This window comes from Lactuca serriola, chromosome 3 (genome assembly GCF_051521515.1).
Source record: "Lactuca serriola cultivar US96UC23 chromosome 3, Lser_US96UC23_V15, whole genome shotgun sequence".
In the NCBI taxonomy this organism is placed as follows: domain Eukaryota; kingdom Viridiplantae; phylum Streptophyta; class Magnoliopsida; order Asterales; family Asteraceae; genus Lactuca; species Lactuca serriola.
Window position 1 is genome coordinate 137,141,209 of NC_136410.1, and position 72,089 is coordinate 137,213,297.

The window sequence follows — 72,089 nt, forward strand, 5'->3', positions numbered from 1 at the left end:
AAAGAAGAGGTCACCCTAAGTAAGCTCCAAGGTCTCCTTAGGGTTGCTGAAAGCAACCTCAAGGACAAGTTTGTTGCACCCGCTCCCATTCCACCCGCTGCTCCTGTTTTGGTCATAGGGCAAGGAAGAGGCAAGAAGAGGAAGGTTCCATCTAAGAGCCACCGCAAGGGAAAGTCCCGAGATGTTTCATCTTCTAGTGGGACCAAAGTTGATCCTGCTAAACCCTGTCCTAACCCTAAGGAGGCAGAGTGCCATCATTGCCATAAAATAGGGCATTGGAAGAGAACCTGCCCAGACTACCTGCAAGCCATCAGGGAAGGAAAGATCAAGCCATATTTTGCGGGTATATATACAATTAAATCTAATGACTCATCTCATTCTATTTCTTGGTTCCTTGATACCGGTTGTGGTTACCACATTTGTTCTGATTTGCAGGGACTAAGAAGAAATAGGGATGTGGAGCATGGAAGAATAAATCTAATCATGGGGAACAGAAGATCGTCGCCTGTGACCAAGATTGGAGTGTATTCTTTAGTGCTTAGGAATGGTTTATCTTTAGATTTGAACAATTGTTGCTATTCACCAGAAATGGCTAGAAACATCATTTCTTTTCATGGTTTGTTTAGACAAGGTTTTAGATTTTCTTTTAATAATGAGAATGGTTCTATTCTTTCTTATCTAAATGGTGTCTTATATTTTGAAGCAATACCGTGTAATGGAATTTATGAAACTGTTATGATTGTAGATAACTTAGGAAATGATGTTTTATGCATGGATTCTTCCAATGGTATGGATAGAGCATCCTTGTGGCATTGTCGTCTTGGACATGTCAACAAGAAGTGCATAGCCCAACTCCAAAAGGATGGAGTGTTGGAGTCATTCGACCAAAGGGAAGATGACACATGCGAGTCTTGTTTGCTTGGAAAGATGACTAAGTCACCCTTCACAAGTACATGTGAAAGGGGTGAGGGTCTATTGGACCTAATACATACCGATGTATGTGGACCGTTTAGATCAACCACGAAGGATGGGAACCGCTTCTATGTGACTTTTACCGATGACTATAGTAGATATGGGTATATCTACTTAATCAAGCAAAATTCAGAAACTTTTGAAAAGTTCAAGGAGTTCTAGAATGAAGTGGAGAATCAATTGGGCAGGAAAATCAAGATGCTTCGATCCGATCGAGGAGGAGAGTACCTAAGTCTTGAATTCCATGACTATCTCAAGGAGTGTGGAATAGTTTCACAATTGACGCCACCTAGGACACCGCAGTTGAATGGTGTGGCAGAAAGGTGTAATCGAACCTTGTTAGACATGGTTCGCTCTATGATGAGTCGTGCTTCACTACCTATCTCTTTTTGGGGGTATGCCTTAAAGACTGCCGTCCATATCCTTAACCGAGTCCCTACTAAGAAGGTTGCCAAAACACCTCACGAGATGTGGACAGGGAAAGCTCCCTCGTTAGCACATATCAAGGTTTGGGGTTGCGAGGCTTTCGTAAGACGAGATACTCATGAAAAACTTGAACCTCGTAGTGAGCGATGTATTTTCATCGGCTACCCGTAGAAATCCTTTGGATATCTCTTCTATAGACCGAAGGACAATGTTGTCTTTGTTGTGAGGAGAGGAGTTATCTGAGAGCGAGAACTCATAAGCCAAGGAGACAGTGGGAGGCAAATCGAGCTTGAAGAGACTCAAGAGTCGATAGATGAAGGAACCTCTACCGGTGGCACTCAACCCGAGGAGGAAACTCCAGTTGAACCAACTGACGAATCATTACCTCTTAGACGTTCCGAAAGAGTTAGAGTTCAACCCCAGTTTTATGGTTTTCATATTACTACAGAAGGGGATACGTATATTGCTGATGGTACACTAATAAACCTTGATGAACCTAATAGCTATAAGGAAGCCATGGCAGGCCCGGAGTCTACGAAATGGAAAGAGGCAATGGACAACGAGATCCAGTCCATGTATGACAACCAAGTTTGGAATTTGGTTGATAATCTGCCCGGACGTAAGACCGTTGGGTGCAAATGGATCTTCAAGAAGAAGACCGACATGCGTGGAAAAGTACACACATATAAGGCGCGATTGGTTGTGAAGGGCTTTAATCAAACTCCCGGAGTTGACTATGATGAGACCTTCTCACCAGTTGCGAAGATAAAGTCTATTAGAGTGATGCTAGCTATTGCCGCATTTCATGATTATGAGATTTGAAAAATGGATGTCAAAACCTCCTTCCTTAACGGGAAGTTGGCTGAGGATGTTTACATGGCTCAGCCAGAGGGTTTTGTCGATCCGAAGCATCCGAATAGAGTGTGTAAGCTTGAAAAGTCCATTTATGGACTTAAGCAAGCGTCTCGCAAATGGAATCTTTGCTTTGATGAGAAAGTCAAAGAGTTTGGTTTTGTACGAAGCGAAGATGAATCGTGTGTATATGTCAAAGCCAGTAGGAGTATAGTAAGCTTCCTCGTTCTGTATGTCGATGACATACTACTCATAGGAAACGACGTCCCGACTCTGCAGGAGGTTAATTCGTGGCTCGGGAAGTGCTTCGCTATGAAGGACCTCGGAGAGGCTTCCTACATTTTGGGAATAAGGATAGTGAGAGAACAAAGTAAGAGACTAATAGGACTTAGTCAGAATACTTACTTGGATAAGGTACTAAAACGTTTTAGTATGAAAAACTCGAAGAAGGGAGAATTACCGATACAAAGTAATGCCAAATTGAGTAAGACTCAAAGTTCGACTACCGAAGCTGAAATAGCAGAAATGAGCCGAGTACCATACGTTTCCGCAGTTGGCTCAATCATGTATGTTATGACTTGTACTCGCCCTGATGTAGCCTTTGCTTTGAGCATGGTTAGTAGATATCAAGGGAACCCTGGCAGAGCCCATTGGATTGTGGTTAAGAATATCCTTAAGTACCTTCGGAGGACAAAGGAATGGTTCTTAGTCCTCGGAGGGAGTGATGACTTGAAGGTGCGAGGGTATAGTGACGCCAGCTTTTAGACCGACAGGGACAACTACCATTCGCAGTCGGCCTGGGTCTTTACCCTGAATGGAGGAGCAGTGACTTGGAAAAGTTCCAAGCAGGGAACCGTAGCTGATTCAACGTGCGAATCAGAGTACATTGCAGCGAGCGAAGCGTCGAAGGAGGCAATATGGTTAAAGAACTTCATCGGTGATCTTGGAGTTGTACCTGCCATAAAGGAGCCCATGGAGATTTTCTGTGATAATGAAGGAACCAAGGGATCATGGTAGATCTCGACATGTCGACAGAAAATGTCACTTTATTAGACATCGTGTAGAAGAAGGACAACTCGTAGTGAAGAGGATATCATCAGAAGATAACCCAGCATATCCGCTTACGAAGGGACTAAGTAGGGTTAAGCACTTGCAGCATGCTAAGAGTATTGGGCTGAAGGATGATATTAGTATAGATTAGATAGTATTAGAAACGTGTAATAGATAAATGTAATTAACATTTGATGATTAAATAAGGGAGTATTATTTATGAGTAATGTTACTGTCTTGTGTTAATTGTTTAACTCTTGTTTCGTTTTTGCATGTTTTGACTTCCAGAATGATTGAGTTTATTAAGAATAATCGAATCATTCAAATTGTCCACAATCGTTCATATGTTGGAAGTAGGTATGAATGAAGATTGTCATGAATTGGTGTGTAGACTGTCTAAATGGTATTAGACATAGCAAAAGGTTGCTGCAACGTTCATGAGTGCTTATGAACTAGTTTTGAGCATTGGAACAAACCCGCGCTTGCTGGAATCACCTTATGGAATGTGATAAAAGGGTGATCGCAAGACGATAATATCATATGGTCTTAAAACCAAGATATATGGTTTGTTGTTTGTTAATTGGCTGTACATTGATTATGCGAAACCGCATCAGTAACTTGATGTTATAAAACACATTGTTGTGTATAGTTGATTAATGAATAAGTAAATGCATATAAGTCGAAGTTTATCTGTTACTTTTATCCTAAGAAGGTAAAAGCGATATCTCGGCCGCTCGATGATTTGATTTGACTTATGTGCTGGGCCCGGTCAGAACTAAATTGATGTGTTCGATTAAGTTCTATGTCGAATAAATTGGAGATCGAGAAACCAAATGCTAGACAAATTAGTTCCATAGAATTGTCAGCATGATATCTAAACAGAGGACTGTACGATCTCTTATCTGAAGGACAAGATTGATTAGATCAGAGTTTGACAGCGTCTTTGAGAGCTACGATTGCAAATCGGAGTATACTTGTGTATATAGTTACTAGACTTATCCAAGTGGGAGACTGTTGGAATAGTGTCTAAGGCTACAACTATATTAGGCAAGTATTTGACTCGGTTGTGCATGGTCCTTTTGGGTTGCCTTCACCATAGCAACTTGACATGATGATTTACATGAGAGAAGGAATATTATTAATATATTATGAGAATAATATAAGGAATAATAATGTTATTATTTGATTAATATTAGTCATAAATTAATTAAGAATTAATTTGGTGACTTAAAGAGATTAATTAAATAAAGGGGTATAAACTGTCAATTGTATGATAGTTTGACTTTGGGCTATAAATCCCTTAAGGATAAAGGGGGGACGAATTCTAGGGCTTTGGATAGGCTTAGATTTCGTCCAAGGGCTTATCTATTAGGGTATTGGATTGCTTAGGGCCTAAGTTATCCAATTAGGGTTTAAGGGTGAAACCCTAAGAGTGTTACAAGTATAAATAAACCCCAAGGGTCAAGGGAAATCGACACTTGTGCTTAGAGAAGAAACCCTGGCCGATTTATTCCCTCTCCTCTCTCCTAAATCATCTCCTTTGCTAGTTGGTGTTTGTAAGCCATTAGAGGAGTGACAATTGTGACTCTAAAGCTCCAAGAACAAGAAGATCAAGCAAGTAATTCAAGGTAAACTTCTAATTCTGATTTCATATTGTTATTATAGTCTATTAGCCATTAGAAGTCTTGGATTGAATGCATGTTTAATTAGAGAAACCTAGATCCAAGCATTAGGGTTGCATGTGCACATAGGAATGTTCATATGGCTAAAACCCATCATATATATATATATATATATATATATATACACACACACACACACACTAATCTATTCTAGCGAATCCTCTTCAATCAAGGGATTATATCTAATATACATATAAACTAATCTGGTATATAAGGAATGGATCAGATCAGATTTTCTCCAGATTCGGATATCAGCACCAACACATCAGGTGCTGATGAGAGCATCAGCTTTAGGGAGTCTCGTTGATCAGGGTATCTGTGTCAGCAAGATTAGCTTTTGCTTCTGCTTCAACATATAGTACCATCAACGAGTGTCGTCAGTGTATCACCTGATCAGTGTGTTATCAGTGTATAACCATTAGTGCTTGGACTCACTGATCAGTCTTCAGCGGATGGTGTCTTCATGCCTTCAGTGTTGATAGAGTCTTTAGGGCATTAGAGGATGTTCTTCAGTCTTCAACCTATGAACTTCCATCAGCATATCATAAACTATAACTATAATGTATATTTTGCATCATCAAATCTATACAAGTATGTGACCCAACAATCTCTCCCTATTTTATGATGTCAAAACTAAACTAAGATAGAATGAACTAATAGATAAATACAACTGAACTAATATGTTGATTTTTGCTCCTTCTTAGATTTAGCTCCCCCTTAGAAAAACAACATCTAAGATTTGTTCCCCTTTAGAGTTATAGTCTTCTTCTTTCAAGAGTGTTTGTTATTTAAAGAATAATCAAGTAACAACATATCAGAACTAGACATCTCTCCCCCTTTTTGACAGCCTCAATAATCATTGCCTTTTATTTTAATTTTTATTTTATTTTATTTTATGTTTTTTAAGAAGACACTAAGCAACCTGAAATAAAAATAAACATCAAATAATGTTAAAGGATAGGATAGGTGTATCATGCTATTTTGTTGTTACAATAGTAGATCATTTACACAATTTTGCATAGTCTTATCAGAGTATGGTTTTATACATTGAATCATTAACTACTTCTATTAGAAGAAAAAGGGTAAGAGTGGGTAGGTGCATGTAATACATCACAATACATGATATACACATCGGTACAAAGTTTTCAAGTGTCTTGCATTTGACACTAAATCATAAAACTTTTAAGAAGAATGATAAGGCAAGAATGGGTTGCTACGCGTGATAAACTATGGTACATAGTTACCCATTGGCACAGAATTTTGAACTCTTATCAGTGTGTAGTTTTACACAGTGAATCATTAAGTTCTTATAAATAAGACATATGGGAAAGAAGTAGGATGTCTCAATCACACTGAGGTGAAATTAGAGTGAATCATTGACAGTGATAACCCATCAGCAAGAAGTGGTTTAATCATTACATCATAGAGTTAGTTGCAGTCTAGAATCAAAGATTCGCCGTCAATTCATTCAATGGTACCATGGCATACCTCAGTCTAGGAGGTCAAGGACATGAGAAAAAGAGGGAATAAAACCCTTGCCTTATAAGAATTTTCATTTGTGACCAGGTAAATATCTCTAGGTGAACAATAGACCTTGCTATCAAATTCAACACAAGAGATGGATGACTCATTTAGTCTCAACAGATATAAACATGGTTGTTGGGTTAAAGACTTTTGAAGTGAAGCCCCATTAGGTCATTAACTTCTAGAAGACATGAGACTTAAGGCATATACGACATCATTTGTTCCAAGGTCATGATTTGTTAAAAATTACATACTTGGCTTATGAAATGCCACCGTCAAAACATAAAAGCTACAATGATATTATCACAAGAGACCAAACCAGATGAAGCATAGGTCTCAGCTTCAAAAACCATTTCTACCTGCATGTCAACTTTTAGCTCATGTACTTTGTCAAACTTAAATGCTCCCCCTACGCTTGTGATTCAATTGTTTGAGACACTTTGTAAGCACAGTGTATGATCATAAATTGTGACATCCCCAAATCCACGGCCAGAAAAGACCGATTTAATTTATGCTTTTAAAATAATTCAGAGTAATCCTTTGATTAAAAGAGTTGCGGAATTTGTTCCCAAAACAAAATATGATAAAAATTTATCAAATCATTTCTTAAAGAAATGTATTTTCATTATATAACAAAATCTCGGGATGTCATGTTCCGATACAGACCAAAAGCATAAACAATACAAAATAGACCTTATAACAGTTATTTACAACTATTGGTCTATAATCCAAAATATCTTGATAAGTCATCCAACTTATGCTCTGGTGCCACTACCTATAATACAAAGAAAAATGAGTGGGTCAGGCTTGGGAGCCTGGTGAGCATATAAGGTATTCAACCCACAATAAATAATTATATTAATTTCATCAACCAACAATAACCCAATTACCCATTCCCGTTATCCTCACTTTACGTCCCTAAAACAACTATCAAAAGGGACATAGCCTAAGGATTTTCATCGGGGCGACAACACTGCTTTGGGGTTTCCCAACAATTTATGTCAAATTAGGCAACCATGTGGTGGATGGAGTACAACAATTGAACACCCAAATTCAATAACACCTATAGGTGGCGATCCTGTTAGCGTTCCACTGGACTGTCTAGAAGAGTCTGTGGTCGTCATCTAAACTCCGCTAAATGACTGAATCAGCAACAACATTGAGGCCTCTCATCATTTTATTTAATCACACATCAACTATCTACCCATGTTTCACCTAACATATTTGTGGATAAAAAATGCATATACAGCTTAACATGTGTATAAAACATTCTTTCAACACTTATCTCAAATAAACAAATAATATATAAAAAAACATAGCACGTATTTTATAGAGAATACTTTGTATCTATGTGTTAGAAGAAAATGAATATACACTCACCTGATAAGACGATGATCGGACAGCACTACGGTTCTTTAAAGTAATATTCTTCGATGAAACCGTGATGTTTTCTCAAAAATCGGGCTTCACGCGGGCAGAGTTTCGGCTCAAAACTCTTTTTATTGGGATCTTCGGGGCTCCGGGATTTGCTTCGGGTGTCAGTATGATACCGGGACTTCGGGGATATTTCTTGCAATATAGGAGAAAGTATAAGGAGTGAAGGAAATGAAAATTAGCAACAAAACTCGGAGGTCTCGCTTTCTATTTATAGGAGGAGCCTGGCCAGACCGAACGCAACGCATTTCGGCTCCTCTGCCCAGTGACAGGTCGTGTCAGCTACGACATGGCTCATCTGAGGCTGAGCAAAATGAATGTGGGGCGTTCCCCTTCTGAACGTGGCGTGTTCCCTTCGGATAAGCTTCGGTATGTGTGCCTCAAACTTCAAAAATTCATAACTTTCGCATACAAGCTCCGTTTTCGACGTTCTTTATATCCACGCGTAGGTGAGATTATGGTTTACAACTCTCGTTTAGACTCCGTTGGCTAATTTTTTACTATATTTTTATTATATTATTTTTAGTAGGCTGGGACAGGAAAAGTCCGTTATAAATTCATAACTTCTTCATCCGACGTCCGTTTTCGTCTGTCTTTTTACCGTCGTACTACTAAGTCGAAACTTCGAAAAATCATAAGTTCCTCATACGAAGTCAAATTTAGACGTTCTTTTCATGCGCACTCTCGGTTTAACGTATTCTACGACTTTTGTTTAGATCACTAAGGCTAAAAATTGCTCTATCGTAAATTCACTATTTATGTCACGCAATGTCGTACCGGTTCTGTCGCAAAACTTCGACATGACATAACTTCTTCGTTATAACTCGGATTTCGGCATTCTTTAAATATCTGGAATCCTTGTCACGACTACTACCTCTTTATGTATAGCTATTGGGCTTACCTAATATTTTATATTAACGCTCATATTTATTCTTAATTCATTTAAGTCACACAAAAGCATAAAACACATAATACTAAAATAATACATTTTTATTATTTCAAAACGGTTTACAAAGGTTAACCTAGAATATTACATCATCATTAATGCCTAGCCAAGAAACACGGGCGTTACATAAATCATGACATGTCTCATCAATTTCATTAAAATGGTGCAATGGAATTGCAAATCTTTAACCAAATGTGTATTGCCACATTAAGTAGATCGTCACTAAGACCCATTTGAAACTATCTAAAAACATCACATGAACAAACATCCATGCTATCTCTCGTTTAACTTCAAATCAGTTCCTGAAACCAAATAACTTTGAACACACAATAAATACATAATTATTAGGAGCTTTGGGGCATCAATAAGTTTTCATGGTTATAGATAACTTGAACACCGTACATAATGTAGGAATCGAAGCGTAAGAAATCACGTGACCTCTTTGCATGAGTACAACTCTTAATCCTGATATAGACGCATCACAAAAAACACAAAATCATCCATACCCTCGGGAAGAGTGGGAATCGGGGCCTCGCATAATCTTTGTCTCAATGTCTAAAAGTTTACCGGCTGATCAGGCCCCTATTAGAAAGTGACATTCTTATTCTTCAAATGGATTAATGGCACAACGATGTTGGAGAAATCTTGTATAAACCTCTGATAATAACCTGACAGACAAAGAAAACTATGAATCTCAGATGGCGTCCTCATAACCTCCCACCTCATCGCCACCTTGATTTTGTTCGGATCGACGAATATACCTTTCTGGTTGATGATTTTCCCCAAGAACTACACCTCTCACAACCCATAAATTGCATTTAGAGAATTTGGCATGCAACCTCTCCCTCTTCAGGGTCTCCACAACCTCTCATAAGTGCTCCTCATGCTGCTCCTTGGTCTTGGAGTAGACCAGAATATCATCGATAAACACAATCACCGACCGACCTAACATCATTCTGCATACTCGCGTCATGAGGTTCATGAATGTTTCATGTGCATTGGTGAGACCGAATGACATCACCACGAACTCATAATGACCATAATGAATTTTGAAGGTCGTCTTCTGCACATCCTCCTCTCTGACCCTCATCTGATGATAATCATACCACAAATCAATCTTGGAGAATCACGATACACCCTGAAGTTGTTCAAATAAGTCATCAATCCTCAGGAGTGGGTAATAGTTCTTCACCGTTAGCTTATTCAACTCCCGGTAGTCAATGTACATCTTGTGTGAACCGTTCTTCTTTTTCACGAATAGGATTGGTGCTCCCCATGACGAACTACTCGGTTAGATAAACCCCTTGTCTAGTAACTCTTGAACCTGTGTAGACAACTCCTGCATCTCCGGTGGTGCTAATCGATATGGTGCTTTGGCCATCAGAGCCGCATCGGGAATTAAATCAAGTCGGAACTCAACCTGCTTTTCGGGAGGCACTCCAGGAAAATCCTCAGGATATACATCAGGAAAGTTCTAAACGATGGGCACATCACTCATGGTCGTCATGCCCCTAACTTGAGTATCTGCCACATAGGCCAAAAATCCAGAACAACCCTGCTGGAGATATCTCCTAGCCCTCGCGGTTGAACAAAGATTTGGACCGCGTTGAGCACCCTTACCATCAATAATCAGTCCTCCACTTAGGGTTCGAGCTCTCACTAACTGGTGCTCACAGTCAATCATGGCCCCATTGGGATCCAACCAGTCCATCCTTATGATTATTGATGAACCAACGATCATCAACAATCTCTATCTCCAATGGATAAAGAATCCCGAGATCATCATTAAACTTCTTGTTAAACGCAAAAGATACAAAAGATCGGGTAGCACCCGAATCAAATAGTACATGAGTTGTCATAACATTGACTAAGAAAGTTCCCTATATATGATCAATAAGATATAAGCATAAAATAAGGAAAACAGTAAAAGATTTGGTAAAGATACGTATCAGTAACCACATCCGGTGATGCTTGAGCCTCATCGATAGTTATCTGGAACACCGTGCTCTTCACCATAGGTGCCTCCGCCATTTCCCTTGCGGTCATCAGTAATCCTCAAAGTGGCTGGCACAAGCACCACCACTTCCCCTCTCGTCATCCTTGGACAATTGGCCTTTTATGGCCCGTCTAGTTGTAGTGGAAGCATATTAGTGCTCCATGGGGGTAATCCCTACTGAAATGGTATGACTGGCTGCATCAAAAACAACTTCCTCCTTTCTCTTGACACCCACCCTCATGATTCTTCCCACAATTGGCACAACGGCCCCGACCCTGTAGGCCCCTCGGTCTCATGTCATCGGTCTTGGGCCTCTTAGCCTGGCCCTCTGATCATGGTGTCTGAACTAACCTTCGCTTCCCCAGAAGCTCCAAATCAATCTCCTTCTCCCAAGCTTTAGTAATCATATCATTCATGGTTTTCCACCCTGATAAACTCACAAACTCAGGGATATCATCCCTTAACATGTCATGGTATCTCAGCTTCTCCATCTCCTCGTCAGCTGCATATTGCGGCACCAACAGAGCTCTCTCCTAGAACTTGGCGGTGATCTCAGCCACAATGTATGTGGTCTGTCAAAGGTCCTGAAACTCCCTCGCCAGCTGTTGCACCTCAATAGTTGGTGCAAACTCCTCCTGGAACCTCATCACAAACTCCTCCCAAATCATGTCCACCACAACTGAAGATCCCAATGTACTGCCAACCTCCTCCCACCAATAATGGGCTTAGGCCCTCAGAAGACAAGATGCAAATCCTACCTTCACCCCCTCAGGGCAGAAGCTCGTTCGTTGGGCATTCTCCATGTCAGCGATCAACTGGCTGCTGGCAATGGGGTCTTTATCCTCAAAGAAATCTGGAGCTCCACATGCCTTGAACTCCCGAAAAGAGGGAGTCCGTGCTTCGAACTGTCCTGCTGTGATCTCGGCCCGGAAGGCCCCAAATTTGCTCATTTAAAAGCCCCATAGTCCCCTCCTTGATGGTACTAAAAATCACAGGGGTGGCCTCAATAATACCATGGGTAATCTCCGATGTGATAAACTCACGCAACTACTCATCAATGGGTTTTGGACCGGAGCCAAAACCATAACCAGAAGCTCCTCCACGAGTGGTCACCACACTAAAATACAAACATACAAACAATTAGAATAAACTCAAGAGAACTCCCACTCTGCAGGCTCCTTATAATCCCCGAGGCCATCCTTGATTCGAGTATAAATCTTGTGCTTTTAGTAGTATGGGCCCAACCCTACCTTCTACACTTATCCGGACTTTCCTCAAGAACCATCCCAAATCCTATGAGTCACCCCAATAAATCCATACACACAATCTATATGCTAAACAACATACATATCCTACTATGACACTTCCTAGGCTCTCCTATAAATTCTCAACTTGCTAACCTCTACACTACTAAGAACCTCAACCAACACCCCTGGTTGCCTTAGGCATGCAAATTGTACACAAATGGGACCACATAAACTGTCAAATAATGATTCTACCCTAAGCCCACAACCAGACAAGAAACAAGAAATAAGGCCAAACCAATTATTGTAGGTCTATATGATCCTAATTGTATACAATTTTTAAAGCATACACTTAGCAATTAACTAAGCCGATATAAATTCCGAGTAATACATATCATCTAATCCTCCTGGGCTATAAGGTATCACAAAAATCAGGCATTTCTAGCATGTGATTCCTGAAGGTATCCTTAGCCCTACCCTAACATGAAATTCACATATAAAGCATACTAGTAATAATACATTGGTATGGGTATTTTGGGAATCGCTTACTCGAGCTCAGCTAATTGCACGCATCACACCCCTATTTCCTTTATATAATCTTTTTAGAAAATTTATTTTCCATTTTCATAAAAAAAAATTACAAATCCTCAGTTTGAGTTCAGACATACCCGAGAGTGTGCTCGAATCCCTCAAACTTAGGCTCTGATATCAACTTGTAACGTCCCAAAAATCATAGAAGTTTTACCATTTTAACATGCTAAATTATTCAATACATATATCATGAAGGATCATCAATATCAATCAGTGTTTCAAAAATAACATCAGAGTATCATCAAATCATAAGTGTGAAATCTCCAATGGATGCAATGCAATCATGTCACGTCCTTCCCTTTCAAACAAGAAGTACCTGAAAATGTTAAACCACAAAACTATAAGCATGAAACTTAGCGAGTTCCCCAAAATACCACATATCATATAAATAGGCCCATCCTAACACATAACTAAATTGGCCCGCCCAACCCAACATAATCATTGGCCCAACCTAACCTACAAGATAATGGGTCCAGCCCAGCATGTATAATAATGGGCCCAACCCATCATACAAATGGGCCCAACCCAACACATAAATGGGCCCAACCCAACATAAACATGCAAGAGTCACAAAGACAACTAGAACAATCGAATGGTTCGGTATTGGTGCCTTCGACCCATGAGTACAATAAGAAGACTCAGCTCAATCTAATGTTAGGCAAACAAATCACACACCCGAGATGCCTATTGAAACTCCCCGCACTAAATAACACGTCATAAACCCTAATTAGAATTAGGTAACAACCCCAAACACAAGTCCTAGTTCTGGTTGACTGACTTGGGTAAAAGACCATTTTACCCTTCCATGGCTAGGACCCAACCCTCAAGACCTAACATCCAAAAATACCAAAATTTGGCCTTCTAGGGTTACGCCAAGTGTACTCGTCCTCTATGCATTGCGTGGAATCTTCTGATAGAAAAATGGGGTCAAACCAAGCTACAAACTGTGTAGCTTAGATTACTCCCTGCATAATCTTACTATTTGCCAACTTTCTTATAAGACCTTAATGCCTTAAGACCAAACATCTAACTCTCAGATCTGAACCTTATGGACGTCTTTAATGATAAAGTCACAAACTTTATGCCTATGCATGGCTATAAGGAGTACAAAACCAAGCCCTAAGTCTTAATCATGACCCAAAAGCTCAATAGATCGAGCATGGTTGAGTGGAAGTGACCAAAATCCCATTTTTATGGTTCACAAAGCTCAGAAATGATGAGAGACACTCTTTGTGAGGTATGGAGTTGCTGAAACTCCCTAGATCCAAGATTAAGGGACAAAAAATCATACAAACTCACAATAAGCTAGATCTAACAAAAGGATCAACAAGTTTTAGACTTTATACCTTCTGAAAGATGTTGAAGAAGTGTTAAGTCTGGATCTACAAGCTATGGACTCCAAACACACCTTCCAAGTTCTCCTTCTTCACCAAAAACACACCAAAATATAACTTCAAGATTCAAGGATCACACCAAGGCTAAGGTTTTGTAGTTAGAGAAGGAAACGGTGGAGGCTGAGCATGGGTAGGCTCTCAAGAGATTAGAACCTTTAAATAGGGATCACACCCCCATAATTAGGGTTTGAACTCTTCGCACCTACGAACTGCGTAACCAAAGTTACGCCCTACATAGGGTGTAAACTGCTTGCATGTACATAATGACTTACGCCCTTCATAAGTTGTTATGTACGACCCGTGTAAACTTAAAATCTTCACAAATTAAGCTTAAATAACCTAAGGAAATGTACATGGGAACTAGGTGTTACACCATGAAACGCTGGAAAGTAGTTGGGGATTACACAATCCGAATGACATTCTACGGTATGCAAAATTGGCAAATGGACATGTAAATTTTGTCTTTTCTTAGTCTTCTGGTGCCACCAGGATTTGGTGAAAATTGGAATACCCGTCTAGACAACAATAATGAGATTTTTCGACCAACCTTTCTAACATTTGATCAATGTAAGGTAATGGGAAATGGTCTTTTCTCAAGCTTGAATTAAGTTGTTGGTAGTTAATACATACTCTGCACCTGTTTTGCACATGGGTGGGGACCATTATACCTTTGTTGTTCTCGACCACCGTAATTCTCATCTTCATTGGAACCACTTGCACTGCCTCACCTACTTGCTACCTGAGATTGGATAGATCATTCCTGCATTGAGAAGCTTTAGGATTTCTTTTTTCATAACTTCCATCATGCGTGGATTCAACCTTCTTTGTGCATCTTGGTCTGGCTTGCATTCGTCCTCCATTAAGATTTTATGCATACAAGTGGAGGGACTCAATCCTTTGATATCTATAATCGTCCAACCCATTTCTTCTTTGTGCTACTTCAACACTTTGAGTAGTTTCTTTTTTTCAAATTCGATCAACTGAGTAGAAATGATAACCGAAAGAGTCTCATTTCGGTGGTTGAACAATAGAAGGTGGCAACTTTGTGTGAATTTTAGGTAACTCAACTTTCTTGACATCAATTCGTGTAGATTTCTTCACTTCCAAGTTGGTGACCAATCTTTCGACGCTTGGATCCAAGGAATATAGGCTCAATTTCTCGGAGAGCTTCTCAAAATCAAACCCTTTGCTCATTTTTATCTCTAACATGTCACCATTTGTCAACTCAAAAAAATCTTGGGTTAGTGTTTCAATAACATCAACAAAATTCAAAGATGATACATCACTAGGATATCATATAGCATCATAAATGTTAAAGCTTATTGTTTCACCATCAAATTCCATTGTTAAATTACTTGCATGTACATCAATTTTTGCCCTAGACGTTTTAAAAAATGGCCATCCAAGCAAGATTAGAGCCGATTGGGAGGAAACTTGCTCCTCTAAATCGACCACATAGAAATTTGTTGTAAATACTAATTGATTTACTTGTACCAAAATATCTTCTAAGACTCCCCTAGGAAAAACAATTTATTTATCTGCAAGTTGAACTATGACACCTATTTCATTTAAAGGACCAACATTTAGCGATTCTTATACCAAATAGGGCATGACATTAATAGAAGCACCAAGATCTAGCATGACACTACTAAAAGTAAAATCCCATATCCTGCAAGGAATCGTAAACTTTATGAGGTCTTTGCATTTAGGTGGAAGTTTTCTTTGTAAAACTGCGAATACATTTTCACTCATAGAAATCTTTTCATTCCCCCATAATTTTCTTTTGTCAGTGCAAAGTTCTTTTCAAAAATTTCATATCTAGGAATTTGCTTGATTGCATCAAGCAAGGGAATGTTTACCTCTATAATTCAAAAGTTGTCTAAGATATCTTTTTCCTCCGCTTTTGTCTTTGAAGTTGCAAGTCGGGAACGAAATAGCGGTTGAGTGACTAGTGGAGTGACTAGAGGGTGATCTTCTTTGGAGCATCGAGTTGCACATCACTCTTCCTCCTAATCATGGAATATCTCATTTTGACCTTAGTGGATTCCACAAATCTCATTTCTAAGACTTAAGACTCTAGAACCGGGATAGAAGTTGTCAAGGAAAGCTCTTGCCATGTCGGTCGAAGAATTTATCGACCATAGTGGAAGATTAAATAATCAACCTATTGCTCTATCGGCCAATGAAAAGGGGAATGCCGTTAACTTGATTTAGTCATCGGTTGACCCTTGTGGCTTCATACTTGTGCAAATGATACGGAACATCTTCAAATGCTTGTGAGGGTCTTCATTTACTATTCCATGAAACGTGAGAAGATGGCGAACTAGGCTTGACTTTAATTATGAGCCTCCTTCCAAAATAGGGTAATTGATACCAGTTGGAGTTTGTGTGACATTGGTCTTCATCATTTGTCTCAAGGTTCTCTCAGGAGCTTCATCTCCTATCTCTATTGGAATTTGGTTTATGATGGGTGGATTGGGTGGTATATATCTAAACCAATCACAGACAACGGTTCCAAAATTTGGTGGTTGTTGAGCCCAACAAAACAAATACCCTAAATCTTGCACACCAAAATAGTGTATAGTGGAAAAGGGATCGTATCCACAGAGATTGGCTCAGTTTATAACTCTATGAAAATCTTTTTGTACAAATACATGTGAAACAAAAATAAAAGTAAAAATGGGGATTTTAATCTCTTGGTTGTTTAGAAACTAAAATTATACTAAGACTTGGAAACTATAGTTCAAAAAGAACAAAAGTTTTATGTAAATCAATGGGAGAAATATGGTTGACTATGGCTTTCATCACATGGACACCTAGTTAATTATCATTAGACATTATGGTTCAAGGCTTTTGGTTTAATGTAGTTTAGCTATAACAATCCAAGAAGCTTGAGATTACCTAGACTTTACATAGTTAGTAAAATAGCTAGACGATATCATAATATATTTCCTTAGTTAAAGTCACAATTTCCATTAAGCATGTAATTAGTGAAAATTGAATAGCATTAAGTTTTAAAAATTCACCAAATCCAAGAGGAGTCAATATGCTTTCACTGCCATGTTGGATAAAGTGTTTTTATGATTGTGTGAAGTTAAAACTAACAAAAGAACCATTTGTTCCTTGCTAATTTGAAGATCCATTACTTAATCAAGAAATTAGCCAACTAATCACTATATATACATATAAACTCATGAATAAATACATATATATATAAAGAGGGAACTTCCAATGCAAAACACTTTCATAAAAAACACCAAAAGCTCATAATAGTCTTCAAATAACTAATCATCCATGGATTTCACCAAAATCAACCAAGAAAGTTTAGCCTATCATGACTAAACTCAAGAAACTAAAATAAAAGTCAGATGTACCAAACACAAAGCCAGAATCAACGATGAAAGGATAAGTTCTTCAAGGTTTCAAGTCTTCAAAATCTCCCTAATCTTCAGAGAAAGTGCTCCTAAATCGACATCCAAAAGTTTGCAAAAGTGCCTCACCAACCTTCCCAATATAGCACAAAAGGGAAAATCCTAGAAATGCCCCCAGTAGAGTCTGCACGACCATGCAAGTGGCCTGTAGAATGGGCTTTTTCTATATTAGGCTTGTTGTAATGACCCAAATTTCCTTCGATCATCGACATTAACTTTCTATTACTCGGATAATTATTGATGCGAATGATTTTAGCTTTACGATGTAAAAATGGAATAAATTAAATAAAAGCAGTAAAACTTAACCTCAATCGTGATATGCTGTGATTCTTTCTTTCTCATATGTCCATGGTTCAATTGGCTTCCAATTGGTATCAATGATCATGTTTCTCTCTACTCTCAATTCTTGTGATGTTGACTGATCAATTTCCAGCCATAATAGGTGTTATTGGTTTGTTCTTATGGTCGAAATTCTTTTAAAAATACTCATTTATAGTTTGTTAATGGTGTTTAAGGATTGGATAAAAGAATGGTATCAGTTGTCTCCATTTGGTGCCAAAATTTTGTCTTCTTTATCTCTAATCCTTATGGGTTATATAGTGTAATTTTTCTGCATAAAAGACTATGTTTTTGACCATTCATAAGGTTATCAAGACATCCCCTAAATTTCTTTATATGTGGCTTAGTGGTGGAGGAAACTCAAGCCCAAATTATGTTTTCTCTTTTAACTTCATACTTTGTTTTTCCCTTAAAATCGTTGTACTTTGAGTCATGGTTTGAAGTTGAAATTGTCGTTTTTGTTGGAGCATGAAAATGCTCTACAATGATGAGTGATTTATTAGGTTAGAATATTCCCTTGTATGGAAAACGTATTCCATCCACTAGTATATAAAGTGGAGTTGAGTGGTCATTTGATATATGAGTGCACCTATGTAGACATAGATTATAGAGAATGTTGGTTGGGGGATTCTCCCTAGCCATGTGAGTTGTTCATGTAAGATTTGTTATCTCTCTATATATCCATTATCAGTTTAGTAACAAATTTATGTTCTTTATTGTTCATACGATTATCTTCTTGATATTATCTTTCTACACCAATCCAATCGATAAAATAGGAACCTACAATTGGTATCAGAGCGAGACCTTGAAGATCTCATGATTAGTTCAAGGGAACGATCCCGATTGGATTATTATCTTGAAGATTTTCATCAATCTTGAAGATTCTCTCAACCTTCGCAACTTAATAATCTTCTATGAGTTATCTTACTGTTTTTGTTGGTGATGTTGTTTGAAAAATAAATATTTTGTTGCTACTGTTCATGCTTTTTGTTGCTGTTAAATCTAAGTTATGAAGAAAAATATTTTATTCCGAAGAAGATGAAGTTTCTGTTAAAAAGGCTGTGTTAGATTTTATCCCATGCAAAAAGTGTTTTGAAAAAGACAAAAATAGTGTTATGGGGTTAAAGATTGAACATAGGGTATGAGTACGGAATATATGATTTTTAGAGTTCTTGGGTATTTATTTCGGAATGTACAAGTTGGTTGAGCTGTGATATACTGCTTATATGCATGGATTTTCCAAGATGAAATGGAGGTTAGTGGGTATGGATATAATTTTCCGAGATATAAAGTACATTTGGGTTACGGGTTAGTTATGCATGCGTACTATATAACGCAAATGAGACTAGACAGCTAGCCTGCAATGCATCGCATTTAACAGCTGTTGAAAGTGAGGGACAACTATTGTCCATTTATAAGAAACTAGTTTATAACCCGTGGAAACCACGGTTATAAAATTAATTGAAATTTTATAGTGAAACCTCAAAATTAATAATTAATTATTTTAAATAAATTATTAATTAAGATATATTTATATTAGTTTTGTGAAATTATAATCGTTGCTTCAAATAAATATATATAATTAATTTTTAATATATATTAGACATTTTTTATTTGTGAATTAATGAAAACCATGATATAAAATTTAAAATTTAAAATGGAGAATAAATACATTGACAAATATCATCACATTAATTAGAAGGCCTAATAAATTTAAAATGGAGAACTAATAGATTGCCAAGTGGCATCATATTAATTAAGATATCTAACATAGTGACAAATGACAAAATGACTACTCTTTTATTAGTATAGAGATTAGCCGACATCTCTCTTTTATCTCTCAGTCAGCCGCTGCCATGTACCCTCTACACTCCACTTTTGTCTTTTGTGCATTTATTGCACATGCTTTGTCGCCTTGACCAAGCTTTCCAACTTAATTTCCACCTCAGACCCATTTAAACCAATCCAAAAAAAGGTTCGGTCACCATTTTTTTCATTAGTTTCGAGGCCCATACTCTTTCCTTTTGCGAATCTATTTCCATTATAGAATTTTATCCATTTTTTCATTTTGGATCCATATTTAGGATCGTACCATTCCAAATTTTTTACCGAGCCCATTTACCTTCTTCCGGATTCATTTTTGAATCCACACTCTAGTGACTCGGATCCAAAATCCAAATGGGGATCCATCTTTTGAATCCATACCTTCCGAATTAAAGCTTCCGACCCCACCATCCTTTTTGTTGTTTGGTTATACAATTTTTTTTAACCCCATTTGCCATAAACTATAAGGTCACACCTTATGATCTGATGAGTCAAACACATGACATGTTGATATATCAGCGTCAGCGTCTACAAGTCAACAACGCCAACGTCTCAAACTCAACAACGTCAACACTTAGTATAGTTATGCGATTGTAATCTTTTGTATATTAGGCAGTTATTATAGATAATTATAGAATAGATATAAGATCCGTAATCTTTGTGATAAGAATCTGATCTTTAGTATAGATTAGACACAATCCATTCAATCAAGGGATATACATGTATAGATTAATATATATATATAACATTAGGGCAAACCCTAATTTAGTGGTAGTGACCGTGGCTTTGTTTCAATCGTCTTTGTGACAAACCCGTCTTCTTGGTGAAGACAAAACCTCTTTTCTTGGTGAAAGGAACAATTTGGAGAACTTTTGTGTTATTTACTTTTTGTTGATATTTTGCTTAGATTAGTTTTATGTTTCTTATTCATACTTGAAGTGTATCCGATCAAATACAAACCTTTAATTGGTATCAGAGCAGGTTTGTGATACATTAAGTTATTATGTCGATTTCAAGAAATTCCAAATCCTTTGGTCTCAACACAATTCCTCCCTTCGATGAACACAACTTCGCCAAGTGGAAAACTAAGGCCATGGTGGTTCTTGAAACCATTGACTATGAGATGAAAATATTGTTGAAAAGGTCCCCATGTCCCTATGTACCAACCCATGGTAAACAACGATCTCGTTGGCCCCTTGAAGCAAAAGCCAACAACAAGTTATGGTGATGATAACAAAAGACTGCTCAGTCTTGATGTGAAAGCCAAGGCTGTTATTGGAAACTCTTTTCCATACCACGTGTATCATCTCATACAAAATTATGAATCAACACAAGAGATGATGTACATGCTGACTATAGCTTATGAAGGCACCGTGGAAGTCCTGGCTACGACCATCAACAATCTTAATCAAAGATACGAGCATTTCTTTGCTTAACAAGGTGAGTCTCTTACCCAAACCTTCAATAGGTTTAATTGTTTGGTTAATGATATGCGCAAGATGGGAATCGTTAAGAACTCGCCACAGTTGGTTCTGAAGTTTCTTGATTCTCTTGGGAAAAGTTGGGACCATCACGTTGATGTTCTTAAGAATAGTGAGAAGATCGATTCTATGGATCTGAATTCATTGTTCGGTAATCTACAAAATTATGAAGAGACCAAGCTCTTCGTAAGGAAATCATGAAAGACTCGAGCAAGGAAAAATTTGTTACCCTAATGTCTTGAAAGGAAACAAGGAAGACCATCAGCGACTCAGAAAATTCAGACTAGGGTGAACAGAGCGATAAAGATCTTACCGATGAGCTTGTCACCAGCGATGCACTTATCGTCAAGCGTTATAAAGAAAGCAGAGCAAACGAGGTTATAGAATTATAATTTGTACATAAAAACTAGTCACTTTATGTAGCAATTTTGATCTAAGCAACTTATTTTACCAAGTATAATTATCTTAATTGTAATAACTGCTTTTACAACACATCAAAGCACCCCATTGACTCAATAAAATCGATCAACATAAAGTTAGGACAATACATAAATTGGTTTATTTGTGGCAAATTTCAAAACTTCAACACTTAAGAGAATTATAGGATAAATTATATGAATGGTCCTTGTGGATTAGAGTAATCTGCATGATTGATACCTAACATAATTTTTTAATTCGAAAAGTCCTTATTATTTGCTTTTATTTCAGAGTAAGTCCCTACTAAACATAACATGGCATTTATATCAATATTTATTATTATGTGATTTAAAAGAATTTGAAAAAAAAACATATGAGTCCCACCCTCTACATTTTATCAGATAGATTATTCCTTATTCTCTACACTCAACAACCTTAACCAGACCACCAAACCCACCGCCGTCGGAAACCTCCCAAAAGTCACACTACCACCAGAACTTCTCCAAATCCACCATAGAAGCCTCTCGATAGCCAACATCAAGTGTTAATCTACAACTAAAGCCACCATGGATCATCGACACCCACCACTACCTTTCTTCTCCATCGGAAACCTCTCTAAAACCACCACCGAGCACCGATTTGCACTCTAAAGCCATCATCTGACAATTCATTTGTGGCTACCTCTAGCTCTCAAATCGTATACGATCGCCACTACCCTAAATGTGACACTTATGGCAAAGACAAACCACCACTAGCACCACTCGATTACAGATCGGAGAAAACGACAATATTACGACTTCCCTATATCGACTTAGATCTCCGCAACTGACATTTTGATACTGCATGGGTTAGGGTGTTTACCGGAGTTGAGAAAGAGATAAATGAGATTAGAGAATCTTGATGGTGGTGTGTTCACCGGAGAGAGAGAGAGAGAGGGAGATAGAGAGAGAGAGAGAGGGAAGAGAGAGGGAGAGAGAGAGAGAGAGAGAAAAGATATAGGGTGGACATAATCGATGTAGGTTAGCTGTAAAGAGGATGAAGACTAAAGAGGAAAGACGAAGGGGGAATGAGAGGGACCCACATATTATGTTAATATTTTTTAATAAATTAACAATATAGAAAATTAAAACAAAATTAATAAGGGTATATTAGTCTTTTTACATCTGTTAGGGACCTAAATCAAAACAAATCCAAACAATAGGGACATTACGAGTTAAAATTTTTCGTTAGAGACTAGCTAGGTCTGACAATCGTGTCGTGTTCGGGTTGGCGGGTCAAAATACACCAACCCGAACACGACCCATTTAACTATACATGTCACGAGTTTTGAACATAAACCCATATATGACCCCTTGGCGGGTTCGTGAGCCAGATTTAGGTTTGTGTGTACGTGGATCAGATTCCTTAAATAAAATTGATAATTAAACATGCATAAAGTCTTGATGCAAACATATTCGAATTTTAGAAACTTAAGTCTTAAACATCCAAATGAAAATTAAAAAACATTCATGGAAAGATGTTCAAACTAAAACATTAATACAAACATAGATAAATTCAATTGTATGTTTCGCCGCCGTTCGATAATAATTCAATCATTCATGTCACCGTTCTTCGTAAGTTCATGCTGTCGTTCATTACATAAGGAAGACCGGGAAAGGGTTTTTTCGATTTTGTTTGTGAGATACTGACATTATTAGGGCAAATGCCAAACCTGTCAGTCTGTCACAATGCAAATAAGCAAATGGTTACCCACGAGTCAAATGATTAATGGTATCGGATATCCTATCCTAGTATAAAGTATAAATTGTATAATGTATAATACTTAATACATTTAAAAAATATATACTTTTTTTTATTAAAATTATAAACGAGTTGGCGGATCAACCTGTATATTTTTTGAGAAATCCATATATGACCTGTTTAATAAACGGATTGACGGGTTGACGAGTTTGAAAAACTTAACCTAAACTCGTTTATTTCGTATCGTATCTCGAATCGTATCCAAAAATTTCAGGCCTAAATTATATATTAACGATAAGTGCAACTAAAGTCAAAAGTTTTGCCGGTTATAATGAGGAAAACATCATTGGACACGTAAGCTTCTCAACGATGGCGGGCTCCAGCCCAAATTGTTCGAGTTCAACCTTCCGCAGAATAGAAGCCATCATTGAAATTGTACTGGAATATCGTATATACTTTTCTCCCTTCGACAAAATTCCTTTTTATCCCTTAATCTCTTTCAATCATCAAAATTTTGGGCGCATTAATCTGCCATTTTCCAAACCCTAGTGGCGCTTTGAACCATCTTTGTCGTTGTTTGCTACAGTCATGGAGCTTTTTCAAGAATTAGTGTTTACAATCTCTTTCTCTCTCATAGTTTCCTTGTTAATCGCAAAGCTGTTTTCAATGTCATCAAGTTGTGATGATGGGACTTCAACCTTATCGAAAAGTGTTGAAGAAAAGATCGAGAGAGAATGGGTTGTTTGTGATTCTGAGAAAGAGGAGAAATCTGGGTACTTTGAAGATGCAGTGAGAGTTAGCGAAGATGTTCTTTTCGGATATGCTGAAGCTGAATTCTTAACTGAGTATGTGATCGATGATCCAAAAAGTGTCGGTGGCGTCGGTGAGAGTTATGTGTTCGACGAAAGTCCTCAGAGAACCGAATCTAAAGAAGATGCTGCTTATTCGGTGAAAAGCGATGAGGGTAATGTGGTGGATCCTGTTTTGGCTAGTGATATGGGATCATCAATACAAGAAGCTTGTGTGAAATCCATTGAAGCACAACAGGAATCATCTTCCTCCGTTGACGAGAATTACATGTTCGACGAAAGTCCTCAGAGAGCCAAATCTAAACAACTTTCTGTTTATAAAAGTGGTGAGGGTAATGTGGTGGATCCTGATACGCGATCATCAAAAGAAGAAGACACTGTGAAGTCCATTGAAGAACAGAAAGAATCATCTAGTCCCGCTGATGTGCGCTATGTGTTCGACGAAACTCCTCAGAGAACCAAATCCAAAGACGACGCTGTTTATTCTGTGAAGTCTGTTTTCGCTAGCGACATCTCATCATCAACACAAGAAGATTGCATCAAAACTATTGAAGAACACCATGAATCATCCGCCATTGATGTTGGCGAAGTGAAGCTTGAGGAGAGAGAAGGGGTTTTCGACGATGATTGGCAGGGAATTGAGACAACAGAATTGGAAAGAAGATTCGGTGCTGCTGTTGCGTTTTTGGGATCCAAAACTGATAGGTTAAATTTGATTGATAATGAAGTGAAGATGCAGTTTTATGGGCTTCATCGAGTCGCCATTGAAGGACCTTGCTTTGAATCGCAACCCATGGCTCTCAAAGTCTCTGCTCGTGCCAACTGGTATGAATTATAATCAACAATTTAGCAAATTATTTTTATTTTCTTTTATTAATTATTTTTATTTTCTATAATTGTTAACATATCAAGATTTAATAAATCATTTTAGGAACGCATGGAAACGTTTAAAGAATTTAGGGAGAGAGGATGCAATGGAACAATACATTGCTCTTCTTTCTCAACACATTCCCGATTGGATGGGAACTCATGTTTGTGTAAGAAAATCTAAAATTCGTTACTAATTTATCAAAAAAAATTATTATGTCATTGAAAATTAATTTATTATTATTATTATTATTCATAATTGTTTAGGAAGATGATATTGTGCAATGACATGGAGTTGTTTTATGGGTGGATCTCGGCTCCTTGGCAATCTCTCTCTCTCTCTCTCTCTCTCTCTCTCTCTCTCTCTCTCTAATTGGAAGAAGATGAGTTACCTTATTTCATCAATAGTCGAGTGATAATAATAAATGTTTATTTGTAAATAATGAACTTGTTATGTTTGCGTTTAATTTAGTGTTATTGTAAGTATTATTGTTGTTGGTGTTCATGCTGAATAGAAAAAGCTCCATTTGCTTTATCTGATTTACATCTAATATAATGCTTTTGGGACAAAAAATGTTGACTAGCTTTTGGTTTTTTGGATGAATAACATTATGTTTGAGCTTTTGTGTAGGTTGTAATGAACATAATATGTTTATTAAACTGTTTTTTGGGCAAAATACAAAAAAAAACACAACCTTTTATCTATCCGCATTCAGAAAAACTCTTACATTTTGTTTATATCTAGAAAAACTCTTACGTTTTCGGTTACTGTTCACATTAACCCAAGTATATGGTTTTTTAAAGAAATTTTCAATTGGTTTAGGACATGATATTTATATTTTTTGATTTTAGGTTAATATAGAAACATAAATAAGTAGAGTTGTCTCTTGTATAAGGTAAACATGAGAAATAGATCATTACTCAACAACCATTTACTCCATAAAAAATAAGTGACATTGTTTATTTTTTTCTCTGTCAACTTAAAAACGAACATGACAAATGCCATGCCACAAAATGAGCGGTAATTTTCTTAAAAAACAGATATTTGAGTAAATCTAAAGGAAAATGACACATATGCTCTATTAAGTTTTTAGGGTTTACCCTTTTAGTCATTTAGTTTTTTTTCGTGTTTTTATGAGGAAACCAAGTTGTGGAGAACGTGTCATTTAGTCCTATTTACTTGTTTTAATCGGTTTAGGGGATATAGTGACAAAAATTAGGGTCCATTTCTCTCTCTCTCTCTCTCTCTCTCTCTCTCTTTCATAGTTACCTAGAAACCAATCACCATCTGTATTTTCCTTTCTTCACCACCAACATTTTCTGCCAGTCATTATTACATTTTATCCAAGATCAGAAGAAGAAAATCACACCGAGATCTAGAACAAAATCAACCTTGTTCCCTTAAAAAGTGATTTCAAAAGTTAAGTGACTAAAAAGGTAAATCTTAAAAACTTTATAAAGCGTATGTATCATTTTCCCTAAATCTGAAAGATAATTGAAAATGTAAGGGTTTTCCACATATAAATAAAATATAAAAGTTTTTTCTGAATGTTGATAGATAAATGGTTATATTTTTCTGTATTTTGCCTTTTTTTAATACTCCCAATTTTACACTTTATTATTTACATAGTATTAAAAAACTTAATCTTTTGAATGTCTTTTTATATTATTTTATATATTCCAACTATTTTACGAGTTCATTTTATCAAACCTATAGCTTATTAGCTATTCGTTATTTTTTCAGCAATTAGATAGTTTTTCGATTAACAAGTAGTTTTTCTGTTCAATTAGTCTTGTAAATTACAACTTTAATCACATTTAATGGTAAATATTTGCAATCGTATGCCCTAATGAGAACTTAGTGATATCGCATTGGATTTTATAAAATTTTAACTTATATTTATAGGTTTGCTTGTGATGTAAAGTTGTATACTTCTAAATTTCTACAGATTTCTTGTTAAAAAATTGTGAAGTTATAAAAATCATGTTATCGACTTTTTTGTTAATTGAATACTTTGCTAAAGTAAAAAAACGGGTTGAAATTTTGAATATTTTAAGAGTGATATATAAAGCGGTATATGAAAAGGGGTTAGGGCTTGAAACGGATACACATTCGGATTTCGGAGTATATTTTTTATAGGCCCAAAATCCGGCACATAATCCATCGGATCTAAGAGATCGGAGTGCGTCTGATGAAATCCGATCACCGGCGACGCCATAGCAGTTGATTTGCTTTGTTTGGATCCTAAGTCGACGCTCGACTTGCATTTTTCGTGGTTCAATGGGAGTTGTGATAGAGAGTGAAGTGTGGGAAAACAATCAGCCACTGTCCATATTCATATTCGTATCATGCTTACTCTCAATCGTTTGTTTACCTCAGAATTCGAGCAGGAGTTCCACTGTCTTCGATCAATCACTTCCGTCTTCTTTGCTTCGGTTTCAGAGAAAATTTCTTCTCGTGTTTTGCTCCGCCTCAGGTCAGCAGCTTCCGTTCATTGCCATTATCAGTTCTTCACTTTGCGTGAATAAAGTAAGTAAACTGAAAGCAAAATGCACTTATAGATGAAACATAGCTAGAATATGATGAGATTAACAATGGATTGATTATCTACGCATGATATATGTTATTATTGATTGTACATTTAACATTCAACTTCATTTAAGTTCATTTTTTAAAAATTTTCCCTAGGTCATTGTGTAAATAATCGAATAATGCTGAAAATTCAGTAATCAATGTTTGTTATTAGAACATTCAGTTAATTGAAGCTGGTTGTGCTACACCTTATACTTATTATTTTAAGATTTCCAACAGTTCTAAGTCTATTTTCTGAGCATTTTTACTTGAAGCTGCTTCAAGCTGGTTGTACACATAACTAAATGCATTTCTTACAGTTTCAAATGCTGGATTGGGTAATGACTCTTTATGTTTGATTCTTTAGTAATGGAAGGCATGTGGTCAGTGTTTGGGGAGTATGAAATGGCATACTTTGGATTTAACAAGGAGCAAATGGTGTCATCTCTCATCATCGGTTCTGCATCTGCACTCTTTGTTGGGACTTTCTTGGGCATGCTATCCGACTTAATGTATGTTTCCTTTCATGCCCTTTTTCCTCTTACTCTTTTCTACCTTCAAAGATACTGAATGCAATGCAACAAGTTTCTGCGTTGAAAAACTAGTGACATGTGATATAATGCATGTTTTCAGAGGTAGAAAGAAAATTAGCTTGTTGTTTTGCATCCTCCACCTTTTTGTTGCTATCTTGAAGACGATTTTCTCACATCCAAGCATTTGGTTAGCAAGTGTTTGCCTCTCTTTAGCCACTTCAATTTTTTTATTCAGTTTCGAGACATGGATGGTGGTTGAGCATGACAAGGTCTGTATGCCTTTTCCAATCTCAATATTTATTTTTTTAGTTTCTTCAGAACAATTTTTCATATCTTGTTTCTTTTTCATTGCAGCTAGGGCACAGGCTAGATTCATTGAATGAAATGTTTTGGCTTATGACATTTCTTGAGTCTGCATCTTTAATTGGAAGCCAAGTCTTTGCAAATTGGTTTATCAGCAATGATTTTGAGAAGAACATGCTTTCACCTTCCACTTTTACTGCTTTACTATCACTCATTAGTATCATTTTCATTGCACAAGAATGGAGGGAATCCCCACCTGCAACATTTAAGGAGTATCGTATATCATTCAAAACACATATCTTCTATGGTGAACACTTCATTCTCTCTCTCTTTTCTATGTAAAGATGCATCCTTTTAGGGTTTTAGGTTTTAGGGATATTGATTTCAGTGTCATATGTTTTTTTGCAGATAAAAGAATATGGTTATTGGGTTGGGCACAATCTTGTGTTCACTTTTCTGTTGCTGCATTTTGGATATTATGGGCTCCAACTATAGTGGTAAGATACTATGAACTATGATCCTACATCTATTATCTTTTAACATTGATCATGAACTTTACTTTCTTTTATTTCATTTTTCTTATACATATTATGATGATTCTGAAGAACACTTTTTCAAATTGAAAAGCAACAACATACTTACATTTGTTTCTTTATTATAGCATCTTCCTTTCATTTCTTTCTCTTACATCATTCCACTTTCATCTCTTTCTTATCAAGACATTAGACTTTGAAAAATCTACAATGTTTTTTATAGGGTGATGGGAGAGAAGTTAATCTTGGACTGATATACCCTTGTTTACTAGGAGCTAAAATGTTGGGAAGCACAATGTTTCCATGGTTCATAAATGGACCATTATCCATAAGAACTGAAGATTGTCTTGTATACACTTTCATCACATCAGGAGTTATTCTTTCTATTGTAGCTTATGATTATCAGGTATTTATTTATTTATTTTTTTAAATCCTTTTTATTAATGAAATGAAAGTAGAATGCTATATATATAATAAGGAAATAACTGATGAAAAACTTGTGTAGGAAATTGGAATTCTTGTAGGACTCTTTTGCTTGTTTCATGCATCTATTGGCCTCATTTTACCTTCTTTGGCACGTTTGAGAACGTTGTAAGTTATTATTTTTTATATATTTGTTTAGTTGGATGGAATGGAATAACAACGGAATGGAATGGACACAGTAATGGAATGAGTGATTACATTTCATGATCATGAAATGATTTTTTTTTTATTGAATTATTAAAGCTGCTTTATAGTTTATAAGTTTATACATTATTTAATCACAATCGATAATTTCTTTATGGGCTAATCACAAAAATGGGAGAGGAGTATTTGATTAAATATTTCAAAATAACCACGCTTTTCGTAAAATTAATTTTGAGGAACTAATTTTTTCTTTTTGTGTGTGTGTGTGTGTGTGAAATTACATCAAGATTTTGCATAATAACATCATTGTTTGACAAAAAAAGATTTTTTTTATAATTAAATATTTGTAATGAATTTTCCGAAATCCATTTTCCAAAATGGATGGTTATTTTTGTGATAGAAAAAAAATAATAGTAAAGATAATAAAAGCTCTCTAAAACTCAAATAAGATTATAATAACAAATATAATTTTAAATTCTTTTCAGAAAATAGAATTGTAAATTTATCTAAAACCAAAAATTTACATAAACAAAAACAACTTACACTGCAATTTCTAAAGACATGTTCTAGCCTACTTGTGATCAACACAACAAACACAGAGTTCTTTTTCATTCCAGTGGAATCACTCATTCCATTCCACTCCTTCACTGACTCCATCGAACCAAAAAAATACCTAAAATCAGTGTTTAAAAAAACATACAGTTATGTGCCAAATGAGTTGCGTGGAGGAATGATTACTCTCTCTTTAGCTCCAGCAAATGCTGCAATTCTTTTTTGTCTCATTCAGGTATGTTATTTATTACTATTATTATTTAAATAAAACTTAGTATTTATTTTTTTATAAAATTATTTTATTGATATAAATTATATTACAGAGGGGTTACAATAATAGCATTGAGAATTCCACTATCATAGCCTTTAGTGGAATTGGTTTATTATCAGCAGCTGTTTGCATGCATTTCTTAAAGCAATCTGGCAAACAATCTCCCCATCAAAACTTCCACAAACATTGAATTCCAATTCCAATTCCAGCCCTTGACTGGAATGGAATTCATGTTTGAAAGGTGTTATCGGGTGAAAAAGATTGGAATGGAATTCCTGCCCTTTTAAGTGTTTGATGAAAATGGTGTAGGCAATTCAGTTGTAAAAGTATATATATATATGAGATTTATAAGTTTTTTTTTTATTGGAATATGTAATTAAAGATTAAGTAAGTTACATTTTTGGTCCCTTGGTTTAGCATTTATTTATGGTTTTGTTCCCTAAAAAGCCGGATTGCAATTTTGGTCCTTTTTTTTATGGTTTGTAATGATTTTGGTTTATGTTCGAAGTAAATCGATGCGGGTTTAGTTGTGATTTAGGGAAACGAAAAACATGAACACGCATGATGTAATATTATAAGGATGTAAACATTATTAAACAATAGATATTTTTGAGAAATCGGATAAAGGGTAATATAGTAATTTTAGTTTGAACAAGGACAAAGAGTATTACAAAAACCTTGAAAAAATGCTAAAATTGTAAACACAACTTTTTAGAGATACAAAGTTGAAAAAAGAGCTAAACTAAAGGACCAATTTTACCACTAAAAGAAGTTTGGTTTGTAAAATATTTTGGAATGAATTAGAATTATTAAAAAGGTTTTGAAATTTGATGGATTTAAAATATATATATATATATATATATATATATATATATATATATATATATATATATATATATATATATATATATATATATATATATATTGTTATGTGTTTGGTTGATGTGAAATTGAAACAACTTCTTTTTTTTTTTTTTTTTTTTTTTTTTTTTTTTTTTTTAATTATAATTTTTTAGAACAGCTGAAGATTAGATTAAAACAAAAAAACTAGCAGAAGAAGCTAGGAGATTACTTAGAAATAACTAGAAAAGGGTTTGAAAACGGTGAAACCCATCTAGCAGAAACTTTTGAATTTCTGAAGATAAACCAATTAAATGAACAATCAACTAAATTATCAAAAATCTTATCTCTTTTCGGAGCTACCTCTTCAAAAATTAGACCATTCCTATATTTCCAAATTAGCCAAATCCCAACAATGAGAATAGCTTCCATAGCATCACATTTCGTAGCCCCACGTTAAAAACTATCGATCCAAACAAACATGTATGATAAAGATAATAAATCAGGCCTAACCAAATCACACCAAATGAAAACTTTCCTCCATATAGAGAGGTAGAGCCATGACATAATTACTTAGAAAAATTCTAATATTAAAGGGTATGTTTGTTTACGATGTTCTAAAAGGCGCGTCATGGTGCGCGCCAAGGCGTGCCATGAAGTAAGGTGTGCTCCGCCGTTATGAAAATCTTCATGGTGTTGTTAGGCGTGACACTTGGCAAAGCGTGATATGACATGCCATGGCGCGTTAAGACATGTTATGACACATATTTTTTTGTTTAAGGCAAGTTTTTTTGCTCTTTGTTACGCCTTTTTTGATCGAGCATATAAGTATTATGTTTTTTGTAACATCCCAACAGTCAGATATCATTATTATTCTTTTTAGATTTCATATTTTTAAGGTCTACTCGACGAGTTGACGCTGTGACTCGTCGAGTAGCAGCGGGCCAGGACATATCATTTAATGAGTGACTCGTCGATTCGACATGGGGGACTCGACGAGTAGGAGCTGGCAGTGGAAAACCCTAAATTTCAGGGTTTTTGCACCCTATAAATTGGACCATTAGCGCCTCCCACTGTCCTCTATCACCCCTTGAGAGCCAGAAACCCTAATTTCCGTGAGTGTGAGCTTGGAGAGTGTTTGGAGCTTTGAGAAGTGAATTTTGTGAAGGAAACTTGTAGATCAAGAGGCTAGCATCAAGGATTTCGTGTGGATCCAGAATCCACTCCAGCTTGGGCACGTTTTGGGAGGTAATAAGCTGTTACCTTAACCTCTTTTCTTCTAGAATCATTCATATGTGGAGGCTAGGGCTTTCTTTGGTTATTCATTAAGGGATTTTGTTATGGGAGCTAGATCTGAAGCTCAAACTTCAGATCTGAACCCCCTTTGAGTCCTAAGTCCATAAAGTTTCCAGCTCTTGCAAGGATGAGACTCTCCTAAGGTATAAAGCTCCATTAGAAACTTAGATTTGTCATTTCCCCTAGGGCCTTGCATGCACGTAAAGTTTGCAACTTTACGTGATAAACATGCCTTAGAAGCTGGGATCTGCAATATGGAGCCGCTGCATGGCTTAAAAAGCGTCTGTATGGATGACGGACTGAAGGGACTCGGCGAGTCGCAAGGTCGACTCGGCGAGCCACATGAAGATGGCCATGTACTCGACGAGTTGGATGAACAACTCGACGAGTCCGTTGAAGATTGCCTTGAACTCGGCGAGTCGTTCGAAGACTCGGTGAGTCGGCCAGGGTTTCTCCCAATCCCTGGACACGTATGATCTTGACGAGTTAAAGGGGAACTCGACGAGCTAATCAAGGATTTCACGACATCTCGAGTTCAGGGAGGACTCGACGAGTCGGTAAGCTACACTTGACGAGTCGAGTCAACATGTACTGTTGACTTTGACTATGGACTTTGACTTTAACCTAGAGTTGACCAGTTGACTTCTGAGGGTATTCTGGTAATTTGGAGATTTATGAAAAAGGGGTTTTATGGTAACTATAGGTGGTAAAGTTCGTGTTGGTGATTCGGGAGTTGAGCTTTCTAGTTCAGACGACAGTTGCAAGGTGAGTTATCCTCACTATACTAAGGGGTCTAAGGCACCAAGGCCGACCCATTGGATATGTTATCCTATCAGTGTTAGATGTTAAATATGAGTTGGTGTTGCAGGCTAGTGGTTATGCCAGTTAGGTAGACCTATAGGACTACCTGTGATGTTATATGATTATTGCATGTTCAGTAGTTATGTTATACATTATGTGGGTTGGGTTGAGGTTGTACTGCTCCATGTGGTAGCCAACAAACCCTAGAGTATTCCAGATATGAGCTGAGGGCCCGGTAGGCATTCCAGAATCGTACTGAGGGCTCGATGGCATTCCGGATACGAGCTGAGGGCCCGGTAGGCATTCCAGACTCGTACTGAGGGCCCAGGGGTAGTCCAGCTTGTAAAGATGTGGACCATTACATGCTGTTTTAGATTGTTATGATATGTTATTGTTGATATGGTTATGTGGACTATGTGTGTATCGATATGTTATTGTTGATATGGTCTCATTTACTATATCTGTTGTATGATTATCTGTTGTACCTGTGATTAGGTACATTTCTAGTGAACTCCTTGCCTGCTTTGGTTTTGTTCAACTCGGGGGCGAGTCGATCTTTTGTATCTCAGACTTTTAGTAGGAAGTTCAGAGTGCCAGTAGGCGAGCTAGAGTGTCTGTTGCGAGTCTCTATTGCCAACGAACACGGGGATTCTGCTACTTCGATCTACCGTGGATGTGAGATGCAGATCTTTGGGGGTGCCTTTTCCGATAGACTTGATTCCAATTCCCATGAGGGATGTATGCGTGATTGTAGGAATGGACTGGCTCAACCATTTCGGTGCCATGATTGATTGCGAGGGTCAGCGAGTAGTGGTTCGAACCCCAAGTGGGGGAGAGTTGATTGTATATGGTGAGGGCACCAGAGTGGGATCAGAGTTTTGTTCAGCCGCCAGGGCTCGACAGTTCATTCAACACAAATGTGCGGGTTATTTAGCGTATGTGGTGGATACGCGGGTCAGGGATCAGACTCCAATTACAGAGGTTCTGGTGGTCAGGGAGTTTGCTGATGTGTTCCTGGAGGAGTTACCTGGAGTGCCTCCGGAGAGGCAGGTCAAGTTCTGGATCGACTTAGTGCCAAGTGCAGCCCCTATCGCCAAGGCGCCGTACCGATTGGAACCACCAGAGATGCAGGAATTGTCATCACAGCTGCAGGAGCTGCTGGGAAAGCAGTTCATTCGTCCGAGCAGTTCTCCATGGGGAGCACCGGTACTCTTCGTCAGGAAGAAAGATGGTTCGCACCGGATGTGCATTGACTACCGGGAGTTGAACAAGTTAACGGTGAAGAACCGTTATCGACTCCCGAGGATAGATGATCTTTTCGATCAATTATTGGGTGCGTCATGGTTTTCCAAGATAGACTTGAGGTCTGGATATCACCAGGTTAGAGTGAGGGAGGAGGATGTGGAGAAGACCGTGTTTCGGACGCGTTACGGACATTACGAGTTCGTGGTGATGCCGTTTGGGCTCACCAACGCGCCAACAGTGTTTATGGACCTGATGAATCGGGTCTGCAGGCCGATGCTCGATCGTTCGATTATTGTGTTCATAGACGATATCTTGGTGTATTCCAAGACTCGAGAGCAGCACGAGGAACATCTACGGGAGTTACTGGGAGTTTTGAGAGGGGAACGACTGTATGCTAAGTTCTCGAAGTGTGAGTTTTGGTTACGAGAGGTCCAATTCCTCGGATACCTCGTTAACCAGGAGGGGATTTTGGTCGATCCAGCCAAAATCGAGGCGGTTATGTAGTGGGAGGTTCCGAAATCTCCCTCGGACGTTAGGAGCTTTTTTGGGATTAGCGGGATAATACCGGAGATTCATTCAGGATTTCTCCAAGATTGCGGTACCCCTCACTCGTTTGACGAGGAAGGGGGTGGTTTTCCGGTGGGGACCTGAGCAACAGAGGGCGTTTGAGATCCTCCGACAGCGATTGTGCGAGCTCCCAGTCTTGACACTTCCGGAAGGAGTCGAGGATTTTGTGGTGTTCTGTGATGCGTCCATCACGGGACTAGGGGCAGTCCTCATGCAGAGGGGACGGGTGATAGGTTATGCATCGCGGCAGTCAAGCCGCATGAGACGAGGTACTCATGATCTGGAGTTGGGGGCGGTGGTTTTCGCCCTCAAGATATAGAGACATTACCTATATGGGGTTCGTTGCACCATATACATGGACCACAAGAGCTTGAGACATATCATGGATCAGGCGAACCTGAACATGAGGTAGCACAGGTGGCTGGATGTAGTCAAGGATTACGATTGCGAGATCCTTTACCACCATGGTAAAGCGAATGTGGTTGCAGATGCTTTGAGCCGCAAGTCAGCTGGGTCTTCCACCCCAGCGGTATGTATGAGGATAGCAGTGGACTCTCCGCTTGTGAGTCTGATCAGAGATGCCCAGGTTGAGGGCATGCGACCGGAGAATTGGAAGCTGGAAAGGATCAAGGGCGAGAATACCTGGTTTGAGCAGGATAGTCAGGGATTATTGACCCGATGCGGCCGAGTTTGGGTTCCGATGTCTGGTGGGGTTAGGCAGACGGTTATGAAAGAGGCTCATAAGTCCCACTTCTCTATTCACCCGGGGCCCACCAAGAGGTAACGGGATTTGAGTTTGAGCTACTGGTGGCCGTGTATGAAGCGCGAGATTGCTTGGTACGTCGAGAGGTGCTTGACCTGTAGGATGATCAAGGCTGAGCATCAGAGGCTGCATGGCAAGCTACAGCCCCTGGAGATTCCCATGTGGAATTGGGAACAAATCACGATGGACTTTATCACAAAGTTGCCGAGGACAGTGAAGGGGTTTGATGCCATTTGGGTCATCGTGGATCGATTGACCAAGAGTGCCCATTTCTTGGCCATACGGGAGAGTTCATCGGCCGAGAAGTTGGCCGACGTGTACGTCCGCGAGATCGTGGGTCGCCATGGGGTTCCGGTCTCCATTGTCTCCGACCGGGATGTTAGATTTATTTCCCATTTCTGGCAGAAGTTCCACGAGGAACTGGGCACGTGGTTGCACTTCAGCACATCATTCCATCTGCAGACTGATGGTCGGAGCGAGCGGACCATTCAAACCCTCAAGGATATGTTGAGGGCATATGTAATTGATTTTGGTGGGAGCTGGGATTCCTACCTACCGCTTGCAGAGTTCGCCCATAACAACACCTATCATTCCAGCATTGGCGCCCCGCCTTTTGAGCTGTTGTACGGGCGGAGATGTCGCACCCCAATTTGTTGGGGTGAGGTTGGTTACAGGGTGATGGGTCGGACGGAGGTAGTCTTGCAGACTACCAAGAAGATTCAATAGATTAAGCAGCGGCTGCAGACCGCTCAGAGTCGGCAGAAGAGTTACGCCGATCGGCGCCGATCCGAGCTAGAGTTTCAGGTCGGTGACATGGTACTCCTGAAGGTCTCATCCTGGAACGGCGTGATCCGCTTCAGGAAGAGGGGAAAATTGGGTCCCTGATATATTGGGCCGTTTAGGATCATTGCCAGGGTTGGCAAGGTGGCTTACAGGTTAGAGCTGCCGGAAGAGCTTAGTCGGATCCACAACACTTTCCACGTTTCGCAGCTGCGAAAGTGCATCATGGATCAGGAGGCGGTGGTGTCACTGGATGATATTTAGTTCGATGAGCGCCTGAATTACGTGGAAAGGCCTGTGGCCGTACTGGAGAGAAAGGTGAAGATTTTTAGGAACAAGGAGGTACCTTTGGTGAAGGTATAGTGGGAGCGTTGGAGAGGGTCCGAGTGGACATGGGAGCTAGAGGCGGAGATGCGGGAACACTACCCGGAGTTATTCACTACAGCAGAATTCGATGACGAAGTCTAAGTTAAGTGGGGGAGAATTGTAACATCCCAACCGTCAGGTATCATTATTATTCCTTTTAGATTTCATTTTTTTAAGGTCTACTCGACGAGTTGACGCTGTGACTCGTCGAGTAGCAGCGAGCCAGGATATGTCATTTAATGAGTAACTCGTCGAGTCGGCATGGCTGACTCGATGAGTAGGAGCTGGCAGTGGAAAACCCTAAATTTTAGGGTTTTTGCACCCTATAAATTGGACCATTAGCGCCTCCCACTTTCCTCTATCACCCCTTGAGAGCCAGAAATCCTAATTTCTGTGAGTGTGAGCTTGGAGAGTGTTTCGAGCTTTGAGAAGTGAATTTTGTGAAGGAAACTTGTAGATCAAGAGGCTAGCATCAAGGATTTCGTGTGGATCCAGAATCCACTCCAGCTTGGGCACGTTTTGGGAGGTAATAAGCTGTTACCTTAACCTCTTTTCTTCTAGAATCATTCATATGTGGAGGCTAGGGATTTCTTTGGTTATTCATTAAGGGATTTTGTTATGGGAGCTAGATCTGAAGCTCAAACTTCAGATCTGAACCCCTTTTGAGTCCTAAGTCCATAAAGTTTCCATCTCTTGAAAGGATGAGACTCTCCTAAGGTATAAAGCTCCATTAGAAACTTAGATTGGTCATTTCCCCTAGGGCCTTGCATGCACGTAAAGTTTGCAACTTTACGTGATAAACATGCCCTAGAAGCTGGGATCTGCAATATGGAGCATCTGCATGGCTTAAAAAGCGTCTGTATGGATGATGGAATGAAGGGACTCGACGAGTTGCAAGGTCGACTCGACGAGCCACATGAAGAAGGCCATGTACTCGATGAGTTGGATGAACAACTCGGCGAGTCCGTTGAAGATTTCCTTGAACTCGGCGATTCGTTCGAAGACTCGGCGAGTCGGCCAGGGTTTCTTCCATTCCCTGGAAATGTATGAACTCGACGAGTTAAAGGGGAACTCGACGAGCCAATCAAGCATTTCACGACTTCTCGAGTTCAGGGAGGACTCGACGAGTCAGTAAGCTACACTCAACGATTCGAGTCAACATGTACTGTTGACTTTGACTATGGACTTTGACTTTGACCTAGAGTTGACCAATTGACTTTTGAGGGTATTCTGGTAATTTGGAGATTATGAAAAAGGGGTTTTATGGTAGGTGGTGAAGTTCGTGTTGGTGATCCGGGAGTTGAGCTTTCTAGTTCAGACGACAGTTGCGAGGTGAGTTATCCTCACTATACTAAGGGGTCTAAGGCACCAAGGCCGACCCATTGGATATGTTATCCTATCAGTGTTAGATGTTGAATATGAGTTGGTGTTGCAGGCTAGTGGTTATGCCAGTTAGGTAGACCTGTAGGACTACCTGTGATGTTATATGATTATTGGATGTTCAGTAGTTATGTTATATGTTATGTGGGTTGGTTTGAGGTTGTACTGCTCCATGCGGTAGCCAACAAACCCTAGAGTATTCCAGATATGAGTTGAGGGCCCAGTAGGCATTACAGACTCGTACTGAGGGCTCGATGGCATTCCAGATACGAGCTGAGGGCCCGGTAGGCATTCCAGACTCGTACTGAGGGGATCGCGGCAAGGCGAATGCGTGATTGTACAGCTCCTCATATTATGTTTATGTTTCTGGGAAAACTCTGATAATTAATATTTTGAAAACAAAGTTGTAATGTTTTGATGAACTTGACATGTTTTTAAAAGTTTAAATTGGTTTGAAATTTTGGGTGTTACATTTTTTGTTAACATTTTATTATTACTTGTTGATATAACACTTATAAAAACTTGTAACATTTGATATAAATCTATACTTTTGTGATAAAATGATTATAAAGTAATACAAAATCACCGCCTTGAAAAATGTCAAAGCTCGCCATGCCTCATAAAGCTTGAGGTTTGGCCTTGCCGCCATGCCAAGTCTCACGCCTTTAAGAACCTTGGTATTTCATGACGCTTAAAATAACATCAACATATAATCGAACTCCAAACCTGATTAGAAATTCAAATTCCAACATAATGCATTTGCTTTTTCAAACACATGTTTATAATGAAAGACATTTTTATTGGAGTATATAATGAAAGATATGTAATACATTTTAGTTATGGGCTCTGTTTCTAAATCGAATAACTTGGAAAAAACGTTAGTAATAAACACAGTGGCTGAGTTCGAGTTGGACTCGATTCCCTTCAATAAATCCGTCGTTTGTTCCTACGGTACAATGGAAATTGACTGTGCCGATAAATGCCATTAATTGCACAATTACAAAAATTCAAACCAATGACCAAAACTGTCAAGTTTAGAAAAAACGAGGGTTGCGCGAGCCTGAGTTTTCAGAGCTACATTCATTCCCATGTACAATTTCGGTGAATTTAGCCTACGAAATCCAAGATTCACACTCCCCTCCGGGCAGGTAGAAGTTGAAGTAAAACCATATGTACAAGCTTGTAACTTGTAAGCCTACAATTCATTTACACTTATTAACTCACTTGAGTATGGTCTCTCTTCTAATGTGGGACTCATTCCCACACATACTCCTATTGCTAACTTGTATTCTCAAATACATTTATTTGAGCATCGATATCTCATTCAAACATACTCCATTATATATATATATATATATATATATATATATATATATATATATATATATATATATATATATATAAGTAAAAATATAAATATTTAAACTAAAATTTCCAACAATACATTTGATATCGTGTTTCTTTTTCAATAATATGTTTATAATAGATCGTATTATTATATATATATATATATATATATATATATATATATATATATATATATATATATATATAATAAAAGGGTTCTTTTTGTATGTATTGAAATATTGAGAGATTTTAAATAGTTATGAGTTGTGTTATAAAAGTTGTCAAAATTGGGATGTTGATCGTAGGATTTTACGATCCCTACAATCCTAGGTATGACAAATGATCCAGATCATATACGGATCGTATCTGGGGTATGATCGCAAATAAGATCGTAGGATGGTACATAAGATTGTAGAATCGGGATCTGATCCGATCCGACTATCGCTTGATTTTTTTTGGAAAAAATAAAATAAATCAAAAAAATTATAAAAATTCTGAATTTACTATTTTCCGACTTTTACTCTTTACCGGTTTACCGTTTACCTTTTTTTGTTTGACTAATGTTTAAAAGTTTTTATAGGTTATAAACGGAAAACTAAATTTAATATTTTGAACTTATAAGTTAAAATTATGTTTTTTTGTGGGATCTTAGGATTTCAATACTGATTTTACGATCCCGATCTTTTAAACCAAAAAAATGATCCTACATAAGATCCCGATCTTGACAACCTTCGGTTTTACCATTAAATGAGAGGGGTTTTATTAACATTTTGGGGGGATTTAAATAGACCCAAAATTAATATATTGTGTTTTTAGGACATTTTCCCTTTACAAATGGATCTATCTTGTATCCTAAATGGGAAGTGATCCGTAAATAATTTTTTGTCATACCAATAATTTATGGTATAGAAAATTATATAATTTGTAAATTGTAATATTATATACCATTTTAAAATATAAATTGTTGTGTATCACACATCAATTATCATCTTAAATAAATCACTAACAAGTAATCTAGAACCTTGTAAAACAAGAGGTTTCGAATTTGAGTGCGCTAATCTGTGTTCTATGGTTTGGAGAGAAAGCAAAATGGAAGAAAACAAAAGTACCTCCACATTTCGAACCTCGGGAGAGAAGGACGTTGATCGAGCTTGTATACTAGCCGTCTCACAGGTTCTCGTTAGCAAGGATAGAGAGACAAAAGGATAGCTTCGAAAGTAGGTAGGCTAGGGAGATGCTCAAACCGGGGCTGGATCGAATTCCTGTAAGACTTCTATCCTTTTTCTCATAGGGCTAAACTGTGCTTGATTAGTACCGGCTTTCGTTGAACTGAACAAGCGAAATGAGAATGTCAGTCTAGTGCTAAAAAGGGCGAATAGCAATCGGGCTTGCTGCGAGGAAGATTAGAAACGCCTTACTATATTGAATTGAGAATAGTGGCATTTTTTCTGCAGATATGGAGTTTGTTGAGAGGACTTGCATCCTTCGTTCGTAGTGGTCATTTATAGCTGTTTTTCCAACTGAACCTAATTTACTATTTTGCGACAAGAGGGGGCTCTTACTTCTTTCATCTCTAGGTTGAGTACTAGCAAGTCAGGGAGAAGAGAAAAGCCTGGGAAGGAATTATCCAAAAAAAGGGACTCGGCTTACTCACCATGAATGCACCTTAAGGGGGAGTTCCTGGGTCACGAGTCTAGTAAGGAGAGACTTATCAAACAAAACAAACACGATTCAACAGGGACTGAAGCTGACAAGCGATAGCCAAGTTAGGTGTAGGAAGGAAGATAAGCATCCAAATCCTTACTTTATGGCCTTGCCGCCTTTTTATAGCAGAAGCTAAGCGCTTGAAAAGCGCGCTAAGAAAGGTTGCTTCTGTCTAAATAAAGAAAAGGAAAATTGTTATTTTAATTTGAAAAAAGAAATAAGATTCACATTTTATTTAGTTCTTCAGGTGTTCAGGCCCAAGAATAGGCAAGAAAGTAGGTCTGGCAACAGGAAGTCTTTGCAACATTGTAATATCCTGAGCACTTTAGCTACTTGGGGGACTGAAGACGGTATCGCCAAGCTAGTTAAAAACTTAGTTGACAATGCAAGACTGGAGCAACAAGATAAAAAAGAAGAGTACATTCAGGAGAAAAGAACACTGGGCAGCACCAATGTCAGACAATGTCTTCGTAAGGTTGCCGATGGACATTTTACAGCAGTAGTGAAAGTTGTATGTTCTTCGGGGGTTGCTCCTTTTGGGGGTGATACCACGAAGGCATTGGAGGATAAGCATCCATACAAGCCACCGCCTTCCATGCCCAACACCATATTTTCAGAACCTCCCCTGGTAGTGGATGTTGACAATGTCCTTGGGGGAATTAAATCCTTCCCTAAAGGCACTTCGTGTGGAAGGGACGGGTTGAGAGCTCAACACATTTTAGATGCCAAGGACCTCCTACGTGCTATTACTTCTGTGGTTAATCTATGGCTAGGAGGAAGATGCCCTTCGAGCTTGGCAGAATTTGTTGCCTCTGCTCCTCTCACGCCGCTCTTAAAACCTGACAAGGGAATACGACCTATTGCAGTAGGTACTATATGGAGACGTTTGGTTTCCAAGTTGTCCATGAAAGGGGTTGGTAAAGAAATGGCCAAATATCTCAATGATTTTCACTTCGGAGTCGGGGTGTCGGGTGGCGCTGAGGCCATTTTACATAGCGCCAATAGGTTGTTGAGTGAGCGCCACGATGACAAATCTCTCTCCATGCTTACTGTGGACTTCTCTAATGCCTTTAACCTTGTTGACAGATCCACATTACTTCATGAGGTCAGATTGAGGTGTCTATCTATTTCCTCGTGGGTCGAATTCCTATATGGTCAATCAGCAAGGTTATATCTAAGCAACACAAATATCAGGTCTTCTACTGGGGTTCAACAAGGAGACCCCTTGGGACCACTTCTCTTTGCCATTGTGTTGCACCCGCTCTTGCATAAGATTAGAGACAATTGAAAGCTTCTTCTCCATGCCTGGTACTTGGATGATGGCACACTTATCGGAGATTCGGAGGAGGTGGCCAAAGCATTGGACATCATTACGGTGACTGGCCCAAAATTGGGCCTTCAACTGAATATCAAGAAAACCGAGCTCTTTTGGCCCTCTTGTGATGGTAGGAAGTTACGGGAGGGGCTATTTCCGGCGGACATTGGGAGGCCGCCTTTGGGGTGTGAAACTTCTTGGGGGAGCTGTTAGTAGAGTGAGCTCCTTCTTCCACAATTGTCTGACCCCCAGAGTGAGCTCCTTCTTCTTCGTTCTTGTATGGGTATTGCTAAGCTTTTCTTTGGGTTGAGGATGTGCCAACCCGTTCACATGGAGGAGGCGGCAATAATATTTGACAATGGATTACGCGTGGCGATTGAGGACATTGTGGTTTGTGGGGGCCATTTCTTTGGTGACATACAATGGCGAATTGCTTCCTTACCCATTAGGTTTTGGGGGTTTGGGTGTATACTTGGCAGTAGAGGCTACCTCCTATGCTTTTGTTGCCTCAAGGGCCCAATCTTGGGTATTGCAAGACCATATCTTACGGGATAGCGGTATACATGGTATGGATTCTGATTATGATTATGCCTTGGTAGCCCTTCGCATCAAGCTTCCAGATTTTGACCTTAACAATTTTACTACTAAAGACACCGCCCCCCCCCCCCCCCCCCCTAAATCCCAGAATACACTGGCGAGTGCCCTTTTTTCGTAAAATTGTCCAAGATATGGAAATGCATTTCGACATGACGGCTCGGCAGAAAGCGGTTTTCCAGTGCTTACGTGCACCACATGCTCAAGATTTCTTCTGGCTATCCTTATAGATGGGCTTGGCCAACACATGTCTCCCGTGGAGTATTGTACTATTCTCAAATATCGGCTCATGATTCCCATTTTCCCAACTGACGAGATATGTCATGTGTGTCGTAAGGCATGTTTGGACTCTTTTGGAGAGCATGCAGTTCACTGTAAAGAACTCCCGGGGTTCAAATACAGGCACAATATGGTTAGGGATGTTTTGTTTGACATATTTAAGCGTTCCGGGGTTTCTGCTAAGAAAGAGGCACCTGTTAATTTCTTGACTGACCCGACAGAAGGAAGGTTAACCCTCAGACTAGCTGACATTTTGATTTTTGGATGGGTCGGAGGGAAACACGCATGTGTCGATCTTACAGAGGTTTCCCCTCTCGTGGGCCTGAGGGCTGGGGGTTTCATAGCGGGACATGCTACTTTAAAAGCAGCCACAAGCAAAGTCACCAAACATGAGAGATCGTGCATGGAAAATCAACACGTGTTCATACCATTTGCATTTGATATGTTTAGTTTCCTCGCACCGGATGCGGTAGAGCTTCTTAAAAGAGTACAACGAATCATGCATAGTAATGTTATATCTCCTAGATCTTCGGATGTAGTCTTTAAAAGAATTAGCTTTACCATTCAAAAAGGCTTAGCGGCACATCTTGTTGCCCGTTTTCCATCTCACTCATTGTACGATGACAATTGAACTTTGAGTTTAATTTAGTTCTTCATTTGAAAATAAATGAATGAGTGATTAGATTTTATAATCGTGTTTGGTTGATTTGTATATGAATTAAAAAATACATTCTAAAATTGTAAATATCAAATCAGCAAGTTCTTCGTTGCAACTCATTCACACAATGGACGTGTTTGACAAAACTACCTGATAGCGGGTAACTTGTAGCAGGTAACGGGTAGTTTGTAGCTTGTAGTGTTTTGTTAAACGCTACATGAAGTAGCTTTTGGATTTGGAGCGTTTTGATTAAACTAAACGCTAGAAGCTTGTAGTGCCAAACGAGACTTTTTGTTTTAAACAGAGCGTTTTGTCAAACGCTAGAAGCTAGAAGCTCCAAAACGCTCCAAAACGAACACGCCCAATATTCTTTCAAGGTGTAAGAGTTTACTTGTTTCGTTTGATTTGGATTATTTTAAGTTTGACTCTTAAAATCTTGTTCTCCTTGTTCACTTGATATTTAAAACACAAAGACTATCTCGTATGTGAGAAGCAAAATCCAATGCAATATGGAAGATTGAAAATACTATGAAATATATAATACATTTGTCGCTAGAAAGATTATATTTTATTTAAATCTAAAATATAACAACATTCGAAACGAAAGAATAACATGAAATGACCAAGTTTTGATCGATTTGTAAAAAGACAAAGCAATCGGAAATGACTTATTTCAGACTCACGAGTTTTGTGCTAAGCAGTAAGAGAAACATAAAGTTTAAAAATACTATGGGAGTATTTTGGAAAACTAAAGGACTCACATTAATCCCAGAATCATATTTAGAAGATAAGAATCGAACAAGAAATTAAAATACCATAGGGGTATTTTAGGATCCATAGATAACCTTGTGTGGAAAACTAAAAAGATCCTTATTGATATACCTACAATTAAAGAAGGTATACTCCCAAGGTTATATATAATAAGGATCCCATAGACTAAGAATGTGTGATTTCGCTCTACTTCCTTTTCCTTGTTTGGATGTGGATATAGAGTAGTATCACATATTCGAAGACCTATCGGATCTACGTTACATATAATCTGTGTGCCCTATGTAATTGTAGCGGGACTCGATATGGATCATCCAGTGAAATGTTAATAATCTCTTAGGATTCTTTAGACATTTCCATTCTCGCACGAACCTGGTAGAAAACCTTATCCACTTCAGTATTCGACAGAGGAGTTGATTCAGACCCAGAAGAGGTTCATTGAGAAGATTTCCAGTTCGGAAATAAATGAACTAGGTCGAGACTATTGAAATCACCAAGTGCCTATACTTTTTAGGGACATCGGTGGGAAATTCGCCTGAACTTCTGAGATTTCCAGTCATCCATCATGAAGCGATGACACTCAAAGTCAGGATCAGAAGTAAGACTGTTAGAAATTCAATATGTCTATATGAGAAGAGAACCCTAGGTAACCACCCGAAGAAAGCCAACGCCGGTCCCAGTCAAGGATATGAGGTAGACAGAGGGAGCCAGTGCATGGAACCCGAGAAGTGTCTTTTCCTCGTTATAGTCGCGCTAATACACCCATAAAATAATACAATTTAGTGAGTTAGTGATTACACTACTCACGCTATGTGTTAGGAAAATCACCTTTTCCCGTCGCAAGTAATACGATCAGATCGAATCTCAAAACCTCGATTGAGGATGTTTAGCCATAAGTCTTCATGAGCCTTCTTTTCTGTGATCTTCGTTCCGAACTCCCCTCAAATATTTCCAAGCCGGAGAGTGAACCTTTCCAGCATAAAGATAATTTAGTAGGAACGACTCCCATCTTATGGCTTTCTGATACTCTTACTCCTACCTTGAATACCCGGACTACATCATAGGGATGTAGGTCGACACTCAGACAACTAATATCCGAGGCACAGGAAAATTTATGCCTATTATAATAAGGATAGATACACCCATGGTTAACCATCGTCTCTCATCAGATTATTTTGGAAGAAGTAATAAGGGTAAATCTGGAAAATGGCTAAGATCTCAGAGAGAGAGAGAGAGAGAGAGAGAGAGAGAGAGAGAGAGAGAGAGAGAGGAATGATTTCATTTGTAGGCATGGGGATATTTTTGTGATACTCTTGTATCGGCTCAAGCCTTGTGGCTATGAGAGAGGGGTTTCCTCTAGGACAATCTCTTTATTGTGTTTAATTTTCAATCTATTTCATCTTGTTTCTTACAATTCTTCTTTGTATTCGTTCAATTTCATTAAACCCTAATTCATGTTCTTCATCAACCTATAACCTTATACAAGTACTATATAAACATTTAAAACCATAGCACATTTTTTTCAAACAACTTGATTATATTAAGAACACGTTAGTTAAACACCAACATAAATACAAAATACAAAACACCAAAAAAAGTTCAACCACAAATCTAAGTCCAACTAAACATTAAATCAAGTGGATAACTTAAAATTAGAAAGTCATCCTAGTTAGTTGATTTTACTAATCCAGAATAAAAAAAATGAGTAACCAATCTATCCCACAAGTCCTTTTTTAAATGAGCTAATTGGAACTAAAAACCATAAAACATGAAACTAACTTATTCACTTAAACTCAACCAAATTTTGAAACGACAAATATACTAAACAACTTTTAAATTATTATAAATCCATGCTTCATATGTAAGAAACTTTTTAGAGAATCTGCAAGGTCGTGTGAGAGTGTAGTGAATAGCACAAAAACATGTAACATCGGTCTTTTATCGGGTCCAAAATAACTTATTCTAGATTCACTAGTCATTTTTATAAAATATAAAATTCTTAGCTATTTTGTGTGATATTCTAAAAAAAACTAGTTGTGTTTCCCATAATTTATCATATATAAGATTTCAAGAACATAACTTTTAATTTAGAAGAGACGGCGTAAATCCCTTGTGCACATTCCAAATTTTCTGGGGCATGATCCGTTCTCATTTCTTATATAATGCCATTTTCTTAAGCCTTATGAACACATTCAAATACACAAATCACAATTCAGAAAAAGATTCAAATATGAGCAGCGATCATCAAGATACTCGTGGCTTCCAGCCACCCTCCGCCACCGTCCAACTCACCGGAAACAACCCCTCTGGCTTCAACACATTACGTCTCCCCCAGACCCCATCCCCAAAGTCACCCGCCGGAAAAACTACCAGCCCAGAATCACGCATTGCCGCCGCTCTTGGCCACGCAATCTTCACTATTCCCTCAACTTCTTTCCAAGATGCAGTGGCAGCCACCACCACCACCACCACCACAACCGCCATCGATAACCACAACCCACTTCGCCGAACCTCCTCCGACACCAGTTCTTCTTTCAATCAAGATCTTTCGACAATCACAACCACCACACCTCCTACTTTGCCGGAGCCAACAAGAAGAATCAACCCACTTCGCCGGACACTTTCCGATCCATTTTCCGAGTATCAACCACCGCAGAAGACCAGGACACAGCCGTCAAGAATCTCCCCATCCCCAAATCCAAGAACAACGCCACCGCCGGAGTCTTCCATCCGAAAACAGAGCCCTATAACTGAGGTTCGTATCTAATTAACTTCTCGAATTACAGTTTCTTGTTCGTGGGTTTCACATAAAACGATTTAAATCATTTCTTGAAACAGAGATTGAGGAAAATGGAAGATATGGTTAGGGAGATTGGACAAACTTGTTGGGATGCTATGAGTCAATCTCAAGAACATGTTGAAGATGAAATTCCCACTGATCGGGTATGAAATCTGATTCGCTATTTGATTAATCGATGTGTGAAGAACATAACATTACGAAATTTTTGATTGATTTACTTTGTAGGCGACGGCGGAGCAAGAGGAATGTATAGGGGTGGATCGGCTGAGCGACGGTGGTTTAAGAATCCGGTTGGATTGTTCATGTGGGAAAGGGTTTGAGCTCTTGCTTAAAGACAATGACTACTGTTTTTACAGATTGACTTAGATTCATTTCATTGTTGTGATTTTGTAATTCGTTTTGTTGATGGAGTAGAGAATAATAATCCATTCATTTGGGGATGTGATTACGATAATTGTAAATGTTGGATTCTAATCTTTTCATTGATTCGATGTATGCAATCGTAAATATAGTGACGAATTGATGATGATCATGATTCTATATTTTGAGAGTTTCTTTGTTTTATTCGGTTTGATTGAAATTATGTTTCTGTCATCAACTTTCGTGTATTTATATGTATGCATGCATGCATGCATGTGTATATGTATATGTATACATACACAAATAAATACATATATATGCTATGCGTATATATGTTCTTATGTCTCCTAATGAGACTTGAACCCATGACCATTCAATTAAGATTGTCCCTTAGTCCCTCCTTTCTGTTAGGCTAAATACCTTTTGGTACGTGCGTATATATGTATGTTAAGGGTTTGTTTGTTTGATGTTATATATTAATTAAACCATCCAAATTGATTGAAATTGAAGTTGAATAAATTGCAAAATGTAAACGTTTGTCGATGTGAATATAGATAATATATTTTTGTGATAATGATTTAAAATGATAATATATTTTTTGATTTGTATACATTTGTTGATTAGTTTTTTGTCCACATTTATATTTTTTAGTTTGTACACATTTAGTCTTTAATGTGTTTGTACATATTTGGTCTTTATGACCGTTTTCTTCAAATTTTGTCCGCAACATCATACGTGAGACAATCAATAATTTTATGTTTTCATACATGGCTTGTTGTTCACTTATATCAGTATCCTAATTCACAAATCAGTCAAATAATGTTGATGCCTTGTGTTCTCCAAGCTATTGATGTCTTCATCTTAAATTTCATCTATGTCCATAGCAGACAACGATATTCTTTATCTTGGAAGTGCAAATTCGAGTTAGGAGGTAGCAATCACAAAGAATGCATACACTGAAATCCATAGCAGAAAGCTTTTCGGGATTTTTGATCTTCCACGGCATGGAAATGGGAATCTGTATTTGGCACAAACATGAAAGTCACTCGGAAATTTGTCTAGTTTCTGGAAGATCTTGAATCTCCTTAATCCGAGTTACGAGTCATTAGATATGGTCAAAACACTAAATAGAGGGGTCAATTTGTCTGATAACATCATTTTTGCGTCTTTTTCAGCTCCATTTCCTTCTTTTGCATCCCAACTCCCATTTTTAACTGTAATTGAATATTTTCAAGCATACTAAGTATCTTAAAATATAACATTTTTACTAAAATATATTAAGAAAATAGTATAAATATATAGTTAAATAAGGTCATATCAGTAGTCGTGGTGGTGGGCGATGGATGAAACAAGAGGAAAGGGGTGGGTGGTTAAATTACTCTTAAGAATAATGTTAATATTAACATAAATTATTCTTAAATAAAAAAGATAAAAGATAATAAAAATGGTATAATAGTCATTGACCAAGAATGCAAGAATTTAAAATCATAAGGACCATCTTCGTCAATAAAGTTAAGGACTGAGAATGCAACTTTTTGTAAAGAAAAGAGACAATTTATTTAATTTTTTCTAGAAAATATAAGTATGATGTTATTATGGATAATAAATTGTAAGTATGATTTTAAATAAGGATTAATGTTACCATAGTGCGTTGAATTTTGGTTTTAATCTTATTTGATCACTAAGTTAAATCTCGTGTAATACACGATTTATGACTTAAGAATAACATAAATAATACATAATAAGTGAGTTCCTATACATGATGATTAAAAGAAAAAACTAAATAAAAATGAGTAACGTTATTCGTTGCTTACTATATTTTCTTTTAATGTTTGGTTTGCTTCTTTTATCTTTCAGGAAGTGTGGTTTATACATTCGATTAGTTTCGAGGAGTTATTTAGATAAGATACTTAGGAAAGTATCTATCTTTGCATTTGAGTATATAATTTATATCTTATTTTTTCTAGGATAAACTACTTCTTCCATACTTTTCCTTTTATACAAATACGATTCTTTTCCTTATCTTTTCATACTTTAATTACTTCCTATGAATTTTCCTCTAGGCAGTGTAATTAGTTAAATAAGGTTGCCGAGAAATGTTACAATGAGTCCCCATAATCGAGATATATGACTTGATATTTCCCTGCTGTGAGGCTTCATCGGACATCGTGAAAAAGACTATAAAGTTATGTCTGTCGGGGTTGTAGCTAGCAACCGCAGGATGAAGTGTCAATCTCATATAGATCTACACATACATTTAATGTTGACTTAAGATTAACGATTATAGGTTCGAAGTAGCCAAAAACTAATCAAGTATGGATGAATAATATATCTCATTTAACCCATGCTTTGTTAAACCTTCAAAATATGATTATTTATTCGTGTTATTCTTCCCTTTAGTTTTTTCTTAATATAGTCTCCTTACATAAGTATATATATCTTTGATTTGATATTTTTGATAGGGTATTAGAGTATGGCACTGTTAGGTACATTGTTTATCCGTAAGTTTTCTTTTATATAATCTTATTCCAAAATTATTCTGATATTGTAACACCCGTAGATTCGGGTTAGTCAAGAGATAATAAGCGTTAAAAATGACTTTTTGATAGAATATTTTTAGCATAAATAATCTTAACCATAGTATATGTCACAAGGATTCCGTAATAAAGAACGCTAAAATCTGACTTACAACGAAGAAGTTATGACCCGCCGAAGTTTTGCGATTAAACCGACATGGCTCCACGTAACGTAAAAAGTAAATTTTTGACGAAATCTGAACAAAATTCATAGTAGACATTAAACCGAAAACGTGCATATAGAGAACGTCCAAATCTGACTTCGTTTGAGGAAGTTATGATTTTTCTAAGATTAGCATAACAGTAAACAATGCGGAAATCAAATTTTACATCGATCGATTTTAGCCGACACACCCTAAACGAGAATTGAAGATCTCATTAATAAGAGCTCAAAGGTATAAAGACAGTCGAAAACGGACGTCGGATGACATAGTTATGAATTTTTAATGGACTTTAACTGTATATGCCTATTAAAATATAACTTTAAAAATAAAGTCAAAATTAGCTGACATAGTCTAAACAAAAGTTGTAGATCACGTCGCTACCTGCACGTGGATATAAAGAACGTCAAAATTAGCTAGTCCCCTACTTGGTGCTAACTGAACTCTCCAAGATAGATAGGCTTGCTAATGGATTACCAACAAACTTTGGTGTAATGGTAAGAATGGAAACTACTTTGAAGACAACTGTTAGAGCAGCCAATAATGTGGAGACCCAACTTAGGGAAAAAGGTATGGAAAAAGCCGAGGTAGGGGAAAAGAGGAAGTTTGAGGGGTTTTTAAGATTTGACAAGAAAATAGGTTCCCGAAGTATGACCCCAACAACAAGAGGTATATGGATAACAATGAAGAAAAGTGGTGTGAGAAGTGCAAAAAGAAGCACTATGGGAGATGATACGGAGAAGTAACTTGTTGTAAGTGTAGGAGCATTGGTCAATATTCCAAGGATTGTACGTTTAATGATAAGGTGTGCTACAAATGTGGAGACAAGGGGTATATGTCAAAAGATTGTCCGAAGAAAAATGAAGCAACAAAACCGAATGCGCCAAAGCCAAAGGCAAGAGCATTCCAGATGATCCTTGATGAAACAGGTGATGATGCAAGGGATTAGTAGTAAGGATCAATAAAGTAGCCATATAGATAGTATCATGTGGTGTAGCCTAATATAAGAGGCATAGTGTAGGGTGAACTTGAATACCTATGTAATCGTTTCAAGGAATAATATAAACCTTAGTTATGTTATCTGATGTGTTAAATGACTATGTGAAATTCTTGTATGGTGACTTGGTGAACTGGGAGGCAATACTTGGGACAAGTATGAGTAGGTGTGAAAGGTAGTAAAGGCCTATACTATCGGAAGCATAAGACTCGCACTTGGATCAGGGAAAGTCACAAGGTTAACAAGGCACTAGTAATTGATTTTGTTTTGTTCATGTATGTCATTACCATCATTTTTGGTAATGACTAAGAAGATGATTGTTATTACGACCCTAGTGATCATATCAAATCGAGTTCGGCTAGGATAAGTATGTTACGTGGTTCAGAGAACCAAGTTCGATGTAGAATCCGACTTGAACTAGAAGATTGAAGTATAAGATAATCGAAGCGATCAATAGAAGTATCATGGTTGCCGTTAAAGTAAAAAGCTTGTAGCTAGAAGTGATACATGCTAGAATGTGATTATATCACATTAGAACAGGAAGGAAGGTATATTCCATTCTAGAATTTGACTCTAAAATACCTGAGTCCAAGCATTGCATCATACGATAAGAGGTCATTAGAACATGATGCATCAGTCTGTTACAGTAATTGAAGTAAAGAAATTATCTTAAGTTAAGTCTGTTTGTGTAGGGGCAGGAGTTTGCAATAAAGATCAAGTTTGTAACTTGAAAGGTTACCAGTGAATGTCCAACATAGTATGAAGACGATTAAGTTAAGTCTGTTTGTGAAGGGGCAGGAGTTTACAATAAAGATCAAGTTTGTAACTCGAAGGATACCATTGAATGTCCAACATAGTATGAAGACGGTTAGCCCTTTAAATTTATTTTTCCTTTTTCTGTAATTATTTTAATGCTATTTTTATTTAAGAAAAAAGGAATAGTAGCCACCACCCACCCCCACCGTACTCTCTCTCTATTATCTCTCTCTCTCTCTCTCACTCACACATACATACACCTTGTCTTCTTCTCTGTTGAAACACATTGAAGCTTAAACAAACACTTCACAAATACATACATATACCTCAACTCTTAAAAAAACACACAACTGCAACTAAAAAAATACACATACAACTACAACTCAAAACACACACACACCAACTTTTTACTCGATCACACACATACCCAAGAGCGTATACCACGAAATCAAAATAGACACACATACACGCCCCTATTTTAAAACACACATCAACAGCCTACACCCACTGTCGATCTCAATTGACTTTGAAGACGATGGCAACACCTCCTCCGTCATCGGCTTCATTAAATCCATTGTCAAGTCATTCACATCATGCCTTCTATTGCACCTTGCATTCATCATCTTTGAACATCCACCCAATTCTCTAAATTATCCTAATGAATATGGTTGGCCTGGTCATATATTTACAAACAACAATCACAATTTTAGGGAATTGATCAATATGAAAGTTAGAGCTCTGTATTACTGGATCTGCTGATAATGAATTCAAGAAAACTGATGAGTCTAAGAGCATTCTTGAAGAAGGGAATGCATTTCACCCACATGTTTCTTGAAGATCTGAAGTAGAGTCCACTAATCATCTCTATAGACTAATATTCCCAACTCCTCACACTCCTTAATTCGTGTAACGCCCATAGATCAGGTCTAGTCAAGTTAGAGACGATAAGCGAAAAAAAAGACTTTTTGATAGAATATTATTTAGAGTAAATAATCTTAACCAAGTTGTAGTGGTCGTGACAAGGATTCCGGATATATAAAGAATGCCGAAATCCGAGTTATAACGAAGAAGTTATGATCTGTCGAAGTTTCGCGACAGATCCGGTACGACACTACATGACGTAAATAGTGCATTTACAATAGAGCGATATTTAGCCTTAGTGATCTAAACGAAAGTCATAGAATACATTAAACCGAGAGCATGCATGAAAAGAATGTCTAAATTTGACTTCATATGAGGAAGTTATGATTTTTCGAAGTTTCGACTTAGCAGTATGCAACCCAAAGTTCGAATATGAGATCGAGTGATTTCTTGCCGAAACAATCTAAACGAAAATTGAATATCTCGCGATAGGAGTCCAACGGTAAAAACACAGATGAAAACGAGCGTCAGATGAAGAAGTTATGAATTTCTAACGGAGTTTTCCTGTCCCGGCCTACTAAAAATAATATAATAAAAATTAAATAAAAATTAGCCGATGGAGTCTAAATGAAAGATGTAGAGCGTAATCTCACCTACGCGTGGATATAAAGAACGTCGAAAACGGAGATCGTATGCGAGAGATATGAATTTATGAAGTTCGGGGCACGAACTTCCACCACTGTCAGAGTTCACGACGTGAACATGGTGTTCATGACGTGCAGGTGATGGACACTTTCCAGAGCAAGTGGCCTGATGCAAACGCAATCACCTATGCAGGATCGAGTTCACGATGTGAACATTAGTGGTTCACGACGTGAATTTAAGATTTTAGCCCTATAAATCGAAATCGAAGGGCAGACGATTTGGGTTGCTAATTCCTTCATTCTCTCACTCTCTATACCCTCTATAGTCGTCTTGAAGCACCCCCGAAGTCCCGATATCATCCCCGACACCCGAAGCAAGTCCCGAAGCCTCGAAGATCCCGAGAAAAAGAGTTTTCGAGCCGAAACTCTGCCTGCGTGAAACCCGGTTTTGGAGAAAACATCCCGATTTCATCAAAGAATATTACTTTATATAGCTATAGTGCTGTTCGATAATCATCTTATCATGTGAGTGCATAGTCCCTTTCATGAACATGTTTTAATACAAGTATTGTTTGAATGTATTAAATATATGTTTTGTGTGAGTTATTTGGTGATGTGTGAATTCAGTGTTAAAGAACATACGTGATTGATTATGATAACTTAGGTTAAAGAGTAAACCTAAGGTTTGTTATAATGGTTATGGGGTAGTATCTCTTTATGAGTACGAGCGAGATATATACGGAGAATAAAACTTTAAAATATGTCATTGATCCGGAAGCATGAATTAGACATAGTTATTCGTCCCTAGTGCGAGAGTATGGATTGGAATTAGTTAATTGTCATTAATCCGTGAGTATGGATTAAGACTTAGTCAGTTGTCATTAATCCGGGAGTATGGATTAAGACATGGTCAGTTGTCCTTAGTCCGGGAGTATGGACAGGACATATATTCTGTCATTAGTCCGGGAGTATGGATTTAGACATAGACCAATTGTCCCTTATCCAGGAGTATGAAATGGGCACAATCATGGACTCGAGAATATGGATTAGATCTGGGAGTAAGAGTTAAAATTTAAGGTCCAAGGGTATGGATAGTCTCATTGAGAGGATTGACAGGGTGGGGTAAAAGTTGGTTATATATATATATATATATACATATATATATATATATATATATATATATAAATTTTTATATTGTGTGAATTCTAAATTATATATTTTATAACAATGTGGGATTGAAATCCCTATGTACTCACAAGGTTTTCCAAACCTGACCCACTCAATATTTTTGTATCACAAGTATCGATACAAAGACACATTACACTGAGAGATTAAAGAGATGTATATCATTTAGGGGTGAGCAAACCCAAACCAAGAAACCGAGAAACCGACTAAAACCGACGAAACCGAAACCGAAAAAACCGAAACCGAAGCAAAACCGACGGTTAGGGTTTGAATTTTTTAAAAACCAAAAAATCGGGTTCGGTTTCGGTTTTTAGTCAGAAAACGACCCATCCAACCCGAGAAACCGACCCATACTTAAAACCGACAAACCGCCCCAAGAAACCGACTCATCCAACCCAAGAAACCGACCCATACTTGATTGTTTTTTGGTCGTAGTAGACTATTTCGGACTTTGGTTGTAACTTGTAATAGACTATTTGTTGTAAGACTCATGTTTTTTGAAGTATTTAACTTAAATTTGGTGTTTTTTGAAGTATTTAACTTGTTGCTTCATTTATGGAAAATGGGTTAAAACCCAAAACCCATGGGTTTAAACCTAGAACCCATGAATGTATGGGTTGAACCCAAGAAACTGAAAAACCGCCCAAACCGACCTCAGAACCCGAGAAACCGAACCGACCAGATACCGATCCTATTGGGTTCTGAAAACCAGAAACCGACCACTTTGGGTTGGGTTGGGTTTGGGCCCAAACCGACCCATGCACAGCCCTAATATCATTAGTGTAGATGAATGTAAGTTCGGTTTATGCTTATGTGTCTGTATTGACCAGGACATCCCAAATGTTTTAAAGACGAATAAAATAAATCTCTTCGGAGATGCTTTGATAAAGTATTTATCATGTTTTCTAGACAAATTCCACAACAATTTTCTTTAAAAGATTACTTTGATTTTAAAACGAAGCATAAACAAATTGGTCTTTTCTGGCCGTGAAATTTGGGGATGTCACAGTTGGTATCAGAGCATTAGTTTAAGCGAACTAGGAATTTGTAGGATTTCTAGACTTAAACTTAGAATGCTAAGTGATGATTGTGAGATAAGTATCTACCATATTTTAGACATGAGCACTAGTATAGTTTAGGAAAGATGCCTAAAATGCTTTTATGTGCTAAATGCTATATGTTTGCCATATATGATATTATTTGTTCGGATCTATGGTCTCTTGCCGACCGGATCTGGAAATTTTATATGCTCAGGATTCTAAACGTTTAATTATGATATTAGAATTGGCATGTAACTTTTCGGAGTAATAAGAAAGAATACGCGTCAAAGCGTTCCTGTATCTATATTCTCATCTCGATGCACCGAACGCCTGCTTTGGTGTATAGAACGTCATGGTGTAGACTCATAGTGAACTGAGTAAATGGAGGAAATGAGAAGGCTTACGATAGTGAATGATATCTATTGGAAGATAGCGTAAGAGTGGTATCTTTCTTTTAGAATACGTCAGATAAAATAACAGTACGTCTAGAGAAGTGTACGGTACATCCGAATGTACACATTTGATTGGTGAAACGATAGAACAATTGGTGTAATCCCTAAAGTTATCCCATCGTGTGAATTTTCGACCACCAACCGAGTTGAAGCAGAATTGATGATTGAAGATACGAATGGAAGAAGTCCTGGTAGAGTCTAGGGAAATTTTTATGATTATTTGGACACATTCGTATGTGTTAATATGTTTTGTGATTTTCGAAAATAGGAACTTGGGGACTGCGAGACAATACTTGTGACGAGTATGAGTAGGTGTGAAAGGTGGTAGAGGTCTATACTACCGGAAGCACGATGTGAACTGGGTGTTCACGACGTGAACAGGTGATGGACACCTTCTAGATCAAGTGGCCTGATGATGAACGCAATGACCCATGCAGGATCGAGTTCACGACGTGAATTTAGGATTTTAGCCCTATAAATAGAAATTGAAGGGCAACCGATTTAGGTTGCTAATTCCTTCATTCTCCCACTTTCTATACCCTCTATAGTCGTCTTGAAGCTCCTCCGAAGTCCCGATATCATCCCCGACACCCGAAGCAAGTCTCGAAGCCTCGAAGATCCCGAGAAAAAGAGTTTTCGAGCCGAAACTCTGCCTGCGTCAAGCCCGGTTTTGGAGAAAACATCCTGGTTTCATCGAAGAATATTACTTTATAGAGTCGTAGTGTTGTCCGATCATCGTCTTATCATGTGAGTGAATAGTCCCTTTCATGAACATGATTTTAATACAAGTATTGTTTGAATGTATTAAATATATTTTTTGTGTGAGTTATTTGGTGATGTCTGAATTAAGTGTTAAAGAACATACTTGATTGATTATGATAACTTAGGTTAAATAGTAAACCTAAGGTTTGTTATAATGGTTATGGGGTAGTATCTCTTTATGAGTACGAGCGAGATATATACGGAGAATAAAACTTTAAAATATGTCATTGATCCGGAAGCATGAATTAGACATAGTTATTCGTCCCTAGTGCGAGAGTATGGATTGGAATTAGTTAATTGTCATTAATCCGTGAGTATGGATTAAGACTTAGTCAGTTGTCATTAATCCGGGAGTATGGATTAAGACATGGTCAGTTGTCCTTAGTCCGGGAGTATGGACAGGACATATATTCTGTCATTAGTCCGGGAGTATGGATTTAGACATAGACCAATTGTCCCTTATCCAGGAGTATGGAATGGGCACAATCATGGACTCAAGAATATGGATTAGATCTGGGAGTAAGAGTTAAAATTTAAGGTCTAAGGGTATGGATAGTCTCGTTGAGAGGATTGACGGGGTGGGGTAAGAGTTGGTTATATATATATATATATATATATATATATATATATATATATATATATATATATTTATTTATTTATAGAGAGAGAAAAAAATTATATTGTGTGAATTCTAAATTATATATGTTATAACATTGTGGGATTGAAATCCCTATGTACTCACCAGGTTTTTCAAATCTGACCCACTCAATATTTTTGTATCACAGGTATCGATACAAAGACACATTACACTGAGAGATTAAAGAGATGTATATCATTAGTGTAGATGATTGTAAGTTCGATTTATGCTTATGTGTTTGTATTGACCAGGTAATCCCAAATGTTTTAAAAACGAATAAAATACATCTCTTCGGAGATGCTTTGATAAAGTATTTATCATGTTTTCTGGGATCAAATTCCGCAACAATTTTCTTTAAAAGATTACTCTTGTTTTAAAACAAGGCATAAACAAATTAGTCTTTTCTGGCCGTGAAATTTGGGGATGTCACAATTTGTTCATCTATCAATACATCTCCAACTTCATTCTTCAAATTCAATGAGTACGATGTTGTTATTGTTAGTTATTAGGGTTTAGGCCCAATCCCTTTAGGGTTTAGCAATTAGGATTTAGGTAATCTCTATATATTCTTATGTAATTGTCTTTTCAGAATCAATAAATCATTTATTTAACATGGTATTAGAGCTCTAGGTTAAAACTATGCTTCTAACCACATTCCATAGCCACTGCCTTCCACCTCCCGTGACCTTCTCTTATAGTCATCAATGGTGCCTTCATTATGTTCCATATTTTTCATTTTCTTCTCTTTTCTGCCTAAATAATAAAACAACCATCGACACCAAACTAAAGCTCTTTCACCGGTTTCTTCCACTGCCTCGTCTACTTTTACTTCCTCCTCATATGACCCCTGCCTCTGAGCCTTCTGCCTCCTCCTCGGCTAGCCACTTCTTCGGATCACTTTTCTGTTTCACCCTCTTCTGATGTTGCTGCTTCCTCCTTTTGATGGCACCTTCTTCGCCAAGCAGCCTCTGATATGTAGTCGTTTCTTTCTCTATCAACAATGCAGTTGCCGATCTCGTCGGAATTGGCTCCTTCCGCCACAGATTGATCCCTCTTTCTTTCTCGTTGCCTTTCACCAAACTCCTTTATTGATGGTTTCATGTGAAGGGTTTTGAGCATTCTAACACTCCTATGGTGTACATGCAACCCTATAGACCTTGGATCTATGTTTTCTCTAATATTCATGCAAATTTGATTTTCCAAGGTTCTCAACCTAATTAGCATGTTATGGGATACCTGTAATATAAAACTTTAGTAGAATAACATACCTTTTCTTGTGTATGATTGCTTGGATTCTTGAGAGCCTAGCACCAATAATGTGGATGCCTCAAATGGAATCACAAAACACCAAAACACCTTGGAAGACTTGAGAGAATACTATGCACCAATTAGAAATCAGCCCACCCTTTGTACTCACACACTAGTGCCATTTCATGTGCCAAGGACCTCTTCATATAGTGTGGTGGATTAGGGTTACATCCATGTAAACCCCAATACCCATGATCTTTCATTTCCGTAAGATCCATGGGTTAAAGCTCCATGGACTATCCATGGATTTTCCAAGCAAGCTTAGCCCATTCTAAACAAGCATTAGCCTACTCTATATAAATATAAGAGTCCATATTTACTTAGTTACCTTTTTATCACTAAATTAATTCCAAATTAATTCTTGATCAATACTAATTAAATAATATGATTTCATATTAATATATTATAACTTATAATATATTAAGAAATCATAACTATACTATTCTCAAAAGATTATCCAAATTGTTATGGTGAAGTGCAACCCAAATGGACCATGTCGGGTCAGGTCAAGTGCATCTCAAAGATAGTTATGGACTTAGACACCTTATCCAACAGTCTCCCACTTGGATAAGTCTAATAACTATAGTTGCAAGCATGAATTTAGGAACCGACCAGCAATTGTAGCTCTTAAAAATCTGTTGAACTATGAAGCGCCATTTTAGATAAGTGATCATATAATCCTCTGTTCTAGATATCAACTAGACAAATCCATGGAACAACGTCGTACTTATTGTCCAATAGTTTGTTTCCCGATTTCTGATTTGTTTCACATAGAACTAAACTCAACAAATCAATTTGGTTCTGACCGGGCCCGATACATAGGTCAAAACAAAATAATCGAGGGGCCCATATATCGCTTCTAATCCTCCATGGACTAAAGGAACAAATAAACTTCGACTAATATGCTTGTTTTACTACGTTTTGAATTATACACAAAGGCACGTTCTAGAACATCAAGTTACTGATGCGTTTTCATGCAATCAATGTACAACCAACTCATAGGCAACAACTCATATATCTAGGTTTGAAGACTTATATGATATTATCATCTCACGATCACTAGAGATAAATTCCATGAAGTGATACAAGTGAGCGTGGCTTTAATCCAATACTCAAAACTTATGAGCACTCATTAATGTTGTAGCAACTTTTACTATGTCTAACATCTTAGACGTCTACAAGCCCAATTCATGTAAGTCTAGATTCATACCTACTTCCAACATATGACTGAATGTGGAGAATTTAAATAACTTAGTCATTCTGAAAGAATACCCTAGCTATTCTGGAAGTCAAAACATGCAAAGTGAAACATAAGAATAATCGAATCCAATATGGTCTCAGAACTTATGAATAGAAATAGAACACCTTTTATTTATCACCATATTGATTACACATTATTCACTGAATTATGTTTCAAATAATCAAATTAATACTTGAATTAAAACAACAGTTGTCCCATGCTCCAAGCATGTACACTATGTTTTTCTAAATGATAGTCATGCTATACTCTAAGTATGCACATTATGTTTGTTTATGATCCTTACGTTGTGAAATAGATCAATTGAACATGATTCCAATGATGCTCATTTCACAATCCCAAATCTTTATTGTAAGTGTAAGAATTCCAAACTCTTATCACTGCTCGAATGTGTTAGATTCTACACTATTGTGCAATATTGTTTTGTAATGTATAAGTACCAAGAGTCACAAAGACTTGACCAACAATATTACAATACATTCCACTGGAAATTGTTACAAGACAATTCCAAGGCGACGAAGTCTCAAGCTCAAAGTACATTCTTTTAAACATCCTTCTTGCATAAAAGTTTCTAAGTTTCTCATAGATTCTTAATATCCAACTCCTAATATGGATAAACATTTCCATATTCCCATTTTGACTATCACTTCCGAACAAGAGTCGCCTCCTTTCAGAATAGGTCAATATGGTTCCTCTCCAAAATTTAACACCATACTTCCAACTGTCCATGAGCAACCAATCTTTGGTAAACCTCAGATCGTCCTCAACAATTTCTTAATCATTTTAGTCATATCCAATTCTAGACCTTTTCCCCTCTTAATGCCCTAGGCATTTGGAAAATTTAGAAAGGATAAATATTAGAGCACATGTAACCGATCCTATATCTGAAGCATATGGGACACGATTCATGATGTCTCACATAAAGACATGATCCTAGACCAGTCTTTTGCTACAATATTTTTTATTTGCCATGTTTTAATAATTTAACTATGAAGAGGGATGCCGTAATCATAATCGAATTTTGAGAACGCAATATATATGGAATTTCCTTATGTTGAACCATTCCAACATAAAATTCATATATATATATATATATATATATATATATATATATATATATATATATATATATATATATATATATATATCCTTTACTAAAGATAATTAAAATCTCAATCTAAGCTTTTAGAATTGAAATGAAGTATAATTTCCTCTCCCTTAATTATAGCAAAACAACTTTTCACAATTGAAACTTTTGTTTTCTATAACTAACATTCCTAACTTGCAACACTTATCATAATTATCATGCTCCCACTAACATGATAATTATTAGCATAACACTTATGCTCCCACTAGCTTTGACATGTGTCCAGAAATCAGCTGGACTTCTAGAAATCAATACTTTATTGACTTTCTTACCAAAGTGTAGATTTCTGATACGAGACGATTTGATAAGACATTATCAATAACCATACACCTTTTCTTAGATACTCACATGTGTGTCTAAACAATTTTTAGAACTATGAAAAGGGATGTCGTAATCATAGTCTCAACTGTTTAGACCTTTTCCATTTCTCACAAGTCTATGTTGGTGTGTCGGTTACCCACACACGCTCCACCAACGACTTTGAGAATGAAAATATCACAATTGATATCTACTTAAAATATACTTAGTGAAAGTGTTTCCTCACCATCATTTTCATGAATCGAAGAGAAACCTTATGACACTTAGATTTTATGGTATATGTGTTCCTATCCATGTGAATTTGTCAAAACCATAATCACAAGACTAGGTTAGTGACAAATTCAAACTCATATGGATTGAACTTGTTCAATCTTAATTTCTTGCCACTTGGCGGCACAAGGCCTACCATCGCTTCCAGGTTGTTATGCAAACAATTGAGAACTTGTAGAACTCATATGTATACTCAACTTTAACTAGAATGGGCGTAGAAAGAAGAATATGTCAACATGATAGGTTACAAACCTCAAGTCGTGCGCTAGTGATAAACAAAAAGCTTTATTCTTGATTAGTTCTTGAAACTCTTTTAGGATATTTTAGACTCCCACTGTCCTCTTAACATATAAGACTCTCTTGCCAAGAACCATTCCTTGACAAACAAATATTCAAGATATAGTGCGGATTCTTATCAAGACAAAGACTTCACACAATTAGCCTTAGTTGGTCTTTGTTCTATCCATAACATCACAACTTACCAATTTCAAATGTACAGGAGTAGAAAACATTTTACTCTTACATTTGACAAGTGTTATAATCCTTCTTTAAGATATGTCACTCAAGTTACAATCTTGGAGTATGACTCAAAGAATTGTTTTGGAACGAAGTATGACTCATCTTCTTGATTTAACCACTTCAACAAATCATGACTCCTCTTCTTAGCCATGAGAATGTACTAAGATGTCTTTAGAGGATGAATTGTGATATGGTTTCATAATCATTAAGATGATCATAAAACATGATACTAAAGTACTCTCCCATCTTTTCAGATTCGAGAAACTTTTATCTTTCTACCTAATTTGATTCTTGTCATTCGTTCTGCCATACACTGAAACTTTTCCAATGTTTCAAAATTACACTTAAACTTGTAAGTGTAACCATATTTACTAACTTTTAGTAAATCATGATGAAAAGCCTTATCGATCTTTGTGGTGGACCTGATCAGCGCACTACCAAGTGTACCTGATCCCTTTGTCCTTCACTTGACTCACATATACATATGAACAAGGAATTAGTCTTAATTTTCCAAAGATGAAAATTCTCACCCATCATACAATACCAATTGCATGATTCCAAGTTTCTATCCAACTGAAGCTTGGGTGATGAGAATCTTTCCTTATTTGGTAAATTATGACACTATCACAAACGAAAGAATCAAAGCCATTTTCCAATATTGCTATCAATGTAATCGTATAAACAACATTTTTTTTTGTCAAATGCCATTATAAGGATACTAAAAATAAATAAAATCAAAACTTTTCTTTTATTTAAAACTTGAGGAAAAACTTATTCTTACAATGCAAATACATATGAAAACTATGTTGTTATCTATTCCTAAGCAATCTATCATCAATCTTAAGCAGTAGCTCAAAATTCTGATATTCGAATCATGCGATTGAAATCCATCTCCTCGCGATCAGACTCAACTTACTCTTCTTTTAAGCTTCCTCTCGTCGATTCTACAAAATATTAAAATGTGACCTAGTCAGATCATGTAATAAGAATCTCCAAATAGGAACTTAATAGAGTTAGGTAATAGACTTTACCTGAAGCATAGTTAAATTCATTGAATTTTACCATCCTAGTGAACTTTCAGGTAAATTGGGCAGTTTCGCAACCAATGCCCCTTCTTTTGGAAATAGAAACATATGGACTCTTTGGAAATGGTACATGGGACTATCTCAGACTTAGCCTTTCTCTTTACCATTTGGTCAACCGGGTTGACTATGGCCGATCCCTTGCCATTGGGAAGAGAAGACTTTTCTGGACTTCTAATGTTCCTATTGTCAATGTCCATGAAAGTTTGGGAAGTAGATCTTCCAAACAAATTTGCTATACCAGTGCCCTAAATCATTGCTGATTCAGCAACAACAAGCAAATATGTAAGATCATTATGGGTTATGTCATAGTCTATTACGTATCAGTCCTTAAAGAGCTCACTATGTGACTTAGGAAGTGATTGAAGAACCCAGTCAACAACCAACTTCCTTGAGACTTTGACACCCAACTCTCCCAGCCTGTCAGTATGTGACTTCATCTCCAAGATGTGAGTGCACATAGACTTGCCAATAGGGCTTGAGTGACCTTGAAATATTTAAGTCTTTAAACTTGTGGGTTACATATAATTATTGGATGAGGTAGAGGAAGAGAAGTATGATTTCCATGATCCAATCGCAAAACATCATCTTCATTAGGAAAGCTTGTTTCAAGAGATTTGGGAAGACCATAGTTGTCTGAACCAGACATCTACAATGGGAGAAATTCAAGTTAGTTGATTTAATCCTTTAATATAACACCCAATATGAAATATTAAGGCTAGGACCCAACACAATATTTTATAACTTGGAAGAGGTATGCCGTAATCCAAGCTACAAAATATTTGAATGTAGGCGAATGACGATTCACCAATTTCCACCATGAAAAACGAAATAAATTATTAGGTTTTAATTGGATTTGAAACTCCTAGATCTTTTGAGATTCATTGAACTTTTCAATGACATGCTTAAATCTCAATTGTGCCCTCTCAAGTTTGTGAATGGGATGCTCTCGGATCACAAATAAGGTGTGAATAACCATGCAAATTAACTTGGTACCCTTAATCTTTATCACCTAATCGATGTGCCGGTTACCCACACGCGCTCCACCGATCTATGATAAACATTAAGTCGCCCTTTGCCACTCTTACTAGTCCATGTTAGTGTGCTGGTTACCCACACACGCTCCACCAACGATTTGGTAAAGTACAAAGTGTAATTTCATGGGTTAGCACCAAATTCACATTTTCCTAAAGTAACTAAGATTGGGAATTTATAAAAGGTGTAGTTACTTTATATTTATCATTACACTTTTAATGAGAATTATAGTCCTTGACCTACCTGTTCGACTAATGACCCTATGTGACAACCCAAGTTGTTCCGTTACAATTCCCCGTTACCGTTAATGGAATATTCCAGTTTATAAAAGTTCCGTTAATTAGAGGTCGCCAATTAGATAAACATTTCATTTGTTTATATTTAATATGCCGTTAAGTCGTGATAAAAGGGAATAAAAACACATAACACACATTTCCATTTAATTGGAAAAAGTTAGTTTTTATTATTACGACCACTAAATCGGGTGCGACCAAAAGCCCCGTCTAACGGCAGTATCGGGTAGAATTTCACTGAGCTCCAACTCCCACCCATATATAAAGGGGAGTAAACCCCATTTCAACCTTTTCCACCCTCTCTCTCTATACTCTCTCTCTAGACTCGTTTTCGCCCCAAATCCACAACCAAACGCTTCCAAATTGTAAGTCCGCTTACCCTAGCTTACTCTAAACATTATGAATCGTGTTTGTAGCTTAGAATTGGACCATTTAAGCTGTTGAAAAGGAGTTCACGGCCTAAGCTCCTCCTTAGGCCGTAAACACCTTAAATGAGGCCAAAATGACCCCAAAATGTCCCTAAAGGCTTGGAAATAAATTGGGGATTTAGCCTAGGAGTGTTTGATCAATTAAAACAATCATTTTGAGGCATAAAAGGGATTTTACTGCCCAGGCATATGCCAAGGCCGTAAACACCTCTTAAAGTGGTTAAAATGCCCCAAACACACTCCTAAAACACCATTGGACTTAATACATAAATTAGGGATTTATCCTTTTGGGTTTAGACCATTTAAACACAAGAAATTGAGGGATTAAAGGGAGTTTACGGCCCAGGTATGTACCAAGGCCGTAAACACCCCTAAACATGCCTAAATGTTAGTTTTAATTCCCCCAAATGGCCTCACACTTCATTATAAATTACTAGGAAGGTATTAGGGGCTTTAAACTTCACAAAACTCAAGGAATGAGAGTTTACGGCCGTAAACTCCCTTAGGAGTTGTCCTTAGGCTGTAAAGTCCCTAAAGAAGCCCTTAGGAGCCTTAAACCCACTCATGCCTTTTTGGAATTGGACTTAGAAAAATCCCACTAACAAGATTAAGCTTTGAAACACACTAGATACCCTCACCATGAGTTTACGGCCATAAACTCATGGTGAGTAGTCCCTGGGCCGTAAACATCATATTAAGGGTTTACTCCCGAAGAGTAAACTCCATACCTAAGCCATACGCACCTTTAGACGCTACCCGGGACACCCAAACACTTATCTAAAGTGTTTTCCGCTCCTTTGAGTGCGTATACTTGTTTAATTGGTATATAATATACTAATTGTATGTGAACATATGTTATCATATGTTAAATAGGTCATTGTGTGTGTTCGAGTCCTTGTGTGACACCGAACGCCCAAACGGCACCTTCGTCGGACCTACTTACACCAGGTGAGTTCATACCCCTGAATGAACCTTTTAAATGTTTTTACATGTTTTATAGGTGGGATACAAGTTTAACATGCCAGTTATCATATCAATCATATGTGATTGATAACCCACATGCACAAGATTTTACCACACTTTACACTGTTTTACAAAGTAGGACACTATAATTGTTTTCAAATGTTTCAAAACTCTTACTTATACTGTTTTATCTAAATTCATTCTGAACTGGTTTATGAAAGATTTCCAAAGATTTTCATTCATATTTTACAAAAGAATACAAATTATTATTTTTCCCCGAGTATAAAGGCTTTTCCTCAAAGTTCTCTTTTTACGATGTATATTCTTACTTGATAGTTTCTACTGCTTCGCTTTCATGTAATTTAAACTCCTACTTGATAATGCTTTCTCTTCGTGATACGCTTATACCTGTATTGCCTCCATTTCACTTATACTTGTACTCGCTTATACCTGATAGACGCTCTTACTTCACTTATTGTCGTCTCTACTTCGTGATACGCTTATACTTGTTCGACACTCCAACTTCACTTGCGACCGCTCTTACTTCACTTGTTCGACACTCCTACTTCACTTGTGACCGCTCCTACTTCACTTTTTAGACACTCCTACTTCACAAGAATCACTTCTACTTGATACACACTCAGTCGTAGTTAGATGTATGTCTGTGCTTATATAGGTACATATAAGTAATAATTGAAAGACTTAGGAAGGCTCGTCCGCCCTATTTCCTTTTCTTCGTTGAGATGTGGTCTGGTGGGATCGGATGGCCGTCCGAAGGTCATTTGATTCATTAGTTATATATTATGTATATGAGTATGGGCATACAGGAATTCTCTAGTCAGTTCAGTTAAGGGTCTCTACCTCTAGTCTACACTTACATTAGAAACACACTACCCACTATTTGGAAGTCTCTACCTCTAGTTCAGCACTTACACACTACCCACTATTTGGAAGCTTCTACCCACTATTTGGGATGCATCTTCAGGACACGGCCTTCTCCGTCGTCTAGTTGGTAACCAGAATCTCCTGTAGGGAGAGCGAACATTGTGTGTATAGATCTATACGAGATTGACAACCCCGCACCCAGACTGCTAGCTACAGTCCCGGCCTACCAAGCCAACGGGTGACAAATGTCATATTTTAGACGCTTGTAGGGCATCTGGTACTCTAGTCAGTATGGTTACGAGTATCCCGGGTTACCTTATAATTCATTGGCTTTAAGATAACGGTATCACACCGGCAATTTACATTGTATGCTGGTAATTCATTTTCAGAGTCACACTGTTTTGACCTTACAAGACGTATCTTTCATTTGATACTGTCTGGGTTCTGTTTTCTCTGTTTTGACCTTACAAGACGTATCTTTCATATTATACTGTCTGGGGTCTGTTTTTCACTGTTTTAGACCTTGCCAGCTGTACCTTTCATTTGGTACCTTCTGGGTCTGAGTCTCTATTTGTAAGACTGAACCAGGCGTGTCGTTTGTTCAATACTCTCCTGAAGTCTATGATTCCTTGCCTTAGTCAGCAGTCCTCACTGCTGAGGCATATGTTATTCCCTGATGTCGTTTTCTTTCCTCAATAATCAAATTCGGTATTTTGATAATGATAGCAATTTAGGGAAAATGACTTTTTACCACATAACACTGACCAGTCTTGGTAGAAGGCTGCTTTATTAAAGAAAATATAGGATTTCCTGGAAGGAACTCTAATACACAGTAAACACTTAAACTACTACTTTATAAAGTTATTTGAATAAATGTCACTAAATGCTTATGAACTCACCAGCATTTGTAAAAATGCTGATACTCGCTTTTCAAATAACTTGTATTCTCAGGTTAGCATTAGACAGGTACATCCCCGGAGCTGTTGATGAAGACGGCTTAGTACCTTGCTGTACTTATTATATTTGTTTGTATACTTTGATGTATTGTAATGTAACCATGTAAAACTATTACTATTAATGCAATGTTTTGTTGTACTTTGATTACTATAATGCATGTGTTGTGATACTTGACATGACGTCATCCACCCCAGAACGTTTCCGCCGTTCCGGTTTTGGGGTGTGACAGATTGGTATCAGAGCATCGTTTATAGTGAGCTAAGTATATATCAATTCATAAAAGATATACAACCTATAAACACAATGGGATAAAACACTCTGACCAAGAATTATACTTTAAAATATAACCATATTTTACCAATGTATAATAACATCCAGAATCTAAACACTCGAACAAAAGTATCACAAGAAGAACAAGAATAAAAGTCTTCGGATGTTGAGCATTACCGTCAAACCTGGGCAGTTATGTAATCGTAAGCTGGGATAAATGTAACCCGATCAACTACATTTATCCGAGATGCGATGAACGTGTGCTTGGGAGTGATAGTGGTGTTGCAACAGGTCTGAAACATACCAACTAGGAATGCTAGAGCCAAACATAAAGTTAAAATACCATAGGAGTATTTTAGAACACTAAAAGATCCACACTAATCCCAAAATTCATACTCAGAAGATAAGAAACAAACAAGAATTAAAATACCATAGGGGTATTTTAGGATGCATAGATAACCTTGTGTGAAGAACTAAAAAGATCGTTATTGATATACCTACAACTACAGAGAGTATACTCCCAAGGTCATATATAATAAGGATCCCATAGGCTAAGAATGTGTGGTTTCGCTCCATTTTCTTTTCCTCGTTGGGATGTGGTTCTAGAGTAGTATCACATATTCGAAGGCCTATCGGATCTAAGCTATATATGATTTGTATACCCTGTGTAATCGTAGCAGGACTCGATATGGATCATACAGTGAAATGTTAATAATCTCTTAGGATTCTTTAGACATTTCCATTCTCGCACGAACCCTGTAGAAAACCCTACCCACTTCAGTGCTTGACAGAAGAGTTGATTCCGACCCCGAGGAGGTTCATTCAGAAGATTTCCTGTTTGGAAATAAATGAACTGGGTCGAGACTATTGAATGCACCAAGTGCCCATATTCTTTTAGGGACATCGGTGAGAAAATTCGCCTAAACTTCGGAGATTCCCAGTCATCCATCATGAAGTGGTGACACCCAGAGTCGGAAATCAGAAGGAAGGCGGAGTATAAATTCAATATGTCCATACGAGAAGAGAACCCTAGGAAACTACCCGATGGAAACCAACGCTGATTCTAGTAAAAGATACGAGGCAGACCGAGGGAGCCAGTACATGGAACCCGAGAGTTGTCTTTTCCCTCGTGTTCGTCACGCTAATACACCCTTAACATAATACAATTTAGTGAGTTAGTGGTTAGACTACTCACGCTATGTGTTAGGTAAATCGTCGTTTCCCGTTGCTAGATACACGATTAGGGCAGATCCCCGCATCTCTATTGAGAGAACTTTAGCCATCTGCCCTTGTGTGCCTCTCTTTCCGCAGTTTCGTTCGGAACTGTTCTCAAATCTCTCCAGGCCGGAGAGTGAAACCTTTCCCAGTATAAAGGTAACTTGGTAGGAACGACTCGCATATTATGGACTTTTTCCGATACTCATACACCCACTTTGATTACCAGGACTACATCATAGGGATGTAGGTCGACACTCAGACGACCTGTACCCAAGGCACGGGAAAAATTTATGCCTAATACGTTTAGGACAGAAATGTCCAGGGTTAACCATCATCTCTCATTACCTTGTTTTCCTTTCCGTGTAGGAAAACCATGCCATCGAAGAAGCGTAACCAATCCACAAGCAAGAAACCTGCTCTTTTATTTGATGAAGCTACGTTCCAAGCTGCAGTCTCAGCAGCTGTCATGGCTCACCTGAATGCTAACACCGCCAATGTTAGCAAAAGCCCAGTCGGTATTTCCAATCCTGGGGATGGACAACAGCAACCAATACTTTCATACCCAGTCACCCAAAAACCTTCATCGAACCCACTAAATAGAAAACTCAAGATTGAGGAAGGAAGTACCTCGGCTCAAGGATCTTCTGAAAGGCGACGAGCTGAGGCAGTCTATACCCCTGTCAATCCTTCCCTCTTGACCTCAAGAAGACCATACCTAGGAGACCTTCCCCACTGCAGCAAGTGTAGCTACCATCATCATGGTGCCTGTTGGGAACTCTTATGTGCTAGGTGTAACATGAAGGGGCATACTGCTCGTGTATGCAGAACTCCGGTGGAGCGTATTGCATCGATCACTAATGCGGCGACCAATCCCGTTTGCCACCTATGTGGTGAAGTGGGACACTTCAAGAAGAACTGCCCAACCGAAGGGAAGGACAAGGACACATGAGGAGTCTAACTCTAATGCTTAGGGAGAAGCATCAAGGAACCTGGTAGATTTTTGGTACATCTCTCGATCCCAGATAACTAAATTAAAAACAATAAAAGACTAATTCAAATGAAAATTCTTCCCAGTAAGGCGAAAGTCGCAGCACTGTTATAAAGTTTAAAAATTCATCAGGTAAAACTATAATGGCTAAACATATACGTTACGGCCATGTATATTTAAGATGGACAGACCTAGAGTGAGCGAATGCCGCCTCATTTCCTGTTCCTCGTTTGGTTGTGGATTTAGGGCGGAGTCGCTCAGTCAACAGTCCTCCCCACCTTAAATATACATGACTAGTATATGTGAGGCGATTATAGAAATGCCCGTTGAGAATCCATTCATGAAAAGATACTCTACTCAGAAACACTTAGGACTCTCTATAGTTCCGCATCGACTCTATTGGTCCAAGTATCTGCGGTAGTGATACATAGGACGAAACCCGAGACGCCTAGAACTTGTGTGCCCGTTCGGCACATGACTCTATCGATCTTCACTTTATACCATGTCGGAGTGTGCCAACTTCGACGACTCTATTAATCATGGTTCGACTTCGTGCAGCCATGTGTACATTCTTAGTGCTGTGTAAAAAGAACTTTCTTTGTAGCCATGTCGGCAAATAAAGGTTCTTCCAAACCTAAACCTAACACAAATAATCAAACCTAATGCGATCCGTCAATCGTCTCTCTTATCTCAAACCTTCCGAAGTACCCAAGAGAGGGTACCGTGCGCCATTGACCGACCCCTCGTAGTCAGATGAACACCGAAGTGAAAGAAATTGTAGATACTTCAGAAGACATCAACCATTC

General features: G+C 37.7%; 3 protein-coding genes across 4 annotated transcripts; all 3 read left to right on the plus strand.

Annotated features, from left to right (window-relative positions):
* The first annotated feature begins 23,714 nt into the window (after positions 1 to 23,714).
* On the plus strand, positions 23,715 to 25,554 carry LOC145093178 (uncharacterized). The gene is made up of 3 exons (XM_079031250.1): positions 23,715 to 24,977; positions 25,084 to 25,189; positions 25,287 to 25,554. Exons 1-3 carry the CDS (start codon positions 23,932 to 23,934, stop codon positions 25,305 to 25,307), a joined length of 1,173 nt encoding a protein of 390 aa, XP_078887376.1. The 5' UTR covers positions 23,715 to 23,931; the 3' UTR covers positions 25,308 to 25,554.
* Positions 25,555 to 27,104: 1,550 nt separating this feature from the next.
* Positions 27,105 to 30,856, plus strand: LOC145093180 (Major facilitator superfamily protein). 2 transcript variants are annotated; one of them, XM_079031251.1, is made up of 9 exons: positions 27,105 to 27,496; positions 27,959 to 28,103; positions 28,225 to 28,393; positions 28,479 to 28,734; positions 28,836 to 28,924; positions 29,184 to 29,366; positions 29,466 to 29,551; positions 30,290 to 30,374; positions 30,463 to 30,856. In XM_079031251.1, the coding sequence occupies exons 1-9, from the start codon at positions 27,301 to 27,303 to the stop codon at positions 30,598 to 30,600; spliced, it is 1,347 nt and encodes a 448-aa protein (XP_078887377.1). In that variant the 5' UTR covers positions 27,105 to 27,300; the 3' UTR covers positions 30,601 to 30,856. The 2 variants fall into 2 exon arrangements, with proteins under 2 accessions (XP_078887377.1, XP_078887378.1); XM_079031252.1 differs by having other exon boundaries at positions 27,414 to 27,549.
* A 16,368-nt stretch (positions 30,857 to 47,224) lies between these two features.
* LOC145094678 (uncharacterized) lies at positions 47,225 to 48,415 on the plus strand. The gene is made up of 3 exons (XM_079032774.1): positions 47,225 to 47,868; positions 47,952 to 48,056; positions 48,139 to 48,415. The coding sequence occupies exons 1-3, from the start codon at positions 47,251 to 47,253 to the stop codon at positions 48,277 to 48,279; spliced, it is 864 nt and encodes a 287-aa protein (XP_078888900.1). The 5' UTR covers positions 47,225 to 47,250; the 3' UTR covers positions 48,280 to 48,415.
* The last annotated feature ends 23,674 nt before the right edge of the window (positions 48,416 to 72,089 follow it).

Excerpts from the sequence above, each read along its gene's own strand:
- LOC145093178 (XM_079031250.1), top strand. The coding sequence starts at position 23,932 with ATGGAGCTTTTTCAAGAATTAGTGTTTACAATCTCTTTCTCTCTCATA. Across the intron at positions 24,978-25,083 it reads GTCTCTGCTCGTGCCAACTG|GAACGCATGGAAACGTTTAA; the intron begins GTATGAATTATA and ends AAATCATTTTAG. Across the intron at positions 25,190-25,286 it reads GGATGGGAACTCATGTTTGT|GAAGATGATATTGTGCAATG; the intron begins GTAAGAAAATCT and ends ATAATTGTTTAG.
- LOC145094678 (XM_079032774.1), top strand. The coding sequence starts at position 47,251 with ATGATCCGTTCTCATTTCTTATATAATGCCATTTTCTTAAGCCTTATG. Across the intron at positions 47,869-47,951 it reads AACAGAGCCCTATAACTGAG|AGATTGAGGAAAATGGAAGA; the intron begins GTTCGTATCTAA and ends TTCTTGAAACAG. Across the intron at positions 48,057-48,138 it reads ATGAAATTCCCACTGATCGG|GCGACGGCGGAGCAAGAGGA; the intron begins GTATGAAATCTG and ends TTTACTTTGTAG.
- LOC145093180 (XM_079031251.1), top strand. The coding sequence starts at position 27,301 with ATGGGAGTTGTGATAGAGAGTGAAGTGTGGGAAAACAATCAGCCACTG. Across the intron at positions 28,394-28,478 it reads TGGTGGTTGAGCATGACAAG|CTAGGGCACAGGCTAGATTC; the intron begins GTCTGTATGCCT and ends TTTTCATTGCAG. Across the intron at positions 28,735-28,835 it reads CAAAACACATATCTTCTATG|ATAAAAGAATATGGTTATTG; the intron begins GTGAACACTTCA and ends GTTTTTTTGCAG.